We start from the raw sequence: 51121 nt of genomic DNA, 5'->3' as shown, positions 1-51121 counted from the left end.
ATCCACCTGCCATATCAGATATACCATAAAGCCAGCCCGCAATAAAAATAATTCAAAATATACTACATTTACGGAATTAAAATTACGATTAAAATACGGAATTAAATTTACGACACATATAACGTGGAAAAAATAATCCATTCCATTAAAAAAAAGTACAAAGATTTAAAAAAAGTACATGATTTTTTTTTAAAAAAAAGGGCTTCAACACACGAGCCCCGCCACTCGTTCTACTCCTCATCGCCGCTCGCCTTCGCCGTCTCCGCTGCCGGCTGCAAGCGCTTGCCGCGCCACCGTGGTATCTCGAGCCCACGCTTCGGAACCCCCTAGCCGTGCCCTCGCGATCTCCAAATCAACACGCATTCTCTCGAGCATCTCGTGAAGAATCATCTTCTCCGTGGGGTCGCGGGCGTTCTTCCACTCTTGGAAGACCTTGTACATCCGAGCCCGCGTTTGGTTACGGGAATGGAGAGTGTACTCGAGTGGAGACGGTGGGAGGGCTGAGGACCGGACCTCGTGCGGCGATAGGGGATCCGCCCCTCGCAAACAGCCGCGCCCGCTTCGTCCAACCGGCGGGGGCGACCAAGAAATGAAGGAGGGGATGGAAACTCCTCAGCATCCGGGGAGGTCGTGGGATCCGCCGCTGCCGTCGCCGTAGTCGCGCTATAGTTCGCCGCGTTTTGCTTTTTCTTCGGCCACCCAAAGCGTTCGCATTCTCGCCCGGGAACTTCTGAGTCCTTCAACAACAAGAAGCACTCCTGCAGGAAGGTGAACTCCTTATACTCCCCCTCCAAGGGGAACCGACTCGCGGGGCTATCCTCCGGCGTCGTCCTCATTCTCGCCCACTTCCGAGCCGATCGGGGCGTTTGCATACAAATTCGCAAAACGGCCCACCGCGGCTCCCTGGTGCGCTCCCACCCCTTCCGACCTCCTCGTTGTTAAAGTCCTTCCCCTGCAGGGGCAAGGCCGCCCTATAGGCAAGTACCCCGACGCTTCGACCACATGTTGACGACTCCACCGGGTTAGCCACCAATGCCGGATTGTCGCACACCTCCAACCACCCCATGGCCACCCCCGCGTACTCATCCCCCGTCCACTTCCTCCGGCCAGGGGCAGTCGGGCTGCGATGACTCGCCGACCGCCTTGCCCTTCCCCTTCCCCTCGTCTTCTCCTTCGGCGCGGCTCCGTGTCGCTGGAACGAAAGTATCATCTTCCCCGAGATCGGTCTCCATATCGTGCAATGAGTCAAACGGTCATCGCGCAGTGAACCGCGCCTCCACCTGGGTCGACGTGTGAGACGAAGCCGTCTAAAAATCGCCGCCGGGTGGCCGATATACCGTGTCCCCTCCCTACGTGACCCCTGCACCCCTCCCGCATCCCGGGATGCATACCGTGCCGCATCCCCCCGCATCCCGCCCTCGCCACATCATCCCCATCATCTCGGCCGCATCATCGTTCTCCGTCGCCGCATCCGGGGCATACCCTCCCACCCGGGCGATAACCGCCCGCCGCTCTCGCTCCCGCCGCCCCCGGCATCCCCACGGCATATCCCCCGCATAGCTCCCCCGCCCCCCCCCCCCATCGCCCCCGGCGCACCAGCCATCATCCCCATCATCTGGATTCCAAGGGATGTTAAACCCCGGGCCCATCCGCCCCCACCCGCATCCCACAGTACCGTGGGAAAGTTCCGGGAGATCCACTCGCCGCCTGGACTGGACTCGTTGCTGTGATCCATCGCTCGATGATGCTCTTGTACAAAGTTAGAGAGAGAGAAAACTCGTTAAAACAAGTGGTGCAAATGAAAAATGAAACGAAAATCGCGTTTATATAGGTTTTAAAAAAAAAAAAATCAAAAATCGGCGTTGGCCGATCGAGCCGCCACAACGGCGGCTAGCCGATCGGCCACCGATTTGCGATCGGCCAGCCCACGCCGATCCGCTAGCCGGCCGATTGCAATGGTTCAGCTAGCCGGTCGCTAGCCGACCATTGCGGATGCTCTTAAGAAATGTTAAGAAAAGTGGGTAGAAGAAAGTTAGTGGAATAGGGGTCTCACTTGTATATATTAGTTTTAAATGATATGTGAGTGAAAGGAGTTAGGTGGAGGTGGAACCCTAGTACCATTTATAGTAAAAGTGAACCGGGACTCTTATTCACGGACAGACAGACTAAAATGGAAAAACGGGACTCCTATTCACGGACAGAGGGAGTATTTATTTAGGCCTTTTTGACTGTGTAGATACGACATAACAAAAGAGTTAACTTAGTGTTTTAATAATGTTGTTTAGTTGATATTTTAGTCCCCAAAATTATAAATAAATAGGATGTAAAATGACAAAAATATCCTCATTACAAATAGAATGGTTTTTTTTTTTGTTTGAATATAATACGTAGGTCATATTCTATTATAACACCCTAATCCAAAATCAAGACCAAATCTTCATCCTTACATTTTAAAATGAGTGGATGAGATTAAATCTTATGAATCTCAATAAATAGTAGACAAAATATCAACAAAAGGGTAATATCGTCATTATGTTATCATATGATAATTTTCGTGAATGTTTTTTTATATCAACATAGTGTATTACAAATATCAACAATATGACATAAGAATATCAACATTAGCAACACATATTTGTTGAGCTTTTTACATGGTCTTATTGAGATTTTTTGATGTATTTATTGAAAAAAATCTGGTTATCAACATTTATGAAAACTAAAATAAAAAATATCAAATTTCATCATTCGAACATCGTCGGAACATATGCAATTGAGATCTCGTTGGAATCCTTATAAAATTATCTTTAATTTGATATATTTTTTGCGAAAAAATAATTTAAATCGAGAGAGTTGCGTAAATTTAAAGTTTTAAGATGATTTTAATGAGAGGGAATTGACATTAATACCCTCTAATTTTATTTATTACTCCCTCCGTCCCGGCTAAGATGACACATTGCTTAGCCGGCACGAGATTTTAGGAGTTATTGGTTTAAGTGTTTAATTGGATAGAGAGAAGGTGGATGTAAGTATTAAAGTAGAGAGATAAAGAAAAATGGATATTTTAATAGGAGTGAGAAAAAGTGGTTGAGTGTATTAATTGGAGAGAGAAAGTTACTAAAAAGGAAATGTGACATCTTAGTTGGGACAAACTAAAAAAGAAAACGTGTCATCTTAAGCGGGACGGAGGAAGTAATTTTCTTAACATAATCCATATTACATTATTTCAACCACTAAATCTTCTAATCTAATGACTAAGATTTAGTCTTAGTTTGGATTACTAATTAGTTAGCGATTGATCACTCCCCATCATACGTATACTTTGTGCTTAAGTTAGCTTAATTAACAATATTTTATTAATTAAATTAGTTCCATTATCACATGATTAATTATTAAAGACCTAATCAAATATTATTGCAAAGAAGATTTTTAACGAGGAACATTTCTGATACCAATTTTCCAAGAACCCAACGACGACAAATTTTGAAAGAAAGTTTGGCCACAAAATTCACCGTCATCTCCAAATTTCATTGGAGTATCACATTGAACAAGTACTCAAAATCAAGCCAAAATAGAACTTTTTTATTTTTATTTTTTTAAAAAGAAAGAAAGAAAGAAAATTAAACATCAACATGATGCAATTATGATGAAGTAATGGCGGTCGTGGAGTCACCATCGTCAATGGAAACTACAACATGGCAGGTGAGAGGAGGGCGCACGAAGCAAGATACGCTTAAATTTTCGATAGAAATCATTACAACCTCAAAAAAATCGATGCAAATCAAAGAATCGATGGAGGATTTCATTTGGACTCGTCATCGCTCATCGGGTCCAACCCGGTGGCCATGGAGTGGCAACACCCATGGTGCAACGGTGGATGCCAGCGGCACACTAACGACCGTCGGATGACAATGGAGTCATGGGCACGCTTACCGCCGGAGGAGGTGAAGGTTTAAGGAAGTGGGTTGCAGAGAGAAATAAAAAGAAAAATTAATTAAAGTATTATAAGTAGAGAATGGATTCCACCTTAATAGAGAAAAAAAGAATTTTAAATATAGAAAGTGTATACTCTTGTTGAAAGTACCAAAAAGAAAATAGTGCATACTTTTGTGGGACGAATGGACGTGTTTTAATACACAACTTGTAAAGTAAGAAAGAAATAGAAAGAAAAAATAACTAAAGTATTGTAAGGGGAGAATGGATCTCACCTTAATAGAGAGAAAAGTTTCTAAAATTATAAAGTGTATACTCTTGTTGAACATACTAAAATGAAAAAAGTGCACATTCTTGTAGGACGAGGAGCAGTATTTTTTTGTCATTATAAAGGAAATTTTATTTTATGTCATGAGACAAACTAGTTTTTTCAATTTATTTTTTAATCTATATATACTTCAAAGTTTAGCTGTAATTGATAGAATTAGGCTTATTGTGGTGTGGTCAATTATTAACTATAACTATTTTAAGATTATAGCATATTAGAGATCTGATAGTAAATTTCCATGTATAATTTTATTTTTATTTTTTATTAATTAAAAGATAATACTAACAACAATCAAATTTAGGATTTAGGAATAAACTGTCAGGTAGTGTATATGCATTTAAAGTTTTCAGATATTTTTTAAAAGTTAATTAAAAATATTTTTTTTTCATTGATATTAATTTTCTAATTGACATTTTGTGTATATTAATACTCGGGACTGAAATATCTTATTTTTTAAAAAATCAAATGCATATCAATTCAGTTGTAATTATAAATTTAAAGGTGATAGTAATATAACACAAGAGGAATGAATATGCTACATAACTTATGTGGACTCCTTATTAGGAATGTCAATCGGGCTAACCCGTGCGAGTTCGGGCCAGCCCTCTCGGGTCGCCGAGCTATTTGGGTGCGGGCCATTCGGGTTATGGATTTTTCAGGTCATAAATTTTCAGCCCTAACCCTAACCCGTTGGGTTTTAGGCTAACCCACCAGGCTATTCGGGTCTAAAAGCTTTTGAAAATAATCTCTTGTAAATTTTCTTCTATCAAATGATTTTAAATTTTAGATACTTTCTTCTTTTTAGTTTATAATCATATAAAATCTTCGAATTTTCATAGTTTTCTTCAATAATACTTGAAAAAAAGTCTTCCATCTCGATCAACTATAATATAAACTACAGCTTGTGTTCGTGTCATTATTATGACATTGTTTGTAATTAATTCTTTATGAAAATGATAAATAAATTAAAATTTTGATGGGTTAGTTCTTAATTTTATCTTGATTGACTTTGGTGGTGGTAAGACACTAGTAGCAGATGATGGGACGGTGCAATAATGAGTTGAGATGAAACTTAAAAGCTGATATTTTGGGATTGAGTGAAAAAGTATAAAATGAAGATTGAATAAGACTAATGATTGTGTAGAATGAAGATTGAGGATTAAAAAATATAAAAAACCCCTAAAACTTAATATTTTATAATTAAAACTCACAACCCACCGGACCGACCCGCAACCCGTTCGGGCCAACCCGTTTAACCCGCCAACCCATTCGTGCCAACCCATTTAGCCCATTTTGTATTCGGGTGATAAAATTACAGCCCTAACCCGCTCATATTACCGGGTTGTTCGGGCCGGCCCACGGGTTTCGGGTTGAATTGACGTCCCTACTCCTTATGTGAGCACCACTCTCGTTTGACACACGTTTAGCGTTGTTCGTTTCGATTTATCTATTTAGTTTGACTCTAATACAATAAAAAATGTTATTATAATTTTTAATTTCACAAAATTCATAAAAATTAAAGTTTTGCTCGTTTTCTCTATAATTTCAAATAAATGAATAAAATAATAAATCAAGCTTTGACTTTTATGAATTTTGTGAAATTAAAAATTGTAATAATATTTTTTAATGTATTAAAGTCAAACTAAATAGATAAATCGAAAGGAACAACGTTAAACGTGTGTCAAACAAGAGTGGTGCTTACATAAGGAGCCCACATAAGATATGTAGCATATCATTCCTCGTCACAACAGTTCGTGATTTAATTTATAATTTTTCTTATTTCATAATGAATACATGTACACAATCGGATGATCATTCAAATATGAATGCAATATTATAAATGAACAAGTAAACTTAGGTATTGTGTTATAGAGGAATGAAATGTAAGTAAACTTAGGTTTTGTGTTATATATTTAGTTTGACTCTAATATATTAAAAAATGTTATTATAATTTTTAATTTTATAAAATTCATAAAAACCAAAGCTTGATTTAATATTTTATTCATTTATTTGAAATTATGGAGAAAACGAGTAAAACTTTAATTTATGAATTTTGTGAAATTAAAAATTATAATAACATTTTTAACGTATTAGAATCAAACTAAATAGATAAATTGAAACGAACAACTATAAACGCGTGGCAAATAAGAATGATGCTCATATAAAGAGTCGATATAAGTTATGCAACGTGTCATTCCTCTCATTGTGATTCACCAATAAATGATATCCATTCCATTGAGCATACAAGGAATATAAAGCCCAATATAAGTTATGCAACGTGTCATTCCTCTCATTGTGATTCACCAATAAATGATATCCATTCCATTGAGCATACAAGGAATATAAAGCCCATTCTGGGTCCAGACCATTTGAATGATTATCCGTTTCTTTATTTACATCCATACAATATTGCTGTTAACTATAGAAATATGGAGTGTTTTTTATTTAAAAATAATAAGTATGACATTCCTGCTCTGGTCCCACTAAACTTGCTCTTTATTTACCATATTTTTATTTGTTTTGCTTTTCTTCGAAATTTTGGTGACCACACATTATACCAAAAGTTGTAACTTACCTATTTTCTAAATTTTGTCATAGAAGTAGTAGTAATAATATTTTTGCTCCCTGGGTTGCCAAAAGCACTTCCAAATTTAATATAAGTTGTTTTTTAAAAGAAGTGTTGCTATAAGTACTTCAAGATTTATTTTTTATTATTAATATTTTAATTCCTTTTTATTTCTCTTTTATTTTATTTGTTATGCATTAAAATCTACATCTCCATAAAAAATTTTATTTTAGAGCATCCGCAGCGGTGCTATTTTTTCCGTCCGTCCGTCCGGGCCGCGGGAGCTCGTCCGTCCAGCGGCACGATGCTGCTCTTAGCTAAGAGCACGTCCGTGTCGCTGAGCACCATTACGTGGCAGCTTCTGATTGGCTGCCGTTGGCAAATTCGATTTTTTTATTTTTTATTTTTTAAAAAATTTGAAATTTATTTAAAAAAATATTTTTAAATAAAAAAAATATTTTCCCACTTCCCAAAAAATTATATCCGTTTTCTACCCGTTTTCTACCCACTTTTAATTTATTTTTCAATTTTTTTTCCCCAAAATTCACATTTTCATCTATAAATACCCCCACTTCAACACAAAAAAATCACATTCTCATCTATTCTATCATCTACATTCTCTCATCTTTTTTCTCATATTATCTCATCTAAATTCCCACCACACTACACAATGTCCGGCTCCGACGATCACCCATCCGGCAATCTCGATTGGAACCACGATTGGTTCGACTCCGGCGAATTCCCTAGTCCGGAAACGCAATTTACCGCCCATCCTCAAACCCAAGGTTCGCAATTTTTGGGTGGCTACCGTCCTTACCTGGTGCACGACCAAAACGATCGGGAGGGAGCAGCAGCTCTACTCCTACTCCTACTTCTATTCCTACTCCTACTCCTCCTCGTTCGTGGCACCCGCACCCCGTACACTCCGGGTGAGATGATGGCGATGTTCAAAGCCTACTTGGCAGTCTCCGAAGATCCGGACGTTGGCACGAACCAAACCGGGGATACGTATTGGTGGCGCATCACTCGCCTTTACAATGAAACCCGACCGGGGGGAACCATCTATCGCAATGAGAGTATGGTGTGCAATTGCTTCTACAGATGCAACTTAGCAATCGGTATGTTCCAGGGGTACTTCCAACAGGAAGAGCGGCCGGCGGGGAGCGGCAAGAGCGAGCTCGACATCATCAGTGCCGCCTTGGCGACCTACCAAAGCTTGGAGTTGATACCGTTCAAGTACCTCGATTGTTGGCGGGAGGGGCGCCGACATCCGAAGTATAGAGGCAGCGTAGTAGCATCCTCCTCCAGCCTCCTCTAGCAAACGGTCGAGGTCGGTAGCCCTATCCGACGGTGTCTCCGATGATGTGGCTACCCAGCTTTTCGGAACTAACTTGGGTAGCCCCGACACTGGCCCGAGCAGTTCCCGCCGGCCGCAAGGAAGGAAGAAGGCGACGCATACCCGCCGTCGCGCCCCGACTCCAGCCGCCCCCGTCCCCGCTCCCTTTGTGCCTCCTCCACCCCCGAACAACTCGTTGTGGACCCTCTTGGGTCAACTCTATTTGAACGATACGTCTAAGATGACTCCGGATCAACTTGCAACACATGAGCAAATGATCCGGGGTCTCAAGAGGCAATTGGGGTTAGAGGACTAGTCTTCCACGTGTGTAATTTTTAATTTGTAGGATTTTAATTATGTATTTTTTTTATTTTCTAGGATTTTAATTATGTATTTTTATTTTTAAAGTATTTTAATTATGTAATTTCTATTTTTTATAATTTTAATTATGTACTAATTTTTATTTTTTAATGTATTTTTATAATGTAGAAATGTTTTTAATAATTGGAGTATTTAAATTGAATAATAGAATGGTGGAACCTTGAGTTTATCCTTAACTAAGAGTACGGATATGGGTGTTGTAGTCTTAGCTAAAGGACAATAGCTAAAGGACAAGAAGTAAAAGTGGATCCGGGCTCACTTCCATACTCTTAGCTAAGAGCACGGACGAGGATGCTCTTAAGAATCAAAGTTTAAGTAATTCCTTTATTGAACATTGATTTTTTTAAAAACACGCAGTTTTATTTTAATGTAATAGATGAAAAAAATAAAATAAGTGAATAATCGACAAATTAAAAATAAAATGGATCTTCTGGACGGAAGCATTAATTTTTAAGGGATAGAGAGATTATAAAATTAATTAATGAGGCGACAATATTAGATGAAATAGAATTAGAAGTGTGTGCGCAACCAATTGTATCTATCTTATCCACCCATCAATTTGCACCTCAACTCACAAAAGTAGGCCATACACCTGTCCTTCATCAAATCCCATTCTACGCATTCAATGGAACAGAGAAAATCACACACAATACATTCCCATCACATAATAAAATACTTACTAATAATCTAATCTAAATTAATGACCATACTTTGATATAAATCCAATGCATAAAAGGAAATTCCATAACTTTTTTATACAATTAACTGTTGATAACACACAATTAAGCTAATCTCTATAAGCTTCTCCTTTACATAAACCCAAATTCAACGCTACAAACCCCTAAAAATTACAGACCCCAAAAAAAAAAAGAAAAACAAAATTAATAAATATTAAAAAAAATGTGATATGAAATCACAAACCGTATTGAGACTAATTCAATTTTCCTCCGAGCTCTCCGGGCTCGGATACTCATTCAAATCGGGCTTCTCGACAGCCCGGCCCGATCCGGAGCGCGCGCTTTGCATCGCGTCGACTCTGGCGCCGACCTCGGTGGCTTTTTTCCTAATCGCGGCGGCGGATAAATCGCGCGGCTCGTCGACGACGTCCTTGACGATGAATTCGGGGAAATTGAGGCGCGCGGAGGGGCCGCGGAGGTGGAACAGGGCGGTGTCGTAGGCACGCGCCGCCGCGACGGGGGAGGAGTAGGAGCCGAGCCAGATTCTGGAGCGTTTATTCGGCTCGCGTATCTCCGCCACCCACTTCCCCCACTTGCGCATCCGTATGCCGCGGTAAGGTTTCTCTTGCTGCCGGCGCTGCCGCTTCGAGATTTCCGAGGGCGACGCCGGTGAGGAAGCTGTGCAGCACGCTCCGTCCATTGATTTCAATCGAAAATTGTGATTTAATTTTTGGGGGAGAATTTATGATTTAGGGTTTGATAGGAGTATTAATTTTGGTGTGGGGGAAGGGAGAGAATCTAAAGTGGAATTCATGCTAGAAAACAACACTTGCTTTGATGCGATGCGTCGGTATTTATACGGAGGTGGAAGGATGGGATTCGGCTTTCTAATTATTTATTCGAGGATTCTTCATCATCCACAAATTAATCAACACATATTTCATCTAATCATGAATCTAAATATACGAAATTAGTATGTATTATATATAAATTAATACTCCTACTATAAATTAAAATAATGTACTACTGTATTATGGTGGACTCAAATCCATCTGAGACCTTTAAGCTTGGGCTTGCATAATATGATTACTAACGACTAATTTTCTTTTATGAAATTCTAAATTTATTTAATATAATTAAAAATATTACAACCTTTCCTAAAAATAATAACACTTTCATTTTCCGTTTATTCAATAAAAATATCCCTTTTCCATTTATTGAAAATTCCCCCAACTCATTACTCATATACTATATCAATTCATTTACAATGTAGTACTCCGTATATCACTAGGACCTACATTGAGCACTAATAATATGGGTCTTACTACTCCACTAACGCTATTTTAATTATCATTCTCCTACTATCTCTTACCTTATTAATTATGTAGTATTAATTTTCATGTCATCCTAAATGGTTTTATTTTTTTTGATGCAGAGGAAGTACTATTGGATTTGTACTACAAAAATCTTGTATTTTAAGATACATAAATTGAGACTTATTTGTGTTGAATTTTTTTTAAAATAGTAACAATATGTTGAGAGGAAAAAAGTTGTCACTAAATTAAAAATAAATTAACTTAACTTTTTATTTTTTGGGACATTTCCATTTGTTGATAATTTCAAGTAATAGAAGTAAAAGTATTACCCATGATAATGATTAATGATGCGTGCAGTTTGAGCACTATGGTGGTTAGTGTTTGATGGTAAATTATAATTTTCTTGTGGTCGGCAGGTTTTTTTAGTTCGATATATAATGACCGGATTTACAATCAGTATATATATTCTCCCGTCACATAAAAATATGTGCACTTTCTATTTTTGTATGTCATAAATATGTTCATTCGATTTCTATTTTTGTATGTCATAAATATGTTCATTCGATTTTTAAAAAGTTGTTTCAATTTATTATCCTTGTACATTAACTTATTTACAAATTATATCACCATTAAACACTACTAATAATGTGAGTATTTGCTAACACTACTTATACTGCCTTTCTCATCCTCTAACTTACTTTATTAATTTTATCTTAGTTCTCGTACATATTATTTATCCATATTTTATGGGACATAGAGAGTGTTGAGCCGATGTTTATACTGTTATATGAAATATTTTCTTCTAGTGTATATATTAAATTAGTCAAATAAAGAATATAGTTATTTCATCAATAATTTTATTACTTTTGTAGTGACTACATGCCATAATCACAAACCATATAGTATAACTGAAACAAAAATTTAAAAGTTTGGATATTTCTAAGACTAACAGTAGTACAAATGAGTAAACGATTAACATTAATAAGAAATTAACAGTGAAAATTAGGAGTGGGTAGATACGTTATACCTTACCGAAATTACTATATTGTATACCTTATCATAAATTCGGTATGCGAAAAAACCATACCTTTACCTTACCAAAATTTTTGGTATACCTTATTTTCGGTAAGAGAAATTTCCATATCGATAATCCGATAACATACCTCATTTTCGGTATGCTATACCGAAATTCGGTATACCGTACTTTTGTGGTATACCTAACTTTCAACGTCAATGAAAATACTAATATTTGAGTTTTATAATATTATTTATATTTTATAATTTTAAAAAAATATTAAATATTCATAAATATATTTATATTTCACATTAGATTTTATAATTTAAAAATATACATAAAATATATTTTATATATTATTATATTTATATTTCACAGTATATACCTTAATTTACGGTGTATACCAAATTTCGGTATGCCGCGGTATATGAAAATTCATACCGTTACCTTACCGAAAATCACGGTATACCAAAAATTCAGTATTTTCGGTATTTTTCGACACTAAGGACGGTATTTCGATATTTCGGCATTTTTCCTTATATCGTTATTTATTGTCATAATGGCATCGTCATGATGTGAGATGAAAATGTATATATATTCTAAACCAATTTTAATAATCTTATGTATAGGTTTTAGAGGCTAAAAATAATGATATTCTGATCTCACTAAATATTTTGCTTATAATGCACCCAAAAGAATCTTAATCGTTTACTATTAGCGACTAGTATAATCCATTACTCCCTATTTATTGATTTAAAATCAATTTTGTATTGTATGAAATCAATCTTTATTGATCTACTCCCCTATTTACTGATTTAAAATCACTCTTAATCGTTTACTATAGGCGACTAGTATAATCCATTACTCACTATTTATTGATTTAAAATCAATCCTGTTATTTGATTAAAATAAATTAGTGTATTAGAAGGACTTAAGCTATTTGTGGAAGAGAATGAAAATGAGTGATGATGGGTGGGGCAGGGATTTGGCCGACACGTGTGTGAGATAGTGATAAGTATACAACTTTGGCCGACACCATATATCGAAAATATCCCAAATGTTGAGAATAATTCCTCTATTAATTACCAGCACAAATTGGAGTATAGTTATACCATCAACCATCACATATATTGTTCCCAATTAGAATGGATGCTTTTTGTACATTCAATCGTTATCTTTTGTGTGTAATAGATAAATTTTCGTAGACGTATAAAAGTCTAAGGGCTCGTTTGTTTTCTATGTTGGCCCAACGTATGTTTAGATATACTAAACTCAAACATCATGATGTAGGTTAGAGTTAGCAATCAACTATCATATGTTTGTTTGTACATATTCATATCACACGTTTCTTATTTTTATGTTTGGTATGAGGCATCCAAACACAAGATACAACCATGTATACAGTATCAAATCTATTCAATCAGATGAAAAAAAATACAAATAAACACACTCCAAACACATATTAAATTTTGCAGTCGGTCATTAGGAACCAACAAAAAAGGCGAGGGTGCTCGACGGGGGAAAATTCTGAAACTTATTTACAAAATCACAGGGGTACACGAATCGCAATATAATCTTCTGTTGCAGGGTTTGAAAAACATTACCTTTTGAATCGCATCTTGGTCAGCCATGGGTCCTCAGTGTTCGATTTTGCCGGTTCAATTGGAATCAACCTACAAACAACGACAAAGACGATAAGATTGGATTCAACCTTCTCAATTTATGATTTAAACCCAACAAGTATTCCCACCAAAATTTTTGAATTGGAGTTTCAAAATTTTCACCGCCGATCTGATTTGTGGAATTTGGAGTGGGTGGAGAATTGAGGTTGTTTGTCTATAGGAGATGGGAGATGGAGTAAATGAAAGGGGTATTAAAGTCATTGGTTGTTGGAAGTTAAATTCAATAAATTATTGATATTGCCCAATCGCTGGTTCTTTTGTAGTTAGAGTTAGCTACATTTTGGAAATAAGAATCGCCGACTGAGTTGGGTTTTGATTTACAAGTCCGGGTCGCATAGAGTGCAAACATGACAAACAAACATGGAAATAAGGGTAAATAAGGAGGGCTATCTATGTCTAACATGTAGTATTATGATAGTACTATCTTTCATTTGCCTAAATCTTATTTTATTATTTTAGTTTGTTTGCAATTAATAGGAGTATTTGTTATTTTAGTTTGTTTGCAATTAATTGCTTGTTATTTTAGTCATAATTACTTATCTTATTCCGATATTGTTATTATAAATTTAGTAATACTCTCTTCATTCCACGATAAATGAGGCGATTCTTTCTGACACAAAAATTAGATAGTGTTATTATGTGGTTAACTAAAAAGAGAATAAAATATCAAAAAGTAAAAAATAAAGCAAAAATATAGAAGAAAGAATAAAGTAAAAAGGTTAAAAATTGTTGTTTTCGCCAATATAGAAAATGCAATACATTAATTGCGACAACCCAAAAAGAAATACTAAGACCTACTTACGGTAGTACAAAGGGAATATATAAAAGTGAAGCTTATAAAATCTTAATATATTAATAGTGATCAAAAGTGATTTTCAAATAATGAAAGCCACTACTTATAAATGGTTTGGAAATTAAAAACTTAAAAGGAAATAAAACAAAATTCTTAAAATCATAAAAAGCTAAAAAATTAATGAAATGATGAGTATGCACCATAAACAATGACTGATGCCCAAAATTCATCGTATGGCGTACGTCAGGGCAAAGACAATGGGTTTGACTTGTCAGTTCGTTATGCAACTGTTGTACGAATTTAACCTCATTATAATATCAATATTTTATGTGTTGTTAGTGTCGACTAATAAAACTAGATCGATTTTATATCATTCGAATAAACAATAAATTTAAAATATTTATTAACATATAAAGTAAGTACTACTATACTACTTAGATAGCTTTAACTTATTTACGTAGTACTCCCTATGTAATACTAGTTACACTTCTGACATCAAATGCAAGAAGATCGAACAAATAAAAGCGTTTGACAAGAAGTTATGGATATTCTTGTTTTATGTTCTATTATGGTCGATTTGATATATCGGAACAAAATGGTTTTCCGATGTTTTGAACCAAACTTGGATTTGGGGGAAAAAATGTTAAATTGTGCCTTAATTTGAGGATTAGAAGTTGGTGCCTAATGTTTGGACTCTAGCTCACCTCAGCAACAAAAGATCTGAGGGCTATCAGAGGGTGGAATAGATATTCTACAAAGGTTGAAACCAATATGAGTGGGGAAAGTGGAAAAGGGCCCATATCCATAATTTACTTATATACATATTCAAACGCCCCCTAAAAGTGATTAGGTGTACATTGCTTTGTGAAGTCTAGTTCTCTTCTTCTTCTTGAATGTTTTCTTGGGATGTCCTGTTGCATGGTTGCTTTTGGTGTTGTTTTAGTGGTTCTATAGGCCTTCTTATCTTGATGGCCTTTGGAATCTCTTTTTTTCATTAAATCTATGCTCACTTTCTAGTTTTGAGACTTCTTGAATACATAAAAAAATATTTTTATAAAATTCCAATATGTAGAACACTGAGTATATACATTTAATTGATCACTTTTCAATATAGGAATCCCACACGTCCACGAGTAGCGACTTCTAATTCATCACTTTTCAATTAGCAACAAAATATAATAATTGAAATCAAAGAAATGTGGGAGAAGACTGTTCAACAAAGTAATCAATTAAAAAAGAATTAATCTAATATAATTATGATTTAGCTTAGTACATTTGTTATTAATATATAATAAAAATTTAGGATGTAATCAAATGCAAACTTTAAATATTATACAAACTCCAAATTATGATCTGGACTGTTAGAAAATGTAAACTTATGACAAAATAGCATCAATAGAGTGTCAATAGTTATCAACAATTGACGTTGTGTTGATATCAAAATCTTGAAATTTTACACTATATTGACATTGCGATAACATTGTGTTGACATTGTTTTGAAGAGTTTGGAGTTTATACACTATATGAAATTTGTATTTTATCACTACCCTAATCAACTATAATATGATATTAATAGATTATTCTATTAATTTTTTTTAAGATTAAAACTTAAAATCATATCAGTTTGTAAATATACATTAATATTAGTTAATTCAATAAAAATATTTGTTTTCGACTAAATATCAAGGACTAATATATTTATAATGCCAACTCGCATTATAATATTAGAGACTGATATATATATATATATTTTTTTCAGCTCTTAAATTTCTCCTTTTTACAAAGTTCCGTAAAAAGATCACTCTCGATCCCAATGATATACTAATTGTTGTGTCGGTTCAAATGTATGAAAATTAAAATAAATATTGGATTCTAGTATTTTCACGTTCCCCTTTTCCGATTTAGGCTTGCTCTAAATTTTTTCAATATGGATTATTTATCCTATTTCAATTACCTTAAAACATGATCCTTTCACTCTCCTTTTGTCATGTTCCAGTTTTATTAAAATTTGATTTTGCATTTTTTTTAATTCATATCAATATGTAGACACATCAAATTAATTCGCGCACTATTAATTGAGTCGATATTTAATTGATTGCTAGTGATATATCATCAACTCCAGCTTTGTTAGCTACCTAATTTATTTATTTTTAAAAAGTTGGGACATTTTTAAAAATAATTATGACAATCAAGTTAAAATATGATTTTTTTTACCTACACAACTTTCTTGCCTTTCTTAGTGTTTTTTTCCTTGGATTTGTTACACACTTTAATTGCTCGCCAATTTGCTCACATTGAGGTTTTCCTTTTTGAAATTAAATTTCATTTGCTTTCATCCGCAACCATGCATGTAATGTAAATGAATGCACCAAACTCATCTCTTTCTTAGCAAAATAGTTCCCATCTATCATACGACTTTGCAACTTCACTTTTTTCCTTGTCGTGCCGCCCCTTACTTGAGAATGGAGAGGACATAAGAGCACTCCCAATGGGTCGGCGTTAAATCCGGCGAAAAATCGCCGATTATCGCCGGATTATCGCCGGGCGTTGGGGAGAATTCGGCGATAATTCGGCGTTAATTCTACCGAATTAACGCCAACTCCCGAAAATTCGCCGGATTATCGCCGGGTTATCGCCGACCACTGTGGGCGATAATCCGGCGATAAAAATAGTTTTTTTTTTTTTTTTAATTTCCCCCCTATAAATACACACCTTCTCTTCATACAAAGGGAGCTTGCTCGAATGCAGCAGCCACCCCAACGGCCAATCCGCAGGCGGCGCCGATACATCCACCGCGACCACGCTGGTGGGCATGATCGGCTGTTCGCCGATTATTTTGCTTTGAGGAACCACGTTATCCGGCAGATGTATTTCGTCGCCGATTCAGAATGCGCCGCTCCCTCTTCCTGCGCATTGTTAATGCGTTGTCCGCGCGTTACCCCGAGTTCCGGCTCCAGCGAGACGCCACAGGGAAGCTCGGTCTATCGCCCCTGCAGAAATGCACTGTTGCCATCCGACAATTGGCATATGGAGGGTCCGCCGACATGTTCGATGAGTATCTGCAATGCGGCGAGACGACCGGCAACGAGTGCCTGAAGAATTTTTGTCAGGGCGTGCGAGAGATATTTGGGGGGCACTACCTTCGCTCGCCGGACGCGGCTGATTGCCAGTTTCTGGCTGGATTGGCCTTTGGAGGACCCACGGCTTTCCGGGGATGCTCGGCGGCATCGACTGTATGCACGGGCGGTGGAAGAACTGCCCAACCGCGTGGCGAGGCCAGTTCACTACCGGCTACAAAGGTACGCATCCCACCATCATTCTTGAAGCCGTTGCCGACCAACGACTTTGGATTTGGCATGCTTATTTTGGTATAGCCGGGTCGAACAACGACCTAAATGTTCTCAATTCGTCGCCCCTTTTCAACGAGCGGATCAACGGGTTAGGCCCCTCCATCGAATTCACGGCCAATGGCAATGTGCATAACATGGGGTACTACCTGGCTGACGGCATCTATCCGCAATGGCCCGTGTTTTTTAAGACGATCAGATGCCCAATCGGAGATAGTAGAAAGTATTTTGCCCGAGCGCAAGAGTCTGCGCGCAAGGATGTGGAGAGGGCGTTTGGGGTGCTCCAATCACGATTTGCACTGGTAAAGGGCCCGACGCGCTTTTACTACCAGGGGGATATTGCCGACATCATGTATGCGTGCATCATCATGCATAACATGATCATCGAGGATGAACACGAAGGCGTCCTCAACGTCACCAACGACACCAGTGTTGCATCATCGAGTCACGGTGTCTCAACCGAGTCCGAGTCCGCCCGCCGGGGTGTACCGTACAACGAACATGAACGGTTCAAGGCGTTCATGGACATACACCAAAAGGAGGCCCATCGAGCACTACAACACGATATGATCGAAGAATTGTGGGCAAATAGAAACCGCGCCCACCGCCCTTGAATTTTTTTACTTTGAATTTTTTTTTCCGTTCCTGTACTATTTTTTTTTAAATTTTCGTCGTTGTAATTTTTTACTCGTGTTTAATACAACGAACTTTATTACTATTATTTGTCTTGTCTTATAAATTAGCTAGCTTTATTATATACAAAAATAAAACAATTAAATTAGTAATGATGTAAAAATGAAATGTTGAGTTAGGGAGAAATAAGGGAGAAATAAGGGAGAAACCATTGGAGCAATTGGCTAAAAGTTGGCTAAAAACTGGGGATAAATTTTGGTGCTGATGTGGCATGAGTTAGGGAGAAATAAGGGAATTTTTAGCCGGAGCATTGAGAGTCCTCTAATAACATTAGTTAAAATTTCAGGAAACAAAACTCGTCAAAATTTATTGGCCAAAGAAGGTTCCCACTTCCCAGTGACTTGCCTATGTCATTGACCGTTGTTTTGAGCCCATCGAGGATGCATTTTTTCTCCTTTTGTAGCTATCTAAATTATAAAATTATAATTTCTTTAAGATATTTTTTTTATTGTACACCATGATAGAGCATCTCTAAGGGGAGAGGTAAATGAAGAGGTAAACTAATATAACTACCATATTTACCTTTTTTCATGAAAAATCATTCTCTAACAAGAGAGGTATTTGAGAAGGTATTATACTTTTTCCCATTTTGAACAGGTATCTTTACCTCTCCATTGATGGAGAGGTAAAATTTTATAACTACCACATTTGCCTTCTTTTTATGAAAAAACATTCTCCAAGAGAGTAGGTATTTGAGAATGTATCACACTTTATGTTTTTTTAATGCATTTTGTACTATTATTTTATGTTAAAAAAATCATTTACCTTTCTATATACCTTTTTCCTTTGGAGTATGTTTCTTTTTGGAATGGTATATTTAACTTTTTAAGGAGGTATATATATAATATTCCATCCGTCTCACATAATTTTACCCCTCAACATTTCATTTTTACATCATTATTTTTTATATTATTTAATTTTCCCTACAAATGTATTTAATAAATAGACTAATAATGAACAATTCATCGTTGTATTAATCATTGGAAAATATAATACAACGAGAAAAAAAAAACTACAAATAAAAAACGCAAATAAACAAAGATTTAAAAAAAAAAAATCTAAGACGGAGGGGCCGGAGGGGCGTCGGGATCGAGCCCCAGCGTACTCTGCAGGTGTTGGATGCATTTCCAGAGGGCCGCCTTTTCTTCAGGGGTCCCGCCGCCGGTGAAGTACAGCGTGTACATCTGGGTCAGATTGGCGACATTGCTCGAATAAGTGGCTTTTTCTAAGTCGATGACGGATTCCGACGCGACTTCCGACGTTGCGCCCTTCCCCTTCCGCCTCCCCTTCGCCTTCTTCACTCCCTCCGGGCGCTCGTGCGGACCATCCCCACTCAAGTCGATGTGGGCCGCGCTCCCCTCGCTCTCCGAAACGCTAAGTCGCGAGCGCACCGATTTCCCGTGCAGCGCGTCGTGCATTCCCGTCCGGAATTTGGGGAGATCCTTCAGCTTATCGTAGATGTTCCAATACTTGAAGCCCTTCGTCGACAAGTACTGGCTACTATACATCCGGATGGCCTCATCTCGGACCATGTGCTCGTTCTGGCCACTCGTCATGTGAGTCATCAAGTTAGAATAAATACCGTTGAAGTGCCCGCAGTCCCTCATGAGGCGCTCCCAATGCCGACGGATCGCCTCGCTGCCATGGTCCTTCATTGAGGCAGTCTTGTGGCTCCTGTACTTCGCGGCAATCCGCTCCCAGAATATGATCTCAGTCTGGTAGTTGCTGCGCTCCGCGTCCTGTGACGTGTCCGCCCAGCAGTCGGCTATCAGCTCGGACTCTTGCAGAGTGTAAGTAGTCCTTACCCGCTTCGGCCTCTCATCGGAACCCGTATCAGTCGCAGCCGACGACGCCGGCGCCTTCCCCCTCCCGCTCCTAGAAGGCGGCTCGGTGGGCGTTTCTTCCACCTCGAAGTCCTCCGCGCTCAGTGTCGCGGCCTGAGATTCTTGGTCGCCTGGGGTTGATCCGGGGGTGTCGAACTGGGGCCGATACACATCGTCGGCTGGAAAGGGCATTCTGCCGGCAGAGTTGAAGTACGGAGAAAGTCTCCGCGCCGGAGGAGTCTGCAAAGGAGACGGACCCCCGTATGGAAGTTGGCCGGGAGGAGAACCCATCGCCAACAACGACTGCATCCACTGCTCGTTTGCTTCATCCGTGTTGGGAATTTGTGAACTCGACTCTTTCCCCTTACCCTTATCCTTACCCGATCGGGAACTTTTCTTCCAAAAGCTCATAATTTTGATGAAAATTGAAGATTGGGAGAAGAGATTGAAAATGGAGAGAATGAAGATTGTGGGTGATGAATGGAGGAAGTGGAGGAAATATTTATAGGGGTGGAATGTAAAATAGCCGTTGGGTTCAAAAAAAAAAAAAAAATTGTCAAAAGTTAAGAGAATTTACGAAAACTGCCGTTTAGCTCCGATGCACCAATCTTCTTAATTAAACGATCTTGTTCACTTAAAATATGATAATATCTCGATTTTAAACTTCGTTATGATAAATTGATTAAGTTTCTTATGCTTTGAATTTTCTAGTTGGTACTGATTTGCGAAGAACAGATCGTATATAAATACTTGAAAATTGTCAAGTAACACAGTTTTAATATATGATTTAGTTAATGTTTATTGTCTTTGTTTTCTTGCTTTTATGGTTTATCAAATCAATTTTCAGTTGTCATGTTTGAGGAAGCTTATTTTGTCTATTCTATGAAGATTATTTGGACTTGTTGCGTATTGTTGGGTTCTTTTGCAGTGTCTTTATTAAATTTTTGTGCTGGTACTTTTGTAAGTAGTGTTTATTTAATGTTGTTTAGATTGTCATTCCTTGCTTGATTGTTCGTGGAATTGAACAGTTAATTTAGTAATTTACTGATCGGAAAAAAATTGAGAGAATTAATTTTAAAAATATTTAGATTTTTTATTGGGGGAAGCCGGTATTATAATGATGAGGTTATTGGAATTTAAAAAAGGAGATGTTCCGTCCACGCAAGAACCAAACTACGTAGTGGAGACCAAACGATATTCTCTGTCTGCTTCAGTTATAAATCCTAAGTAATTCCTAATCTTGTCACTTTCCTAACTCCTAACTTGTCTACTTCTAATTAATCCAAAGCCAAAATATAGGACTCCTAGTATACTTCTAACCTCTATTTAGAATCACACTTAAAACCATTCCAACTATTTACTCCTATGTTGATTTCAAAATTATGGGTTTGAGTTGAAATCAACATGGTTATGATTTAAATAGTAGTATCCCTAGTGTAAAAATGATTATATTAATTAGTAGTCCGATCAATACATAGGAGTATATTAATTAAAAGAAAAAATAATCTATGGGTTGTTCGATTTGCAAGATTGGATATCGGGATTAAATATGCAGTGTGTTTGGTTCATGAGATTGAATACTACTACAACTCAATCGAGCATGATGAATAATCATGAGATAATTAATCATAGTCAACCTCTTTCAACTAAAATAACCCCAACTTAATTGTAGATTATATCTTAATAATGTTTTATCTAGAAAATCGAACACCCACATGTATAATTTACAAGTGAAAGTTGTCCAAACGGTTTCCCATTCTTGTCATATTGCGATGAGTTTCTTCGAACAAAATAACGATATCAAGTTGTTAAATTTCGGTTACTAATTCTATATTAACGAAATATATAAATTTTCAAACTGCTGTCTAACCATGAGAGTGACCTAACCTCTAACATTTCACAGATCAATAATAAGTTTGGAAACGACAAAATTGAAATAGCCGCAAAGCTAGCTAGCTATCTAGTCAACCTAAATAATTCGACATAAGCCAATAGAGTTGAAAATTTGGTGCTTTTATAATTTTTAATCAAAATTTCTGCATACATGAACATGAATATGAATTTGATAAAAGGCTAGTTGAAGGTGGAGAAATATAGATGGTCACTTTCAAAACATTCAATGTATCATTGGAATGTCTGTGTGACCATTTAGATAATTGTATGTGGTGTAACATTTATCTTTGATACGTCTATTAAATTAAGCAATGTTTTGCGAAGATGCGAAATGATATGTGAATTAAATTATAGTACCAAATTTTTACCCATGTGAATGTTGATATTAGAAAACTAACCTCGTGACACTGTCGGAAAATGTTGGATGCTAGAATGTTTTTGTTACTACGAGAATTAAATGAAAAAATGTCTCCACGTTGACATGTTTTAGTGTTTTTCCTTAATAGAATACGAAGTAAAGTATTTTCTTAAAAGTAGCCGAAATTGGAACAGGCAAAAGGGGACAAAAATATACTACTACTGTCTACTAGTATACGGAAGATAATACTAATAATTATGGATGTCAATCCAACTCGAAATTCGTGGGCCGACGCGAATAACCCGGTAATATGAGCGGGTTAGGGTTGTAATTTTATTACTCGAATACAAAACGGGGTAAATGGGTTGACCCTAATGGGTCGGCCCGAACGGGTTGCGGGTCGGCCCGATGGGTTGTGAGTTTTAATTATAAAATATTACTCCCTCCGTCCACGAAAATTCGTCCCGGTTTGACCGGACACGGGTTTTAAGAAATGTAATGGAAAGTGAGTTGAAAAAGTTAGTGGATTGTGGGTCCTACTTTTATATATTAGTTTTATAATAAAATGTGAGTAGGAATGAGTTAGTGGAATATGGGTCCACTACTAAAAATGGTAAAAGTGAAATGGGACATGGCTATTTGGGGTTTGCCGACATTGCCAAATTAGGACATTTCAGTGTTCGAGCAATAACGACTAAGTACATGTTCGGTTGCCTTTTGTTATATACCACAGTCCACAATAGTGTTGGATTAATTATGTTTATACTCTTAAAACAAATAATTAAGCGTAATGTATTACAATCTCATAATAGATGTAGTTATTTTTGTAGGTATTAGTGATTTCTTATCTATTTCTTTTACTCCGTATTATTGAGTGAAGAAATAGTTAGGGATCATAAAGATGTATTTCTTATTGTTTGATACAATATGTGCTAGGGTTACTTTCTTTATAGGTAGAGATAATTTACATATGGAAAATGAGATTATCGAAGATTCTATTCTAGTTATGGTATACAATCAATTTGGGATCAATCATCTTTAATTCCCTGATTTCTTTCCAACACTCCCCGTCAAGTTAAGCAACGGGATTCCCGATACTTAACTTGCTTAGTACTTCTCTGAAAGACTTCGCGTTCACAGCTTTGGTTAGAATATTTGCTAGCTGATCTTCCGACTTCACATATGGGAATTCAATAATTTTAGCCTCAATCTTATCCCACAACGCCTTGGATGTTTGGTGATGAGCGAAATCGGCAATAATATCATTCTCGATGTTATCGACGACCCAAGAAAAGACTACCAGATCGGTTTCTTCCCAATCCCGATAACATTTGCTGCTTGGTTCCGGCGGTTCATCTTGGATATGGGAGTATCCCCTCCTGCTTCCTATCGCGACTTTCATTAAGCGCGACCACAACGGGTAGTTCTTCCCATTTAATTTGAAGGCCACGGTAACGTTCTTGTTTGTCCTCAACTTTGAGGATTCAACTATTGGCTTCTCCTCGTCTGTGTCTGACATTTTGTATGTGAGAGTTGGGTTCTGTTTTTGGTTTTTGGTAAAAGGCCAAGAATTGGGTATCACACGGCTATGATAAGAATTATCTGAGCCAGAATTCTTCCTGCTCTGACGCCATAAAGAAATAATTAGGGATCGGAAAGATGTATTTCTTATTGCTTGATACAATATGTGCTAGGGTTACTTTCTTTATAGATAGAGATGATTTACATATGGAAAACGAGATCATCGAAGATTCTATTCTAATTATGGTATACAATCAATTTGGGATTAATCGATCTTTAATTCCCTGATTTCTTTCCAACATTGAGTTTGTCATAATTTGTAGTATTAGTGATTTCTTATCTATTTCTGGAGCATTATCGTCATAATTTGATTCGTGAGATGGTCCGATAACTCATATTGAAAAACTGAAAATAATTTTTCTTAACTAGTATAATAATCCTGGAGTTTTATTCGACCTATTCTAATTTTTATCTTTAGATATTTAATAGTAGTAGTATTTTAATTTTCATTACTAAGATAAGTTTGATTGGGTTTATTGGCCTATCCCACACTTGTTTCAAGAAATTTATCAATATATAAGGAGACTCTTTTAGGCGGAAAAATTATTTATTGGTCGCTAGCCGACCATTGCGGATGCTCTTAGAGTTTGAATAAATAATGTAGTAATGTTTGGGCTTTGTTTTGGGCTTTTAATGTATCATCTGTAATAAATAATAGGAGTGGTAATAGTTGTATTACAATTTTATACTCTACTATGTACTAATTGGTATCGAGCCTTTTTTAACTAAATAGGGCTTTAATTCAGATGTTGAACTCTATTATTATTATTATTATATCTTAAAAGTTGAGTTCTAATTTTAACTTTCAGTATTTGTTGCAATTTTATGAGTTTTTTTAGTATGTTTCACAATTTTTGAGGAAAAAAAAACCCACTAAACTTCCATAGCATAATATATAATACTCCCTCCGTCCCGCTTTAGCAGTCCCATTGACTTTTTTACACTCGTTTTGTAAAAATGATAATAAATAATTAAAGTGGAGAAATAATAAAGTAAAAAAAAAGAATAATGTAGATAAGACTCTTCTCTATATTATTCTCTTTTTTATTTTATTATTTATCCACTTTAATTATTTATTATCATTTTTACAAAATGAGTACAGAAAAGTCAATGGGACTGCTAAAGCGCAACGGAGGGAGTAGTATACTTTAAGAAATGTTAAAACAAATTAATTACACATAATGATAGTGTTTGTTTGATGGAATTTGTCGGTTAAGATTATTACAAAATAATGTGTCGTAATCTTACTCTTTGTGTAGAATAACAAATAAAATTAAATAGATATGAAAATATTAACAAAAATATAATGATTAAAAAAATTACTACATATACATTAAGTATATATCAAGAATACTGCTCTTAATGTTATGTATAAGCAAATTTTTAAAAAATTATAAACTTCATTTTCTTTTATAATATTTGAGTTTACTCTTAATAATAGTAAAACTGAGGAAGTATGATAACGTATGAATTTGTAGGAAGTTAATATGGATAGTAATTAAGGAAGTACCACAAAAAATATGTCTTAGAGTATTGATAAGGTATTCGGAAACTAATTTTATATTGATTGGGTCGACTCAATTTATTTGAAGTGGACTTTTGTTAGTGTGGCTAAATGATATTGAAACTGACAAGCACAAGGTTATTTAATTTTAATAAATATCCATAACAATAGTAATAATAAATTAATAATTTTAATCAATATTCAAATATTTATACATATAGGGGTGGCAAAATGGATAGCGGGTAATGGGTAATTCGCATCTCGACCCGCTATCCGCCGGGTATTGGGTACCCGCTATCCGACGATAATAGGAAACGGGGCGGGATCAGGTAGTGTGTTTTAAAGTTTTGCGGGTAGCGGGTATACCCACTATCCGCGCGGGTATACCCATTAGTCCCGATAATACCCGTTATTATTAGTATTAGTCATATTCCATCTTTTAATACTCCCTCCGTTCCATATTAACAGAGGTGTTTCAAATAGTTAAGTGGAGACAAAAAAAAAGTAAATAGTTATAATAGGCACTCATTTTGAAAAATTAAAAATAAATAGTTCAAACGGAGAAAAAATAAAGTAAGAGATATAATAATGTAGAGAAGAGTATTTATATTATTATTTTTTCAAAATGAGCGAAGAAAATGAAATGCCTTTAGTGGGAGTATTTATATTAGTATTATTTTTCCAAAATCTCGCAGCGTCCAGCCTCTTCACCGTGACTCTCAAGCCGGTATCGAGTTCTGCCTTGTAGGTGGTCCCCACCGTCCCCCTCCCCAGCAGCTCCACCGTGTACGCCGCCGCCTCGCCGGCGCAGAACGCCAGGCTCCCACTCTTCCCCACCACCAGCCGCTGCTTCACTTCCGCCACCTCATGATTCTCATAACCGCTTCGGCATTCTCCGTCACGCTCGGCGAAAATGAACGCGCCGATCGTGAATCCGACAACAAACGCTGCTCTCTTATGCCGCCGGCTCGGCTCCATTCAATTGCTCTGGAATGGGAACATTCAACTCCTGTGCATTTGCAGAATGCCAAGGCAGTTTTAGGCGAAAATTTAATTTATTTCCCAAATCAGCATTGGATTTGAAATGGAGCAGAGCAGCTGCATCGTTGGGATTGATATGTGAGAAGAAGAGAATGCGAGAATGAGGTGATGGTGGAGAAGTAAAATGAGGAGAAGCGGTTTCAGTTTCATCGTCTTCTTCAATCAAACTCTAATTTTGTTTTCTGTTGACACCTCAGATTCATCATTTGGCTCAAGCTATTTCTTTTTTATTCAAATTATTTATGAAATCGAATTTGAATTTGAGATATGACTCTTATGATTAAGGAAAAATAAATGGATGGACTATGGTGATGTGAAATTAATGTAATTTGCGGAAAACCATATAATGAAAAATGGAATATTGAATACTCTGTATCTCCATTAATTCATATGATAAACTACGTAACTTAATAATGTTGATTTGAGGTATAGTAGTATAATTTTGTAGCCAAATTATCCATCGTATTCGTATCCGTTCTTGCAGACTGCACAAGTGCACCGATACTACTGCTTTTGGATGAAGCTGCATCATGGGTGCAAGGATAGCCTCATCTCTTGTGACATTTCTTGCATTCTTCGTGTGATGTTGGGGGGTGCTGTGCAATCGTCGTTGCGATATCTGTAGAGTGTCCCTCCGTAGAAGATGCATCACATTGAAGGTTGTATATTGTGCCAATTGCTTCGGTGAGAATGAGCGGATGAAATGTCTTTCCCTAGATTATCACTCATCCTCTCTTTCTTTTATTTTCTTCTTCTCAACTTGCAACAAACAGAGTATTTATATTTGCTTTGAACCAATATATAAGTGTACTGCATGGGGCGGCTATGCAGTATCTACGTCACTACATGATCATGCTCCTTAAGTCCTTTCCAAAGTAAATAAGGGCCACTGCCAATATTTATGAGAAATTGAGATTTAACTTCACATCTCAGCGAAAAATATCCAAATAAAATGTTTTTGCCTAAGAATATTTTCTAACTACTAGTTCGATTATTTGTTGGTATTTATTATAATATTACTCCGTGCTAATATGTAGTCGTTGTAGTATAGTGGTAAGTATTCCCGCCTGTCACGCGGGTGACCCGGGTTCGATCCCCGGCAACGGCGTTTTTTCTTTTTCTTTTTCTTTTGTATTTTTATCATATTATTTTTTTTAATCCTAAACTTTTAGTTGGGTGGTTGATCACCAACACGTAATTAATTCAACACCAATGGCAATTACAATGAATCAAAATCATGCACTGCTCACTTTACTCGTTTCACACCACCCAAGGCCAACACTATGAAACCCCATGCGAATCTTCCGATACCAAAACTCACCCACAACCACAATTACATTCCAAACCAACCAAAAATTGAACAACCAACCAATTTACAAAAACAGTCTCTTCTGTGGTTCTGTTCATTGTTGTAGGCCTCGTAATCTCGTATCCATCCCTGTTCGCTGCCAGCAAATGAAGAGATTGGGCTATTCTTATATAAATATATTATTGGGCTATATATATTGTGGGTTCCTTAATTTTTCATGTTGGGCCAATTGCTTGGTTACTCGAAAATAACAAACTGGATCACGGCCACAATAATAATAAGAAAAAACTTTACACTGGATTATTATTATTATTTTGCTTTGTGCTTATGGGAACTTCTTATGATATTGTGAATTTGTGATATATGTGATATTGATGTTGAATATTTTTGTTTGATGAAATCCATTTAAACACTATTAGAATACATTATCACCATTCACCAAACAAACATGAATCACAGATTAATTAACCTTAAATAATGAGAGTTGAAATCATCATATTAGCTGGCCTTTGACATTTTGAAATATTTATATCTTAAAAATCAAATTAACTTTTTGTTGACTTCCTGAAGTACTTTAAACATCACATGGATTTGGAATATTAAAGCTCGTTTACTCTATTTTATAGTAGGATTTTAAACAATAGAAATCAGTCATCGGGAGGAGACAGAACGAGTACAGTATCAGGATAGATATACTATATTACTATATAATAAATTTCTGCACCCACAAATACGAGTCATCACATTATAATTAATCGTTCACACATAGATTTATAAATTTTTGACAGTGATTCGTTAATAGTTTATATATATATATATATATATATATATATATATATATATATAATTAATTCGCCGAATGTTTAATTTATCCGTTCACACATTGACTAGTCTTATAAATGTGGGACAATTTTTCAATGAGAGTTTATCATAGTTATCAAACTATAAGTATGTATATTAATTACTATTATATCATAGTAATACTAATATAATATTCATTATGTTATTACAAAGATAAAATAGAAGTGTTCAATAAGATAAAAACAATAAAGAAATAGTTATGATTTGGTTTAAAATTCCTTTTTAATAGCTTCGTTTTAAAAATATGAAGTTACGCAGACACGAATTATTGCGAAATAAAGTTAATTCCCGACTTATAAACATTGAGGTCGAATTAGTACTCCATCTGTTTTATAATATAATAGTGGTTGCATTTTTTTTCAACACAAATATTAAGAAAAAAGTTTGTAATGTATTAAATACTACAAAGATAATAAAGTACTAGGAAAGAGTAAATGGCACTGTACTACTCTCTTTGTCCGACTCTAAGTGACACATTTTTCATATTTAGATGTCCATCTGAACAACACGTTTCTAAATATAGAAACATCACTCTCTACTTTTTCTCCTTCTATTACTTTATTCTCTCAACTTTACTGACCAAACAAAACTACATAAAAATCTCATGCTGAATTAGAAATGTTCCACTTAGAATAAGATGAAGGGAGGAAGTATATTTTATTTTATACTTCAATTTAAAAAAAGAAAAAGAAATAAAGAGCTGGGCCCCTAAAATTAAATCGAAACTTTTTCTCAATGTATCAAAATGAGGATAATTTCGAAAAAAAATGTCAGATGGGGACAAAGATCATATACATGCAAGTGTGATGTGTGAAATTCATTATAAACAACATTAAACAATGACGGACAATTCATTATAAACAACAATAAACAATGAAGAACAATTCATTCTAAACAACAGTAAACAACGAGGGACAACTACTACAACTCGTCTACATTTCCTCCAATCGCGGGACCACCACCACCACCACAAATACACAATAGCCGATCAAAATAGTCTTTTGAGAAGAAATTTATTTAAAAAAAAAAAAAAACTGCAAGGTTTTGGAGAATATGTATATCGTTTCGTATGTTTTTATCTTAAACACTCAGGCTTGATCCACCTAACAAAAGTACATAGGAATAATTGTTCCAAACATAATAAAAAAAATGCTAGGTAGACTAGTCGGATTTAACGATTTACTCTTCGTGGAAAAATAACTTAGTTTGTAAAATTTGTGATACTCCATTTAATAGTATCACTTTCAAAAATTTTGAGAACTTTTGAGTAATTCAAACGAAGTTACCTTATAAAATGTGATTAATCATATGATTATCTGATAATAATTTGATTTCAATTCTAACTACCTAATAAGAAATTAATTTTATATTTTCAATGTATGGTATAATATGAATATTTACTTGAAGAGATAATTAAATATGACAGCTGCCACCTTGTCACCTTGTTGATATTATAATTACGACATATGAGTTAATAATTGAAAATAAGTTAGATAAAAAGTTGAGGCTATGTGGAGTTGGGTAACTTTAATAATACTCTTATTATATTATTATTTGAAAATACACCCATATAACTTCATAATAAATGATCAAATGTGTATTAAAATTATTGGCGTAGACTTTAAGTGGCCTGCAGTCCTTTACTTTAATTTAATCAATTAGTTTATTATAGCGACATATAACAATAGCATATACAATATCAATTCCCAATACGCACAAAAGAGAGAGCATCGGCCTACTAATTTGACTTCAGATAAATAAATTAATAATATCACAAATATAGAGTGGTATTCCACTCTGAGACTACATATGTTATGGATATCTATTAATGTGAGATTATTAAACAAATAAAATTAATAAGCATCATTTCACAAATAGAGTTATCATTTATCCGTGAGCTACTTTTAATATCTATAAATTGGGTGGATTGTTGTAAATATTATATTTTAAAAATAATTATTCAAATTTATTGTGTCTCAGTTAATGGAGTATTATGGTCGATTATTCTGGAAAAAGATATTCAGTTTATTAAATCATTAATTTCGCCCAATTAAAATCAATTAAATTTAGTAAAATGGTTGCTTACTAAGCTAGCTTTCGTTTGTGGTGTACACCACATGTGAAACGGTTTTACTATTAATTAAGTTTTCTTTTACTTGCCCATTAAAAGATATACTCGAATCACACCACTCATAATTAATAAGTAACGTATAAAGTTGATTAACTATACAATGTGTTTGGAATCATATTTTCATATCTTCTTTCATATCCTATGAAAATATGATTCCAAACAATTTGTTTTTTTAATAAAAAGGGACCATTTTGTATAACCTTCCACATACGCATAGGATACCATGAAAAGAGGTTACTAAGCTTTTTGACCACATCCACAATTTTAAGATTAGATAAATGGTATTTTCTTGACGAGAGTTTGGCCCATGTGAGGCAGCCCCAACATCTAGAAATGTGTATATTTTAATAAGGTCAAGGCTACATCAATTTTATAAAAAATGCAACAAACAAGGAATATAAATCTTTCATAATCTGAAATAAAATAATATAAAGAAGCAAAAACAGAATAAAGGAGGCTTAATTAGGCATCTTTACACTCCAATCAAACAAAAACATTTTCTTGTGAACTTTGACTTTTGATTAGGCATCTCACCTGTGCCAAATACGATCGTAAAAAATATCTTAAATCCATATATATAGAGAATTAGAACCATTAATTCACTTAAATTGCTACGGATATTTCAAGTTAAACTATAGCAATTCCCTCCACCTTTGTCATGGTTCATCATAAATGGAGTACTACAACTTGATTCCTCATCTACACTTTCCTGGTCTCCTTCCTCCGTTATTAATAATATTACTAGTGTGATAGTACTCTTTGGTTCGACATTAGAAGTCTCATTTTTTAGCGCCACAAATTTTTAGAAATGTGAATAAAAATGAGTGGAAGAAGTTAGTGAAATATGGATCTCATTTGTATATATTAAGGACTCGTTTGATAAAAAAGATGGGATATGAGAAGATATGTAGAATAAGATAAGAAATACGGGCTTTATGTCAAGATATGTAAAGATATGATTTTTATTTTTGTTGTTTGATAGAACAGAAATTATCCAAATTTGTATACTATATTAAATAACATGGCTTAACTTGACAAATTGATGGGTTAGTGGAATGTGAGACAAATTTATAGCAAAATTAAATTAACTAAGACTCATATTCGCAAACGGACTAAAACAAAAAAAATAGGACTTCTATTCACGAACAGTCACGGACAGAGAGAAGTACTATATTTTAACTTGATTAACTAAAGTATTGAGTGGAAAATGAATCACGACCAAATGTTGCATTTAATAAGTTTAATCACCCCAAAAAGTCCAAGTTTGATGAGTAATCAATTGAATAGGTTCCACCTCCACCCACCATTATTTATCACATAATAATGGTCAATTAGTCAACCGTCCCATACACGACACGTTCCAATTAATATAATTCCACCAATTCTTTAATCACTCATTACTCCAATTGACTAACACAAAGATTTGTTTTCAAACATTAGTCTTGTAGAAATAAAAAAATCAAAACTTACTCCAAAGAAGTATAATAGGCCTGCTACATAAGAACCCACTACCATTTAAAAATCAAATAAAAGCACCAAATAACCAAAATACATAATCATCATCACCAAAAAAAAAACATTTTTATATTTCCCAATTTGCAAGAACAAGGAACAAGAAAAGTAGAAAACCCACTACTTCAACTTGGGTGATTCAATTCCCACCAAATCCACTCCTCTCTCTCATCTCTCACTCTCCCTTTCATTTGAATCAAGAGATTGGAGTGCTAAAGAAATGAAAAGAAAAAAGAGAGTCCAAAAAATCAAACAAAATGGGGCCCCAAAGTTTTGTTCCTATCTCCACCGTTGACTATCTGTTCACACCCCTTGGACGGTGGTGATTGATTGAGACTTGCTAGGCGAATCCTCAGCCGTCAGATTGAGATCAAGATGATTCAAGAACTAGCGCCGGTGGTTCTATATTAGAAACGGCGTGATTGTGGTCTCCTTCATACGTTACGATCAGCATCGTTGGGTCGTCCAAGGCCCGCTCCACATGCTTTCGGGCCGGGCATCCTCTTACACTACTACATTTGTAATAACCCCTGAAAATTTAACATGCCAATATTAATTTTCGACAAAAGTTCAATTCATCCACCCTATTTTTGGAGGAATTCCATTAAATTGATACATATATTCACCAAAACAAGGAAAAAACAAGTCCTAGACGAAACATCTTACAAGTGGCTTGAAAACTAGGTCACATATCCAAGTCACTAGATTGAAAGAATTAATTGCCTACAAAGACACTCACCGAAGAGCCATAGACCATAAATTCGTAATAGACCTATACTATTTACATATCACGTCAACGTTTCAAATAACATCTAATCATCCACATTTTACATGCTACAAATATTCAAAAAAGAAAATCAAAATTCAATCGTTCTAATCCATATTCACGCCTTAAACCCGACCAAATGTTGTCAACAATTGGATGTGTACCAAATATACAATACAAATTTCTAATGATACGTGTACAAATCCAACCAAATACAGATGGATTTAATGACATCAATTAATAACTTTCCAATGTTGTTTTCGTTTAGGCAAAAATATAGAGCTAGTTTATTAAAAATAAAAATTAGAGTATAGTTATTTGAAATTGATTTTCTATAATAAAAGAGAGTTACCTAGGATGAGGGGAACCTTTGATGGGTTTTTGACCATATTTTCTCCAAGAGTAGTCATCTGGTGGAATATCAGCCATCTTCATACTAATTGCAGGAACTCTCACCACTCTCTTCAATCTTGATTTCCTGTTCAAAATTAATTATAATTAAACCCCAATAAAAAACAATAATCACTAATTAATTTCTTCAAATTCAATTTCTGACCTTTTCTTGGGGCAGTGGCAACGAGACGAGCCGCCGCTGCACTTGGCGGTGGCGGCGTCATCCATGGAGCTGCACTTCCTCTTAAACGACGACGTCGACAGCGGCGGCCGCCCCGCGGAGGAGACCTGCGACAGATTAGTGATCTGAAACCCCGAGGACATCGACGGCTGCAGGCTGTCGGTGTCGCCGGTTAAGGAGGAGATATAGGAGGTCGCCGGTGACGAGAAGTTTATCGTCGTCGATGACTCCTTCCTCTCGAGCCCTGCCTTCGGCTGCGGCAGCGGCAGTGGCGGAAGGCGCTGAATCGGCGTGGGGCAGTAGATTCTCGAACCGGGAGCGGTCTCCTCTGTTTTAGGGGATGGACCGGCCGGTTCGGTTTTCTGCGGCTGGAGAGGGGGATTCTGGACCGGTCCGCGGCGGAACCGGGCGTGGCCGGTCCGAGGAGTCCGGTCGATCAGGGAGATGAATTTCTTGAATTTGTGGACGGCGGCATCGGCCGCGGTCTGGTAATCGGCGGCGGCGGAGGCGGTTTGTTGGTGGGAAATTAATCTCATGAGGTTCTCGACGCTTTGGAGGCCGGCCGCCGCCGCTTCTTGGGCGGCGCTGACTTCCATCTTGGAAGTCAAATTGTATCCCGGCATCAATTCCACTGCCATCTCCCACAATTTAGAGAGAGAAAATAGAGAGTGAAAGGGATAAAATAGGGGGAAATGGTATGCAGAGTCAAATTGATGATGCAATTTGTCTATCTTTATGGCCTGCTTGCCGTCAAAGGAAAGCGCGAATCATGGCCTGACACGTAGGCAGGAGTTGGGTGCAAAAGTCAAAAGGGTATTAATGAGCCGTTGGATTAGAGAGAGGAAAAACGGCCCACAGCCAGTGAGGTAGAGTTGACTTTTTAACAGCTTTAAATATAAAAGTCTATCTGAAGGGGTTGGGGATTGGGACCCACGACCTTACTGGAAATCGGGTGTTATTATTATTTTTTTCTTTTCCTTTTTCAAAGTATGGATGTTGATGGTGGAGAAATGGTAACCATTTGAATGAATTCTTGATTTGACTCTGCACTTTTGTTTGCCACTCCCATTTTACATTAGTGTAAGAAGTGAAGTGGGTGAATTCGATTATGATTATTATTAGTATCATTAATTGTTTTGATTCGATTGTATACGTATTAGTTAGGACTTAATTAGGTATCAATCTTTTAATTTTAAAAATACTCAAAGAGATAGTGCTACATGCTTTATAATTTAATTTCTTTATGGGAGTAATAGTTAGGACTTAATGGGGTACCATCTTGCTACCTCCTACGTTGAGAAGAACACTAATAATTTTTTTTGCTTATGCTTATGCTTATGGTTAGTCTCTTCGTTATGATTTATGAATGAGAATGAGAATGAGGTCATATTTCTTGACCGGTCATCTCAAAATATAAATTTTACAATTTTCCTAATAAAGTTTCTTTTGACACCGAAACAAAAATTTAATTATATAAACAAAAATTTTGTCAAATTTTTTGAAGGCTTATCCTGATTATAACTATTTTATAGTATTAATTTTAAAACAAGTAGTATAAATAGTAAAGAAAGATATATGAATCAGCCATAAAGTTAAAGCTCCATAGAACGAATTCCACATTGTCAAATTTAATTACTTCTTTAACAAGCCCTTTTGTAGCTGAGGCTCATTTTTAATACTGTAGATGAAAAAGAAAATAGGTAATTTCTATCAAATTAGCTCAATGAAACACAAATCAACTATAAAGAGTGTTTGGTTGATAATGATAGAAATAAGAAATCCATGGAGTTCTATTCTAAAATTAATTGGTGACGAAGAAGAGACTCGTGAAACGTAATACATAATGGTTCCATTTCTCTCTTTACACTAATGTAGAATAAGGAGTAATATTTATTTTTAGTTTCAACTAACAACAAATATCTTATAAACTTTTTAAAATAAAATAAGCTCTTGAAAACTATATTATACTGATTCCTAAAACTTTTCAAAATAACACTCAATTGCTCGTAGAAGTTTCTTTTCAACAAATAACAACAATGATTTACCATTTATCTCTGTAGTGATTTGAACCTCTATCATTTATAGTAATGATTTTTTAAAAAATCAATTTACTCGGCGTTGTGGAATTGAATAAAGATAGAACACAAATACAAGTGATCAGAACTAAACTTTAGAGTAATCCATAGTGAGAAAAAATTCTACGGACTTGACATACTAAGGTGAAAATATTATGTGGTGTGTCTTACCACTAATATATTGACACATGGAAATTTAGAGGCCCCAACTTCCAGCTGGGATATTACGTATTCACATTGCTAACGAACAAAATTTATCATATGGAAATTTTAAAGTATCCCATAAATATACTCACGCATAATATATACACCATCTTTCTATGATTTATCTATCATCGTCTTCAAATCAATTAAAAGAATTCTTCATTGACACCATTTTACATGACATCAATTCAACCTGGTTATGCCCAACCTATCTCCTTTACTTCATTATTGACCAGACATAGTTTTATGTTTATAGGTTGATATATTCTATATATTTTAGTTTGTCTTTTTATATACCCTCTTTTTTGGTTTGGCTTTATAGGACTATCAAAGTGTGACAAGTGTACCTGAAAATACGTTTTCGAGTGATTGCCTGCCATGATTTTCTCAAGTTAGAAAAGTGATTCAAATTGGAGAAATTTGAGTTGGATCATGTTGCTATAATATTAATAATGCACTTTGGAAGAGAGTATTGTGATCATTTTAAGTTTGAAATAGTTTTTGTTTCTTTTATTTGAAAAAAAAATTGTAGTATCTATAGAATAATTTTGATAGGATTAAACTTTTTGATTGGTGATCACTTTGACTATGGTTGTTTTTCTAAAATTTAATTTCTAAATACTATGACAATAATTTACTGTATTTTGTTTTATATTTTTTATGGTCTATTGATGAAAAATTAATATAGTAATTAACTATTTTTTTATCATCTTGATATTAATAGCTACCGACATTGTATTTTAATATAGCATAAGAACATTATATAATAGTGATTAATATACACAAGTAATATAAATTACTATTAAGCTATATAATCATAATTTATTGTGTTCAATGCCATCAATAAAAAAGAAGGTATTCACATGAAACGTGATTACAGTAAATAATGAAATAGTTAGTTTATAATTGCAGCAATAATTTTTCTATTATGTAAAAGATATAGTGGGACTGTGGCAGATTTAAGTCGGAACCTATATATTATGCATAGTGTATATATGGTTACGTATGGTAATTATGGGATCATTTATAATTTTCATATGAGAAAGTTTGTTCATTAGGAGTGTGAATACATAATATCCCAGCCGGAAGTTGGGGCCTCTAAATTTTTATGTGTCAATGTATTAGTGGTAAGACACACCATATAATATTTCCACCTTGGTATGTCAAGTCCATGAAATTTTTTTGGTAATCCATAATACTAAGAAATAGGCGTATAAACTAATTGGTACGGGCCCATTCTACGAATTTGGGCTTTAATTTGTAAGTACGCATATTAATTGATATAACTAATTTATTTAGTTGACTAAGTACAAAAATAGTACCTGAATAATTGCAATAAATTATGATCCTCAATTAATTTTATTAGTATGAACAACTTTTGGTCATAAAGATAATTTCGACTCCATAATTTAAGTCCTTTTGCATCATTTTATAATAATCTTTCCTTTTTTTCTTTTTGAGTTTGTGGATATTTTGTTTTACCCTTTTTCAGTCAATTAGTAAAATTGTCTTCCCACATAGTATTTTTTAATAAATTATGTCTTTCCTGGAAATCATTCTATAATCTCTCTCTTTAATCTCTGATACATCAACCATTGCTGCTTGGTGGTATTTTTATTACTTTCAAGTTTTGATTTTCGGAATTTGACAGCGCTGATGACTGATTTTTTCAACTTCACAATTATTTTAAGTGTGGAAAAATAATTTGAAATGGTGTAGAAATTATGTCTTTAGAACTCCTATATCTTAAAATAAAAGTATAAAGGGATATTGACATCTAATATCATAGAACTTTTAAAAAGTTGGATTTTTCCACGAACTTTGAAATTGATAAATAATATCACGAACTTGACAGCGCTGATAACTGATTTTTGATACATCAACCATTGCTGCTTGGTGGTATTTTTATTAGTTTCGAGTTTTGATTTTCGGAATTTGACAGCGCTTATGACTAATTTTTCAACTTCACAATTATTTGAAGTGTGGAAAATTAATTTGAAATGGTGTAGAAATTATGTCTTTAGAACTCCTATATCTTAAAATAAAAGTATAAAGAGATATTGACATCTAATATCGTGGAACTTTTAAAAAGTTGGATTTTTTCCACGAACTTTGAAATTGGCAAATAATATCACGAACTTTACCTCGAGTTTGTTATTTCCAACCAAAGAAAAAATTCCGGCAAATAATATCATGATATAGATTTTTTTTTTTCGTAATTTCTCGACAACAACTTCGAGAGCTTCAAGTTTTTCAATCTTTGAGGATAGTTTTTCTTGAAGCACACCCTCCAAAATTGTTCTTCAATCTATTAATATAGCCCAATTTTTTTTTATTGGTGGGAAATAACAAACTCGGGATAAAGTTCGTGATATTATTTGTCAATTTTAAAGTTCGTGGGAAAAACTCAATTTTTTTGAAAGTTTCATGACGTTAGGTGCCAATATCCCTAATAAAATACTCACTAAGTAATACAAATAAATATCCTATCTGTAAGAGATCAACATCACTTATAAATATCCTAAAAAATTAAATTATACATGAACAGTAAGAGAGTAACACCGGGAATAATAAATAAGGGTTGATTCCATCCCTATATATAGGGGTGTGTTAGGGTCCTTACAGCATCTTAGCGTAAAACACAGCACAAATCACAGCCCTTGGATCATTAGATTGGATGGCTGTGATTTGTTACATTATGATACTAAAAATCTACATTATTAGGCGAGTTACATTATTAGACTAGAAATGTACATTGTAAGACTAAATCTGTACATTTCTAAACTAAAATGCTACATTATTAAACTAAAATGCTACATTATTATCCGAGCTACATTATTAGTCTAAAATTCTACATTATTAGATGACACGTGACATTAATCTAACTATTAGATCATATGATCCAATGGACTGCAAGTGTTTTGAGTTTTACTTATACTTAGTGTTCTGACCTGAATACATCCCTATATATATATATATATAGGGTCTTGTTAGGATGAGATTTTTGGGCATAATTGAGAAATGAGATGCAATCTCAGCCACTAATTCACAAGATTAACTTAATGTTAACAACTATCACATTATGTCAACACGGGGGTATAATTGTCTTTTCATTAAATTGTATTTGAAATCATTTTCTAAAATCCTCTCTAAAACTCTAGCTTCAAATCTTCAATATTCAGATCTTCAAATCTCTACAACATTCAAATCTTCAAATCTTCAACATTCAAATCTTCAAATCTTTAAATCTTCAACATTCAAATCTTCAAATCTCTTCAACATTCAAATCTTCAAATCTTCAAATCTTCAACATTCAATAAAATAACACTTATTAAAATGTCAACAACTAAAAAAATAACACTTATAATTCACATATCAATACCGAGAATATCGAATGTCAATAACTCGTATTAAAATGTCAACAACTAAAAAGTAACACTTACAATTCACATATCAATACCGAGAATATCGAATGTCAACAACTCATATTAAAATGTCAACAACTAACAAATAACACTTACAATTCACATATCAATACCGAAAATATCGAATGTCAACAACTCGTATTAAAATGTCAACAACTAACAAATAACACTTACTATTCACATATCAATACCGAAAATATCGAATGTCAACAACTCGTATAAAATGTCAACAACTCGCGCGATGTCAACTACGGAGACATTATGTCAACTACGATGTCAACAACAAACGTTATTTATGTCAACTACGATGTCAACAACAAACTTTATTTATGTCAACTATTATGTCAACAACAACATTTTACAAATAATCAATGTCAACAACAAATATTTTCATGTCAACGACATATTATTTGTGTCAACAACAACGATTTACATATAATTTATGTCAACAACAAACGTTATTATGTCAACGAACTATATAATTCATGTCAACGACCTATATAATTAATGTCAACGAACTTGTGAAAATTGGAATTTCCCCCAATTTTCTCTCTCTCTCTCTCATGACAACCTAACCATGGCTGGTTAATAAAGAGAGAGTGATGAAAATTGAAAATAGATATCCAAAAAATGCAAAACCAAATTCAGCTCAAAGAATCAAAAGAAACTCAACTCCTGTTGCAGATTAAGAATTGCAGCTCTAAGTGTCAACAACTCAAAAACAATTCTTGCAATTAAAAACTAACAACTATTTTCTTTTCTTCTTCTTCTTCTTCCTCCATTCCACTTTTTCTCTTCTGCGATTAAAAACTAACATTACACACACAAGCAATCAAAAACTAAAGGAATATACCAAAAAATATTTTTTGTGTGGCAAAATCTGGACCACTCATTTAATAAAAATGAGTGGCTGATATTGCATCTCATTTCTCAATTAGCCTAAAAAATCTCAATTTATCATGGACATATATATATATACATATATATATATAGGGTAGTGATAAAATGCAAACTTATGTATTGTACAAACTCAAAACTCTTCAACACAGCTTCAACATTGTTTCAATACAATATCAACACAGTGTAAAATTTCAAGATTTTAATGTCAATACGGTATCCAACACAATATCAACACGGCATCAATCATTGATCTACCTAGTTGAAATTCTCATTGACGTTTTCCTGTTGATGCTTTTTTGTGATCTATTGACATTTTTCAATGGTCCAGATCACAGTTTTAAGTTTGTACAATATTTAGAGTTTTCATTTGATCACATCCCTATATATATATATATATATATAAATATATATAGGGAGATGATCAAAATAAGTATGTGTTTAAATCCAGAAATGCAGCCCAAATCTTGGCCTTAGGATTAGATGATCCAATGGTCAATAATTAATCAAAAACACGTAAGGTCATAATTTAGTAGTTTTAGGCCATATTATAAGATTTGACTTTATGTCATGTTAAAGCATGACCTAAAACTAAACTAACTATGACCTAAAAATGCCCTACGTATGACTTTGTTCTGCATTTCTGTATTTAAATCTAGTCTTCATAGATCAAAACCCTATATATATATATATATATATATATATATATATATATATATATATATATATAGGGATGTATTCAAATCCTTTTCATATCTTTTGTCATTTTTCCTTCTTAATCCTAGCCCCACGATTTTGTCATCTGACGGTTAGATTAATGCCACGTGTCATTTAATAATGCACATTTTCATTCTAATAATGCACAGCGGCTAATAATGCAACATTATAGACTAATAATGCACATTTTCATTCTAATAATGCACAACGGCTAATAATGCAACATTATAGACTAATAATGCATTGATCACAACCATCCAATTCAAGGATCCAAGGGCTGAGATTAAGAAGGAAATAGGACACTTAGGGTGCAAAGGAGCCTAACACACCCCTATATATATATAGAGTAGTGATATAGGGCAAGTGCCCATTAAGTAAATAACTAGAGAACAATTCACAGCCACAAGATCAAGAAAATCAAGGGCTAGTATTAACACATGTGATTTTTGAATTTGAAGGAGAAATCAGTTCACTCTACCACAAATTTACTTCACTATAAGAAGGCGGGGGTATAATGGATATTTCACAAATAAAATTAGGGTTAACATTTGAATTAATTTCTCATTTACGAATTCATCTCCCGCCATCACTCCTCTTCCCGTCTTCTCCTCCTATTCTCGAAATTTCATCGCTGCAATCGTTGTCATCTTCCCGTCACTGCAATCGCCGTCGCAATATTTCATGGTTGTCAACATTCTGTCGCTTCCATCCGTCGTCGAACAGATGGATTCAAATCAGAAATGTTGAAAGTGAAGAATGGAGGAGATCTTGTGCAAATGCAACTGAGAAATGAGCTCGAGTATGAGGAACAAAAGAGCCATTGGATTTTGAGGCAAAAGAGCCGTTGGTGCTGACGTGGCTCAGAAGTTAGTCGGCAGGTTGTTTTTGTGAGCAATAATCAACTACTTGCAGCTGAATTAGTGATCTAGTTAGCTTGCTTTTCATTGGTTACTTTATTATAGAATGCATACTCTCCCTAGTATAAAAGGAATGATCTTTTCATTGTGAACGATTGATTTTTGAGTGATATAGAAATCTCTCTTTCTCATATTTTTCATCCATGTTTCTTATATGCTTATATACATATTTGGTGTATCATTTTCTACATGGTATCATTGAAAATTTGTTGATTTCCGCAGTTATTCTCTGATCCTCTTCTTTTCTGATGCCTCCTCGTGGCGGTAACCAAATCCTGCCGGCGGAGGATTCTTCGAGTCCTTATTATCTTTATTCGAGTGATAATCCCAGTCTTCGATTGGTATCTCAGTTGCTTGTCGGTTCCAATTACATCAATTGGAGTCGATCTATGTCTACTGCTCTTCTAGCTAAGAATAAATTGCCTTTTGTCAATGGTGTGTTGCTAAGAATAAAGTAAAGTATTCCAGTGTTAGAGTGAAGTGTTTGTTACCCATGCTTATAGTGCTTTGTTTTTTCATTCCAGTGAAGTAAAACATGCTTAGAGTGAAGTGTTTGTCATCCATGCTTATAGTGCTTTGTTTTTCCATTTCAGTGAAGTAAAACATGCTTAGAGTGAAGTATTCTAGTGTTAGAAGTGTTTGTCATCCATGCTTATAGTGCACTAGTTTCTCATTTTAGTGAAGTAAAACGTGCTTAGGGTGAAGTATTTCATGCTTAGAGTGAAGTGTCTTGTGTTCATGCTTATATTGCTCTGTTTTTTCATTTCAGTGAAGTAAAATGTGATTGTAGTGAAGTATTCCATGGTTAGAGTGAAGTGTTTGTGATCCATACTTATAGTGCACTATTTTATCATTTCAGTGAAGTAAAACGTGCTTAGAGTGAAGTATTCCATAGTTAGAGTGAAGTGTTTGTGATCCATGTTTATATTGCACTATTTTATCATTTCAGTGAAGTAAAACGTGTTTAGAGTGAAGTGTTTGTGAGCTACGCCTATATTGCCCTGTTTTTTCATTTCAGTGAAGTAAAACGTGATTAGAGTGAAGTGTTTGTGATTCATGCTTATAGTGCACTATTTTTTCATTTTAGTGAAGTAAAATATGCTTACAGTGAAGTATATTCTTCTTATAGTGAAGTACTCCCTCCGTCCCCGAATAAGAGTTACTAATTTCCATTTTGGTCCGTCCTCAATTAAGAGTAGCACTTCATTTTTTACCATAAATGGTAAGTGGGTCCCACATTCCACTAACTAATTTCACTCACATTTTATTACAAAACCAATATAAAAAAGTGGGTCTCATATTCCACTAACTTTTTCAACCAACTCTTCTTTACATTTCTTAAAATCTGTGCCCGGTTCGAAGTGCTACTCCTAATAGGGGACGGAGGGAGTATATTACATTTACATCGAATCATATAATGCTTACAGTGAACCATATTATGCTTACCGTGAAGTATATTGTGTTTATAGTGAACTAGGTTATTCGCATGTGAGTGTAATATTTTTGCATTTGAGTGATTTATATTTTGCTTATAGTGAAGTATATTTTGTTTATAGTGAACTAGTGTATTAACATGTGAGTGTACTGTTTTGCCACTTGATGAAGTATATTATGCTTACAATGAATGAAGTATATTGTGTTTATAGTGAAATATATATTGTTTATAGTGAATTGTTTTGGTTGTATATTTAATTTTATTATTAATCCTTTTTTAAAAATTTGTATAAATAATAGGACAGTTTGTTAATCTTTCGAAAGCCGCTAAAGAAAGATGAAGAGAAAGATCTAGAGCAACAAAGCAGAGGCTAAGTTGATGATTGAAACCTTGGCGTTTGAAGGCGAAGATGATACCACACTGATATAGTTCATAACATGTTTCATTTAGTCCATTATAAACCCTATTCGGTTCATTTAAATTCAATAGTCAATTCATAACTAACATCGATATTCTATTTAAATTTTTTATCTCTTTAGTTCATAGCTATGTTGTTTCAGTTGAATTTTACTAGTAGCTATTTTATTATAAATGAAATACTTGTTATTTATCTTATCACGAATTAACTAATGTATAAAACAGTGACTAATTCGTACTTACAGTGAGCTAAAATTTGTACGAAGTGAACTAGTTCGCACTTTTAGTGAACCCAAAAATAAGTTTGCAATTAAATAAGTATGCAGAACGAAAAAAAACATATGCCATGTGTACTTCACTGTATTGGTATGCTTCACAATATGATTCCATGTAAGAATTATATACATCACTATAAGCATAGTATAATTATGTGTAAAGGTAATATACTTCACCATAAACAAATACTGGTTCACTATATGCACAATATACATCACTATATTCTCAATATACTTCACTGAATTAAAAAAAAATAGTACACTATAAGGCATGCAGAATATACTTCATTGTAAAAATATACTAGTTCATTATATTCACAATATACATCACTATATGCTCAATATACATCACTAAAAGCATATACCAGTTCACTATATGCACAATTTACTCCACTGTAAGCATAATACTAGTTCACTATATGCACAATATACTTCACTGTAAGCATATATACTAGTTCACTATATGCACAATATACATCACAATATTCACTTCACTATAAGAAATATTCACCTCATCATAAGAAATGTTTATTTCATTATAACAAATATTCACTTCAAATGGTCTCACTTTAAGTCATATACTTATACACCATTGTACTTCACTATAAGTCTTATTTATTTCACTATAAGAAATATTCACTTCATAATGTTTCAGTATACAAGCTAACTGTTATACTTCACTATAAGAAATATTCACTTCCATAATGTTTTAGTTACTGATATATGCCATACACTTAGGAACCGATGTACTTCACTGTCAGATTTACTTCACTATAAAAAATATTCACTTCATACGAAGATGAATCATATTCGAATTAGGCTTCGTCTAGAATTGGTATCGAATCCATTTGATCGATTGAAGACATGTGGCTTGTGTGAAGTAGCAGATTTGCAGATCGTGAATTTGACAGTTGACGATGGAGAAATCAGTTCTTGCGATGAAGAATCTGCAATTGATGAACATGAGCGCGAGCTATGTAGATTGTATAATTGGCTAGGGAGATCACAACAAATCAACGTGAGTGATGGAGATAGGAAACATCTCAACATTAGCGATAAAAATCTATAGAATCTACGTGAGTATAGCGAATTTGCAGATTGTGAAATCGATAATTGACGATGGAGTAGATCAGTTCTTGCGATGAAGATTCTTCAATTGACGATGGAGATTGTTGAGCATGAGTAGGAGCAAGAGGCGACGAGGGCACAAGTGTAGAGATATTGTCGGGTGCCCGCGAGAGGAGGTGAGCCGTACTCCGCGAGAGGCAGACCGGAGGAGGGGCCTACAGATAGGGAGACAACCGTGAGAGACAGGCAGGCCGGAGGAGGGTGTCGCCAGAGTGGAGGTGCAAGTGTGCTCTGCCACCTCCGTCGTGAGAAAAAGAGAGAGTGTGTGTTTGTGTGTGTAAGCGTGAATGGTGTGTGTATGTGAAAATATGAGAACAAAGTGGATTTCCTAAAATACCCCTATGCAATTTTTATTAACTAAAAATATTTACTTAGTTTAGTCATTGGTTTAAGATAATATGAGATTTATTCTCTAGTTATACATTTAAAATTAGTTAGACCTTGATCACTCATCTCTCTCTCTCTCTATATATATATATAGAGTTGTGATCAATGTCGAACCATTATTAAAGATCGAACTAGAGACCAAATCTGGGCCATTAGATCTAGTGTTTTTGATGAGATGTGCTGCTGTGTAATTTTTTTTTGCTTCATTACAAGCCCATTTTACTTCATTGTATAGGTTTATTACTTCATTCCGTACGTAATACCTTGAAACTACAACATGTTTTTACTTGCTTCCAGTAGGTTTTGAAACGATTCACCATATGCTTCATTCAAATTCATTGACTTGGGTTTTTACTTGATTAACATTTTAAAAAGCAATTTATTCAAGTGGGTTTATTACTTCATTCAGAAACATTATTACTTCATTGGATAAGATTTTTACTTCATTCTAGTAGGATTTCAAATGCTTCTACACATACTTCATTCCAATAATTTATTACATTATTCCATGTGTTTATTAAACCATATCATCGCTGTGGAGGTGGTGATAGATATTGTAGAGAGAAGAATGACACGCGATGGCGAAACCGCATTTACGTACTGGAATGAAGTAATAATCCTATTGGAATGAAGTAAAAACCTTCTGGAATGAAGTAATATATTCTGGAATGAAGTTAAATCTTCGTAACATGTTAGTATGACTTATTTACCTTCGGATGAATTAAAATAGGCTCGTGATGAAGGCGAAAATAATTTATAAATTTGTGTATCTCATCCATAAAAATTAGATCTAAAAACCCTAATTTGATATGATTCGGTGGTTCGATCTTTAAGAGTGGATTTGTGGATAATACAACTGTCTCTATATATATATATATGCGCAGATGGAATGCAACTACCTAAGAATAAATTAAAAAGGTATAAAAACAAAGTTAAAGGATAGACAATAAAACAAAATAAATAAATAAGATAAACAGATAGTACCAAAAAGAGACAAATCCTACACCTAACTTGAGAATTGTTTTAACCTATTTCATCAAATTCATTCTTAAGTAATTCTAGTCAATTAAGGATCCAAAATGATCAACTTATTTTAATGTACCATTACCTAACAAATTGGTTTTAAAGTTTCCATTTTTAGAATTAATTTAATTTTATTGACGGACCAACATGACAAAACTAGTAGCTATAATTTTTATGGACGGAGGGAGTATTAATTACATCAGCCATAATTGGACATATTGTTAAGATCCACTAGAACCCACTAATGGACGGAGGGAGTATTAATTACATCAGCCATAATTGGACATATTGTTACAATCCACTAGAACCCACTAGAACCCACTATTCATATGCGGATATGCCGTTTTGCTGGTTTCTTTATTTTTTTTCTTCCCCCGTGCTTTAAATATAGAAATATTTAAAACAACACGTGTTTTAATGCAAATTGGTAACGTAAGAGAGAGAAAAAAAAGAGTGTTAGCGAAAAATATGTCTCACATCACTAGAGAGGACGGCTCAAAAAAGGAATGAATTTCTATTTTTTGAGAACGGAGCAGGGATATTAGCTAATTTGACATCAATGATATTTTATTATTAACAACATTATTTTCTATTTATGCGAATTTCTGAATCCAAACACATTTTGGGAGTTTATTATTTTCAGGTATAAATCATTAAAATGTAGTCCATGTGAATTTTTGCATCCACACACATTTTGCATTCATTTATCCATCTTCCATTATCTTTTAAACGACTAGAACATAGATGTGGAAGTAGCTTATCTTCCATGCACATGCACCACTCATTTATATATATGCACGTCTACTTGCATCATTTGATATTTATGAACTGAAAAAATCAATACCGAATAATCGCTCTATTATCTACTAAAAACATATGAAACTATCAAAATTTAAGGATGACAAAAAATGAAGAGAAAAACAAGAATTATGTCATATACTAAAAACCAATATTAGAAGACCAAGACCTCGTTATGAACGTAATCGAAGGCCGACCAGTTCTCATTATATAGGAAAAAAATATCACCATATTTTCACTACAACATCGCTGCGCCAACCACAAACACTCACCTTCATTATCTCTCCTAGAAAGAAAAAAAAAACATAGAAATCAAGAAAAAGTAAAAAATTTCACAAAAAAGAACATGAGCGCCTCGGATAAAGAATCGCAACTCCCCTCTCCGCCGCCTTACCACGGCCACAGCCGGCAGCGCAGCCAATTCCGCAAGGTCTCTTCCGTCATCTACAACACCCTCTCCCAACCGCGCGCCTACATAATCCTCCTCATCCTCACCTTCACCGCCGGCTACCTCTCCCACTCTCAGGTCAGTGCCACAAACCCTAAATCACACCACACTATGTTTCAATTCAAAAATATAATTTTGAAATTATTCATGTTTTATGTTTCCAATTTTGAGTGTTTAAAATTTATACTTTCTCTTTAAAAATCAGTGAAGATTGATTATTATTTTCTCTTTTTCTAACACGCGATCTAATATGGCATCGAGAATATCCTAAAAGATCAGCGAGCCGACTCATCATTCCGTTATCGAAATATGTCAAGCAAATTATAGTACTAGTATTTTTTTTTGCAAACTTAAGCTTAGGATATTTTCGAAAAATCACTAAAAGTTACGTACACAAAAACATGAAAGAACGTTATTTTTTATTTTAAAAAAGAAAAATGTCAAATTACTATGTTTTTTTGCGTCCGCCTCTGCGTCCATAATTTTTTTCTTGGAAACATAAACTCAAGATATTTTTTGTAAAAGCACTAAAAGTTAGGTACACAAAAACATGAATAATCATTACTAGTACTATTATTTTTTTTTTCTAAAAAGGAAATTCTCAAACAATATTTTTCTGCGTCCGCCTCTATTATTCTCAGGTAGTGCAACCCCTCTTGTCAGAGGACATCGGTGACCTAGCCAAGCACAACACCTTCTCAACCCGTTGCTCGGACCCAGTCCCCTCCTCCGCCACCCGCCAAACCCTCCTGGACCACGTCCACGGGGGCGTGTCCCCCTGGGACGGTTTCCCGCCTCCCCAGGTCGGCCCGCTCCTGTGGACGGACTGGAACAAGGGTTGGGACTCGAGTGCGGCCGTGTTCGAGCACCTGATCGAGAAGGTCCGGCCGAGAGTGATCATCGAGGTGGGGACGTTCCTGGGCGCGTCGGCCACGCACATGGCGCGTCTGACGCGCCGCATGGGGCTTCAAACCCTAATCGTCTGCATCGACGACTTCCGCGGCTGGCCGGGGTACTACGACCAGGAGAAGAGCGCGAAGATGCTCAACGGAGACAGCATGCTGCTCTTCCAGTTCATGTACAACGTGCAGAAGGCGAACGCGACGGATTCGATCCTCTTCCTCCCGTTCTCGACAAACACGGCCCTTGGGGGGCTATGCAGCTGGGGCGTGTACGGAGACCTGATCGAGGTGGACGCAGCGCATGACTTCCACTCGGCGTGGATGGATATCAACAACGCGTATAAGATACTGCGGCCGGGTGGGGTGCTTTTCGGGCATGACTATGCGTGGGATGGGGTCAGGAGAGCCGTCCACTCCTTTGCGAGGCTCAATGGCTTGAGAGTCAAGCTTGATGGTAAGCATTGGGTGCTCTACTAATGAACTCACTTCCAAGAATTTGCTAGTCTTGTCTTTTACTTGGGAGAAATATATACTTCCAATTTTGTGTTTTTGATTTTTGTTTTAATTGAACATGGAATGGAAGAATTAGTCATTAGCTATATATGATCATAAATTGATAATTTGTGCCGTTTTGATTTTGGTTCATATTTAAAGCCGTCCAATCCATGACGATATTTAGATACTTCAATTACAAGTACTAACGACTAGCGTAACGACTAACGAGCGTCACTCCTACAAGTGAAAGCTAGCGGGTTGTCCATGGAATATTTTACTATCTTTACAATTTTTGGTCAGCCCATTTTGTTTGGAGTGATTTTGGTTATCCATTGGTGTTAAGGTTCCCATCAACCATACCTCTTTTTTTTTCTAAAATTGTTTTTTTTTTTCGTGTATTTGCATTTTTTTTTTGTTTAAAAATTGTTATTTTCAAAATTTTTATTATCATGTGAATTTAATTAAGATATTAATTCGATAAGGATATTGATTTAAAAACTTTCATTACTTTTTCTTTATTTAAATTTCATATTTTTTAATTGAATATAAATTTAATTGAATTAAAAAAATATAATAAATGCAAATAAAATAAGAAAATTAAAGAACAAAAGAATATAAAATTAAATAGTAGACTTACAAATAGTCAAAGGAAAAAATGATAGGTTTTAGGTGTCGCTTTTATTTATTTATTAATTACCAAAGGTATCCACTAGCGGACGCAGTGACTAATCCACGTGCTGATTTGTAGCCACCTTAATAGGTGCGACAGCTGGCCCAAGGATTTAAAGTTTCTCCTTGTGCCAGTTGTCTCTTGCTTTTTAAATAAGCAATATAGTAAAAATTTTGATGTTTTATTGGATCATAGGGAAGGAACTAGTGTTGTGGATCAATTGATAGTCTAAAATTAGGGTTGACAATTTTTGATAAGACACAGACTCGCACGAAGTTGACATAAAACGGATTGGGCCGGGTCAGGTTGGGGTCGGGTTTGAGTTATACGTTAAGAAAAAGATAATAATTGTTTTTATTAATTAAAAAATTACTATTAAACTTTAATTTTAGCTATTTTTGTTGATTAAAAAATATTATAATTTTATTTTAATTAATTAAAAAATACTATATTTTAATTTTATTTAATTTAAAAAATGCTATATTTTAATTTTATTAATTAAAAAATATTAATTAATTTTTTAAAAAATTAAAAAAATATTGTACCAAGATTTTATTAAAATTTATTTTTTTTAATTATTTAATTTTATATTTAGATTTAAGATCACTATACTTTAATTTTATTATTTTAAATTTTTTATTTTATCGTGTAATACATGTTTAAATCGTATAATAACATCATGTTTAAGTTGTTATCGTGTCGTGTCAAGCTAACTTACTATCTTTAACAGAGGGTTGTCTTTTTTTGGGTACACGATAACACGCACGAATTCGACACCAACTTATTAGGTTGGGACCTGATAAGAACTCGATGATTTGGATTGAGTTGGGTCGATAATGGGTTGACACGTTAACGACCTAACCCACATGACCTATCTAAAATATGTTTCATTTATACTTTCTTGAATGAATCTCCGACACTTAAAGAGGGGATTCTTTATGTTCCATATATTTATTTGTAATGAAAAGCTCACATTTTTAACTGAAGAAAATATTAAAAAATCCATTAGTTGACCACTTTGAGAAAAATAGAAGGCAAATTGTACTATGCCAATGCAATGATTTGGGCCTGGGACTAGGACTGGGCCTGTTAGAAATAATTATAGTTCGTGGATCGGTCATGTTCGTTTCTATATTCAGTAAACCATAGAAAAAGACTTTCAAAGTCAAAATAGTGATTTTATTGATAATAAATTTTTTAACCCTATCAAAATTGCCAAATTTTGGGCTAGTCCAACGGGCTAGTGAAGATTAACTCTAAGGTCTCGTTTGGTAGTCAAGGTGTTGAATGATGACATTAAAAAAATATGTTATGGTGAATCATAACATGTTAAAAATTTATTTTAGAATTTATAAAATTAAAATGAAATTACAAAAATGAATTTTGATAAATTTTAAAATATGAAATTGTAAGTTTTGTATCTCACATATGTGACATGTGATAAAATCCTAAATAGAATTGGATTTTAGTATAATACATTATTTGGTATAA

General features: G+C 34.8%; 3 protein-coding genes, 1 long non-coding RNA gene, 1 other non-coding gene and 1 pseudogene across 5 annotated transcripts; 3 read left to right on the top strand and 3 right to left on the bottom strand.

The window, feature by feature from the left end:
• Nucleotides 1-9271: 9271 nt before the first annotated feature.
• LOC125192868 (ethylene-responsive transcription factor ERF008-like) lies at nucleotides 9272-10075 on the bottom strand. Its single transcript, XM_048090537.1, has one exon. The coding sequence runs from the start codon at nucleotides 9916-9918 to the stop codon at nucleotides 9478-9480; it is 441 nt and encodes a 146-aa protein (XP_047946494.1). The 5' UTR covers nucleotides 9919-10075; the 3' UTR covers nucleotides 9272-9477.
• Nucleotides 10076-12923: 2848 nt separating this feature from the next.
• Nucleotides 12924-13441, bottom strand: LOC125191832. The gene is made up of 2 exons (XR_007171258.1): nucleotides 13300-13441; nucleotides 12924-13222 (listed from the first exon to the last, which is right to left on the bottom strand). It is a non-coding gene; the product is annotated as an uncharacterized LOC125191832 (long non-coding RNA).
• A 3471-nt stretch (nucleotides 13442-16912) lies between these two features.
• On the top strand, nucleotides 16913-18021 carry LOC125192039 (annotated as a pseudogene).
• Nucleotides 18022-27300: 9279 nt separating this feature from the next.
• On the top strand, nucleotides 27301-27372 carry TRNAD-GUC. The gene has a single exon. It is a non-coding gene; the product is annotated as a tRNA-Asp (tRNA).
• Nucleotides 27373-32127: 4755 nt separating this feature from the next.
• LOC125196197 (probable WRKY transcription factor 7) lies at nucleotides 32128-34120 on the bottom strand. The gene is made up of 3 exons (XM_048094609.1): nucleotides 33400-34120; nucleotides 33196-33321; nucleotides 32128-32607 (listed from the first exon to the last, which is right to left on the bottom strand). The coding sequence occupies exons 1-3, from the start codon at nucleotides 34053-34055 to the stop codon at nucleotides 32448-32450; spliced, it is 942 nt and encodes a 313-aa protein (XP_047950566.1). The 5' UTR covers nucleotides 34056-34120; the 3' UTR covers nucleotides 32128-32447.
• A 13151-nt stretch (nucleotides 34121-47271) lies between these two features.
• On the top strand, nucleotides 47272-49092 carry LOC125193600. The gene is made up of 2 exons (XM_048091430.1): nucleotides 47272-47641; nucleotides 48205-49092. The coding sequence occupies exons 1-2, from the start codon at nucleotides 47462-47464 to the stop codon at nucleotides 48940-48942; spliced, it is 918 nt and encodes a 305-aa protein (XP_047947387.1). The 5' UTR covers nucleotides 47272-47461; the 3' UTR covers nucleotides 48943-49092.
• The last annotated feature ends 2029 nt before the right edge of the window (nucleotides 49093-51121 follow it).

Source organism: Salvia hispanica, chromosome 6 (assembly GCF_023119035.1).
Source record: "Salvia hispanica cultivar TCC Black 2014 chromosome 6, UniMelb_Shisp_WGS_1.0, whole genome shotgun sequence".
NCBI lineage: Eukaryota > Viridiplantae > Streptophyta > Magnoliopsida > Lamiales > Lamiaceae > Salvia > Salvia hispanica.
This window is presented reverse-complemented; position numbering and strand designations above follow the sequence as displayed.

What these genes read in the sequence shown, in the direction of transcription:
- LOC125193600 (XM_048091430.1), top strand. Translation starts at nt 47,462, where the DNA reads ATGAGCGCCTCGGATAAAGAATCGCAACTCCCCTCTCCGCCGCCTTAC. An exon ending in GCTACCTCTCCCACTCTCAG is followed by an intron (nt 47,642 to 48,204) that starts GTCAGTGCCACA and finishes TATTATTCTCAG; the next exon opens with GTAGTGCAACCCCTCTTGTC.
- LOC125196197 (XM_048094609.1), bottom strand. Translation starts at nt 34,055, where the DNA reads ATGGCAGTGGAATTGATGCCGGGATACAATTTGACTTCCAAGATGGAA. An exon ending in TGCCACTGCCCCAAGAAAAG is followed by an intron (nt 33,322 to 33,399) that starts GTCAGAAATTGA and finishes AATTTTGAACAG; the next exon opens with GAAATCAAGATTGAAGAGAG. An exon ending in AAAGGTTCCCCTCATCCTAG is followed by an intron (nt 32,608 to 33,195) that starts GTAACTCTCTTT and finishes TTAAATTTTCAG; the next exon opens with GGGTTATTACAAATGTAGTA.
- LOC125192868 (XM_048090537.1), bottom strand. Translation starts at nt 9,918, where the DNA reads ATGGACGGAGCGTGCTGCACAGCTTCCTCACCGGCGTCGCCCTCGGAA.